This window comes from Salvelinus namaycush, chromosome 5, assembly GCF_016432855.1.
Source record: "Salvelinus namaycush isolate Seneca chromosome 5, SaNama_1.0, whole genome shotgun sequence".
In the NCBI taxonomy this organism is placed as follows: Eukaryota; Metazoa; Chordata; class Actinopteri; order Salmoniformes; family Salmonidae; genus Salvelinus; species Salvelinus namaycush.
Genome location: NC_052311.1, coordinates 58,433,110 through 58,500,635, shown reverse-complemented (window position 1 = coordinate 58,500,635; position 67,526 = coordinate 58,433,110). Strand labels below are relative to the sequence as shown.

At 42.5% G+C, this 67,526-nt stretch overlaps 2 protein-coding genes across 2 annotated transcripts; one reads left to right on the top strand and one right to left on the bottom strand.

The window, feature by feature from the left end:
• Positions 1 to 7,429: 7,429 nt before the first annotated feature.
• LOC120047212 (uroplakin-1a-like) lies at positions 7,430 to 14,171 on the bottom strand. Its single transcript, XM_038992743.1, has 7 exons — positions 14,133 to 14,171; positions 9,673 to 9,873; positions 9,423 to 9,497; positions 9,184 to 9,291; positions 8,386 to 8,562; positions 7,896 to 7,979; positions 7,430 to 7,474 (listed from the first exon to the last, which is right to left on the bottom strand). Exons 1-7 carry the CDS (start codon positions 14,169 to 14,171, stop codon positions 7,430 to 7,432), a joined length of 729 nt encoding a protein of 242 aa, XP_038848671.1.
• A 4,736-nt stretch (positions 14,172 to 18,907) lies between these two features.
• On the top strand, positions 18,908 to 27,194 carry LOC120048538 (protoporphyrinogen oxidase-like). Its single transcript, XM_038994603.1, has 13 exons — positions 18,908 to 18,991; positions 20,630 to 20,737; positions 20,905 to 21,039; positions 21,206 to 21,321; positions 21,464 to 21,596; positions 21,690 to 21,834; positions 21,959 to 22,152; positions 22,300 to 22,360; positions 22,508 to 22,626; positions 22,752 to 22,865; positions 25,232 to 25,381; positions 26,343 to 26,385; positions 26,560 to 27,194. Exons 2-13 carry the CDS (start codon positions 20,651 to 20,653, stop codon positions 26,691 to 26,693), a joined length of 1,431 nt encoding a protein of 476 aa, XP_038850531.1. The 5' UTR covers positions 18,908 to 18,991; positions 20,630 to 20,650; the 3' UTR covers positions 26,694 to 27,194.
• The last annotated feature ends 40,332 nt before the right edge of the window (positions 27,195 to 67,526 follow it).

Sequence of the window (67,526 nt, the reverse complement as noted above, 5' to 3'; positions counted from 1 at the left end):
TGTGTGAGAGTATGGTCCTGTTGTGAGTAAGCATGCATCCCTCCCTCCCTCTTCTCTTTTATATCTATGCAGTGACCTAGTACATTGAAGTCCATACAAGTTGGAAAGACTTAACATGGCTATACTACCTATGTGTGTTTGGGTGTAACCTGAATTTTCAGTCCAATACTATCCCTTTCAGCCTTATAGCACTTGGCAAAAGGCAGTTAATCTTATTTTGTATTGTTTTCCAAGGTGTGAATTAAAAACCTGATGGTTACATCAAAGATGAAACAATTTGTAATTGTGTTTTTTTCCTAAACTACAGATTTTGTCATGGAATAGAATACTAAAGAATTGAAATGTATAAACACAATGGACATTTTGAAGATTAAGACATTTAAAGTTGCAGTTTCATCAGCGATTTTAAATTAAATGTATTCTTCATCCATATATTTACTTTACCATTATGCAGCCTTGGGATTTCACCTTCTACCCATTGTTTGATTGAAACTAAACTGGTTCTGCATTCTGGCTGTAACCCAGAGAGTAGAATAGCAGAAAACCAATGTAACATTATCCTTAAGCTGCATAGATGGCCTTCAAACAGTTATTCTTTAAAGCAGGAGACACCATTTTGTTGTCTTTGGTCCCTTGTCCTGATATTTCTTCAAATTAAATGTGAACAATGGGGCTATCTTCAATGTACAGGCTGTGTGTGTGTGGAGTTGTTTGTCTCTTGCTTATACCTGTGACGTCACCTGAAGTTGGTTGTACATCCTGACCAAAAGGCACTCCTACTTTTTGATGAGGATTCATCAAATTAGACCGAGACTAAAAGGTTTGGGTGTGACGTATTCTATAGGTGTGCCATGTCCATACACAAAACACAGCGCAGTGAGTTCTCCATGGTTTTGCTTTTGGCACACCCAGACAGCAAATACTGGTAAAACCAGAAAACAAAACCTGCTATTGCGCAATTAAAATATTTTGTCATCCTTATGTCATATACTGTAAAAAATATAAGTACAATTTCCAAAGGAAAGGTTAGACCATTTTAGGATCATTTGAGTACAACAGTTATGCAGTGCCTAGCAAAGTATTCAGACACCTTGGATTTCTATTGTGTTATAACGTGTGATTAAAATGGATTTAATTGTCTTTTTTGTAAAAATCTACACAAAATACTCTGTTAAAGTGGAAGAAAAATTATATTTTTTAAGATCAATACAAAATTCATAACTAAAATGTAGTTGTGGCCTAAGTGTTCAGAATCTTTGTTTAGGAAATCCTAAATGATTTCAGGAGTGCAATTTGGCTTAACAAATCACAAGTTATATGGACTCACTCTGTGTGAAATAATAGGGCTTGACATGATTTTTGAATGATTAACCCTTCCTCTGACTTCAGAAAGTATTCACACCCCATTTTCCACATTTTGATGTGAATTTAAAATGGATGAAATTGAGATTTTGTGTCACTGGCCTAAACACTACCCCATAATGTCAAAGTAGAATTATGTTTTTAGAAATGTTTACAAATGAATAAAAAATGAAAGCTGAAATGTCTTGAGTCAATAAGTATTCACCCCCTTATGACAAGCTTAAATAAGTTCAGGAGTAAAAATTTGCTAAACAAGTCACGTAAGTTGCATGGACTCACTCTGTGTGCAATAATAGTGTTTAACATGATTTTTGAATGACTACCTCATCTCTGTACCCCACATATACAATTATCTGTAAGGTCCCTCAGTCAAGCAGTGAATTTCAAACACCGATTCAACCACAAAGACCAGGGAGGTTTTCCAATGCCTCGTAAAGGAGGGCACTGATTTGGTAGATGGATAAAAAAAAGAAAGTTATTAATTACACTTTGTAGTGACTGGGTGTATTGATACATCATCCAAAGATAGAGGCGTCCTTCCTAACTCAGTTGCCGGAGAGGAAGGAAACTGCTCAGGGATTTCACCATGAGGCCGATGGTGACTTTAAAACAGAGTTTAATGGCTGTGACTGGAGAAAACTGAGGATAGATCAACAACATTGTAGTTACTCTACAATACTAACCTAAATTAAAGAGTGAAAGGAAGGAAGCCTATACAGAACAAAACTATTCCAAAACATGCATCCTGTTTGCAATAAGGCACTAAAGTAAAACTGTAAAACATTTGGCAAAGAAATTAACTTTATGTCCTGAAGACAAAGAGTTATGTTCTGGGCAAATCCAAACATCACGGAGTACCACTTCATATTTTCAAGTATGGTGGTGGGTTCATCATGTTATGGGTATGCTTGTCACTGGCAAGGGATTTTTTTTATTTTTAGAAACAGAATATGGCTAAGCACAGGCAAAATCATAGAGGAAAACCTGATTCAGTCTGCTTTCCAACAGACACTGGGAGACAAATTCACCTTTCAGTAGGACAATAACCTAAAACACAAAGCCATATATAGATTGGAGTTGCTTACCAAGACGACATTGAATGTTCCTGAGTGGCCTAGTTACAGTTTTAACTTAAATCGGCTTGAAAGTCTTGGGCAAGACTTAAAGAGGAATGTTTAGCAATGATAAACAACCAAGTTGACAGGGCTAGAATAATTTTTTAAAGAATAATGTGTAAATATTGTACAATCAAGGTTTGTACAAAGCTCTTAGAGACTTACCCAATAAGACTTACAGCTGTAATCAATGTCAAAGGTGTTTCTAACATGTATTTAATCAGGGAGCTGTTATTTACATTTTGTTAATCTAAAACAAAATATACACCTTTTCTTCCACTTTGACAGTACAGAATATGTTGTGTAGATTGTTGACAAAAAATGACAATTCATTTCATTTTAATCCCATTTTGTAGCACAAAAAGTGAAGAAATTCCAAGGGGTCTGAATACTTTTGCAAGGAACTGTAGCTCAGAGATTCTTGAAAGATGGAACAATCTCAACTTCTTTTTCACAAATAATATATTTTTTTAAATACTGTAAAGGAACAACCATTTGTAAAAAAATATATATATATATATAATTAAATGCAATAAACTGGATTCATGTCAACTCAGTCAGACACCATAAAAGGCATTTTATTTTTTACATGTATTGTCCAACAAGTGTTTAAAGGCCTTGCTTGTATCATTCTAACATGAGATTACTCAAATACGTAATACAAATCTCCCAACTTTTTATTTATTGCACTATATAATGCTTCAGGGCTAATTTTGTTAGCATTTGGGCATGTTTTTATAGATTCAGAACATAAAACAACATTTATTAAAAGTATCACTTAGGTATATCACTGCAAATACTTCAACAGTTTAAGCATATTAATATTTATTCAGAATATTGACAAAAATATCGATCTTAAGGGGGTTACCCATCAGTGACAAAGTTGAAATGCCTCTAATGGAGTACAGATACTTAAAACAGACATATTTTTAAGTTCAATACAAACATTGTCTAAATAATGGAAAATAATTCATTAGAAATTCCCCAATAAAAATATAACTGTTTTATCAAATCTTTCAGCAACCTGGCAGAGTTGACATTAGACATAAATCTGACGGAGTTGATGTTTTACGGAGTTGACAATTTGCATATTTTTCTTCAACCTTCAAGCGCTATACTTAACAGCAATTTAGTTTTTCCTCAGTTATTTTATGACTCTTAAACCTAATTAAAATGAACATATTTTAACCAAAACTCATATTCTATCTTAATCTATAAGTAGGGTGACCACATGTCCCGGATTGCACGGGATAGTCCCACATTTTTGTCCCTCTGTACCGCGTCCCGCATTCATGTCCCACATTTTATCAAATTTAATTAAACACCACAAGAAAAAATTATTTTTTTCTATTTTTTTTATAAATTGATTTGTCCCTTTTTCAGTCAGACATTCCAAACTGTTTCTTGCAGTTACGTTGCCCTTATTAAAAAAATATATCATAATTTATATCATATGGTGATGTTAAACACTTCTCCAATCATTGTTGATATCATAGGCATATCGTCAACCAATCACATTTCTCAAATCCTTTCAGGCTGAATTCCAGGTAAACTTGGAGAGGACAGTTAGTCCTCACTACTTACAAAAGTGTGCTACTGATGAAGAGCTACAAAAGTAAGTAAATAGCCGTATTAGACTTAAGCAATAAGGCCCTAGGAGGTGTGGTATATGGCTAATGTACCACGGCTAAGGGCTATTCTTAAGCACAATGCAACTCGGAGTTTCTGGACACAGCCCGTAGTCGTTATATTGGCCATATATCACAAACCCCCGAGGTGCCTTAATTGCAATTATAAACTGGTTACCAACGTAATTATAACAGTAAAAATAAATTTTTGTCATACCCATGGTATACAGTCTGTCAGACAATCAGCATTCAGGGCTTGAACCACCCAGTTTATAATGAAAGATATAGGCCTAAGGTAATTTCGTAAAATTTGTGAGGCTCTCCAGTCTCTATGCTCATTAGTTGCTCATTCAAAATATTTGATGATACTTAAAAAAAATTAAAAAAAATTGAAGTCTACCTATTGTTTTACATTCCCTGAGACCAACCAGAAATATTTCATTTGCCACATATTACCAGATAGAGAGTCTGTTAGGTGTTGCTGCACCTAGCATTGAATACAAGGGAAGCCAGCAAGCATTTGGCCTCTCTTGATATATATATTTTTTTTACATAATAGCCAATCAGCATTGAGCTAAACTAAGTGAGCTCAACTGTGAATGGTCATAGCGCACCAAAATAAATTCTATAAGGGAGATGGAGTTGACAGGTTATTGTTGTGAACATGGTGATTTCAATATTGTTTGTTTAAATCTATCAAAGTAGAGGACTTTCAGGACCATGCCTTGTCTTGTTGCACTACATGCAATCAGGAGATGAAGAAAGGGTTTCCATGGTATAGCTGACCCTGCTCATTCATTTCTGATTCATTTAATAAAGAGAGACAAATCTGATGGAGATTAACAAAACTCCTGACACATTTTTTTAGGAATCACAGTTTTCAGATACTGTAAGTCAGGAAACTACATGAGATTCTTTAAGTTATTAAATTTTTGCCCTAATTTTTTCATTAAATAATTAAAAAATAAAAACAACCATACAAATTACGTTTCCCTTCCCAGACAAGGATTGTCCTGAATTTCAAGAATCCCTTAGCAAGGATCTCTGTTAATAATATAACACAACAAGAAATGGAACATGGTATACACATCTGAAATGTACAACAGCCATGTAAATCATGTTCTTGAAAGTTTTAAGTACATTTTCTCTTACAGTATCAATCAAAAGTTTGGACACACCTACTCATTCAAGGGTTTTTCTTTATTTTTACTATTTTCTACATTGCAGATAAGTAATAAAGACATCAAAACTATGAAATAGCACATATGGTATCATGTAGTAACCAAAAAGTGTTAAACAAATCAAAATATATTTTAGATTCTACACGATTCCATATGTGTTATTTCATAGTTTTGATGTCTTCACTATTATTCTACAATGTAGAAAATAGTCAAAATAATGTACATTTAATGATAAGAACTATATATCTATCCCATTACCAAAGCAGTTAGGACTTTGAAGTTTTCAGGCCAATCACCATTTGTTCATCTAGCATTTACAGTGCAATACACCATTAAAAAAATAAACATAAATAAAATATACAAATTTGAGACCATTTACCTAAAAAGATGGAAAATCCCTACACAGTGTTCATTCTCTATATATCAGAAACACTTTTCTGTCATCATTCCCACAGACATTTGTTATTTAAGAAATTAGGTACAGTGGCTTGCGAAAGTATTCACCCCCCTTGGCATTTTTCCAATTTTGTTGCCTTACAACCTGGAATTAAAATTTATTTTTGGGGGGGTTTGTATCATTTGATTTACACAACATGCCTATCCTTTTGAAGATGCAAAATATTTTTTATTGTGAAACAAACAAGAAATAAAACAAAAAAACAGAAAACTTTAGCATGCATAACTATTCACCCCCCCCAGAGTAAATACTTTGTAGAGTCACCTTTTGCAGCAATTACAGTTGTAAGTCTCTTGGGGTATGTCTCTATAAGCTTGGCACATCTAGCCACTGGGATTTTTGCCCATTCTTCAAGGCAAAACTGCTCCAGCTCCTTCAAGTTGGATGGGTTCCGCTGGTGTACAGCAATCTTTAAGTCATACCACAGATTCTCAATTGGATTGAGGTCTGGGCTTTGACTAGGCCATTCCAAGACATTTAAATGTTTCCCCTTAAACCACTCGAGTGTTGCTTTAGCAGTATGCTTAGGGTCATTGTCCTCCTGGAAGGTGAACCTCCATCCCAGTCTCAACTCTCTGGAAGACTGAAACAGGTTTCCCTCAAGAATTTCCCTGTATTTAGCGCCAGCCATCATTCCTTCAATTCTGACCAGTTTCCCAGTCCCTGCCAATGAAAAACATGGTGTTTTTGGTGTTCTCGAGGTGATGAGATGTGTTGGGTTTGCACCAGACATAGTGGTTTCCTTGATGGCCAAAAACCTACATTTTAGTCTCATCTGACCAGAGTACCTTCTTCCATATGTTTGGGGAGTATCCCACATGCCTTTTGGCAAACACCAAACCTGTTTGCTTATTTTTTTCTGGCCACTCTTCCGTAAAGCCCAGCTCTGTGGAGTGTATGGCTTAAAGTGGTCCTATGGACATATACTCGAATTTCCGCTGTGGAGCTTTGCAGCTCCTTCAGGGTTATCTTTGGTCTCTTTGTTGCCTCTCTGATTAATGCCCTCCTTGCCTGGTCCGTGAGTTTTGGTGGGCCCTCTATTGGCAGGTTTGTTGTGGTGCCATATTCTTTCAATTTTTTAATAATGGATTTAATGGTGTTCCGTGGGATTTTCTACGTTTCAGATATTTTTTTATAACCCAACCCTGATCTGCACTTATCCACAACTTTGTCCCTGACCTGTTTGAAGAGCTCCTTGATCTTCATAGTGCCGCTTGCTTGGTGGTGCTGCTTAGTGGTGTTGCAGACTCTGGGGCCTTTCAGAACAGGTGTATATATACTGAGATCATGTGACCGATCATGTGACACTTAGATTGCACATAGGTGGACTGTATTGAACTAATTATGTGACGTATGAAGGTAATTGGTTGCACCAGATCTTATTTAGGGGCTTCATAGCAAAGGGGTTGAATGTATATGCACGTACCACTTATCCGTTTTAAATTCTTACATTTTTTTTTTAAACAAGTCATTCTTAAAATTTCACTTCACCAATTTGGACTATTTTGTGTATGTCCATTACATGAAATCCAAATAAAAATCTATTTAAATTACAGGTTGTAATTCATCAAAATAACGCCAAGGGTGTGAATACCTTTGCAATGCACTGTAGTTGCTGAAGTGAGGGTTGGTGTGGCTTCAGCAGAAAGTCAAAAACATGGGTTAGAGACATCACCTCCAGACTTCTCACAGAATCAGGTAGTACACCATTGCCAGGATCAACAGACAGAACTGAATAAAATAAAGACAAGGGAACGTTAGACTTACAGCAAGAAAGTACAAATGTTGTTAGACTTTATGTTATGATCATGTCTCTACTGTATGTTGTGTAGTATCCAAAGGTGTCCGATAAATCATTTTCAGGTAATTAAACTGTTGCAACTAAATACTTAACTATTTACCAACCTAAGTAGACCAACTGAATACTTAACTATTTACCAACCTAAGTAGACCAACTGAATACTTAACTATTTTCCAACCTAAGTAAACCAACTGAATACTTAACTATTTACCAACCTAAGTAGACCAACTGAATACTTAACTATTTACCAACCTAAGTAGACCAACTGAATACTTAACTATTTACCAACCTAAGTAGACCAACTGAATACTTAACTATTTACCAACCTAAGTAGACCAACTGAATACTCACCATAAACATTAGCACAGCGAAACCATACCAACTGATAGCCCATGTATATCGACTGAACACAGACTCAATGTGGTTGAAGCAGCCCTGGGTAGAAAGATAGAGCAACATTTTTTTTATTTGACCTTTATTTAACTAGGGGCAAAACAACCGATTTTTACCTTGTCAGCTCAGGGATTCGATCTTGCAACCTTTCGGTTACTAGTCCAGCGCTCTAACCACTAGGCTCCCTGCCGCCCCAATGTGCTTGTGCTTCAAGAATGTGCTTACTTCAAGTGGGAGGTATAAATGACCCCTAACCACTGATACTGTACATGGTCAGATATTTTCCATACTGTTATTAGTTACAGTACAGTTATAATTCATGGTAGGTACTGTATAATCAGATCCTAGATCTGTGGTTATGAGCTACTTAAATCTTGAGCCTTCAAGTGCAAATTAGAGAACCAGAGAATCCTCTTAGGTTTTAGGCAATGGGAATGTGTTTTCTCACCTTAGTGAACATGGTGGTGTTCTGGCCGTTCTTGCAGGCCTCTACATTCACCACCTCGTAGTTGTTCTTCCTCTTGCAGCAGTGTGTGGGCCAGGGGTAGTCTGTACCAAACTTCTCCCTGAAGGTGGAGTTGTACTCTATCCAGTCCACTGGGCCATCTGTTCCACAACACTCCACCTGAAATAGGAGAGGAGAGGATGTTGTAGAAACAATAGATGGGTGAGGAATATTCTTCAATCAAACAGGAATAGTTTAGTTATTCAGTCGACAAACTGATGTTGTGACAGACTTAACTCACTTCACTCAAACAGAACAAGCTACTGTATAAGTATTTGTAGAACGTGTTACTGATACACATGTTTACTGTGACAATTGTCTACTGTGTCCCTCAGCTCTACATTCTTTATCCTAGCTACATCAACACAGCCTGCAGTGGTTGTTTCTGCCCCTGTGCAGCAAACTGATCCTATCCCTTGTCTTTCCCACACTATTGGGCTGTCCAAACCGGTTCACCCAGCAGAGACGCAGCGTCACTCTGGCATTGATGATGGAGAGAGACAGGCATGCTAAGACATGTCAGACCTGAAAAATCATCTGCTACTCCCAAGGGTGTGTGCGTGTGAGTGTGTGACTGTGTGTGTGTGTTAGTGGAATGTGATACCTTTCCCTAACAGATACTCCACACAATAACCAAGGTTTAGTCGGTCTTCGTGCTAGTCGTCTGTTTGGAATGTGTGGTGTGGCTCTGATTAGTCAGATTATCCTATGACAGATTCCTTTGTTTTGGTGACCAGTCACCTCTTTCATCACTTTGTTCCATGTCAGTGTGATCCGACTGCCAGAGTCACCGTCGGCTGCATAGTACTTCAGCATCTGCTTCTTCACCAGATTACTGTTTCCAACCAGCTACAAACAGCACATAGGAGAGGATGAGACAAAACGGGAGAATACGTTTAAGTTGTGTTTCTAGAATTGTGCTGGTCAAACAATGTGAAGATCTGAAGGTACCCCAAGGTGTCCATTTCCCATGTACTCACATAATCTCTGTTGGTGACTGCAGTGATACATGAGGCACACTCAAATATGTAGATGATCAACATCAGGATCAGATACTGTCAAAATCACAAAATAAACATTTTCCTTTACTTGAAAAGAACAACAGGGAAAGAGATATAGACAAACCATATATTCCACTTGAATGATATATTTTGAAGCAGTGTTCAGATGAACAAATTAAGAACTTCAGTGACCAAATAAATTGTGATGAATTTAGTATCAAAGTCTTACTGTTAGCATTAAGGCACGGCTCTTCATCGCAGCAGCCAAGATACCAAAGACACACATGCAGAAGAAGGCAAAGCCTGTGAAAATGGCAATCCAGGCCCCGGCAAAGATGTCATCTTTCCCCGACACACTAGATATTGGGTAGAGCTTGTAATCATCTACTGCAACCCAGATGGCCAGAGCGCAAAGGGCAAGACCTGCTGCCTATAATAAGGTAATAACAGGTTTATTAAGAGTTATAACAAATTGTAACCCATTATTATAACAGAATCCTACATTACAATAGAAAGTGTTAATAACCCGTACAGTATAGTGCTGAAAAGGACCAGAAATCTAATGTACTGTAATACATTTCTAGGACAACACCATAGATCTGCACAACATTTGTCTACCATATGATTACATATGATTAAAAAAATACTTTCAAAATACAGCTACTATAGGAATAAAATCAAGTGCAACTCTTACAGCTCCAAATATATTCCCCAGGATGAGAATGACCATAAGACAGGTGGTTCCTATGCCATCAGCCATGGTAGCAGTCCTTCTGTCAGCTCCTTCTAAACCCACTGCTCCTGAGCAGAGAAGAAAAAGACAGTGAATAAATAACAGACCCAAGTGCAAGTGTTCCTAACAGATCCAAGAGAATGTCGGGTCTGGCTGGATGTAATGAATTGTTGACATGGGAATGTGTCCAGGGAGTGGCTTGATCTTATTCACACTAGCAGCAACAGAAGTGGTCCAACCAGTCTGGCGCAGCAAGAGATTGCATTGTGGTCCTTTTGAATGGAAACACTGAGATATTGACTACAAAATATGACAAAAGAAATGGATTCATGATAAACCTAGACTATATCTGGCCCAGACAGAAAGTGAGCAGTTCTGCCTGAAGCCATCAGTCCTCAGTCTACCCTTAGGCTATATAATGCTACACCTATAGCAACCGGTATTTAACCATTCTTGACCTTTTTAGGTTACAGCAGTCTCTTAAATTAGCAGATTTAAAGACTGTTAGAGTTAGAGCAATCGTCACATCATCTATTTTTACACACAACAAACATTACCTCCCCTGCAGTGATGTCAGGCCCTGAGCATCTTCTTCTGTTGACCAAACACCTGTCATTCTGTTGCACCTGCTGTGCTCAGCACCTGTCTCAGCTTGCTGTTAAATGTAGTCTACTTCCATGATGTCAAGGGGCATGTCTGCACATGTCTTGATCCCAGGTTCCTAAAAACATGAATGAATATACATCTTTGTACAGTATGTTTACATGCATCTTCATTGTTTTGTATGTGTGTATTGTATATTGACTAATTGGGTGGTTTGCAACATTGAATTTATTGTCAACAGGCCTATTTGACATAGCTCAATAATACACTATTCCAGTGGGCTGAGTGGCGTTACTATTAGTAGGTTGAGATGAAAAGCAATGATGACATCTGCTGGGGAGAAGTGCCATTGATCTTCTTAACTGTTCACACTCAAACAGGATACAGGACAATTTCATTAGGTAGTAGGCTACATTGTTGAGAATTGTGTTTCTCATGAATGGATGATTAAAAACCTCTACAAAGTAATTTCATGTCACAATAATGCTTTTGTTAGGCTCTACATTACATTTGGTCTATAAAGAAACTTGTAGGTTATTGTCTTAAAACCTCTTTGGCTTTTAATACATTATCTTAAAATGTTCCTTTCACTTGTCACTTCTTTTTGTGTGTTTAATATATATCCTAAACACACGGCTAGCGACCCACCTCGACAACATCCGGTGAAATTGCAGTGCGCCAAATTCAAATGACAGAAATAGTAATAATAAACATTCATGAAAAAACAAGTGTTATACATCGGTTAAAAGATTAACTTCTTGTTAATCCAGCCGCTTTGTCAGATTTCAAAAAGGCTTTACGGCGAAAGCATAACATGCGATTATCTGAGGACAGCGCCCCGCACACAAAAGCATACAAACATTTTCCAACCAAGCAGATGAGTCACGAAAGTCAGAAATAGCAATAAAATTAATCACTTACCTTTGAAGATCTTCATCTGGTTGCAATCAGAAGGGTCCCAGTTACACAATAAATGGTCGTTTTGTTCGATAAAGTCCCTCTTTATACTTCCTGGATGGATTTTACTCAGGTTTTCGCCTGCCATATCAGTTCTGTTATACTCACAGACATTATTTTAACAGTTTTAGAAACTACTTCCGAGTGTTTTCTATCCAATTCTACCAAGTATATGCATATCCTAGCCTCTGGACCTGAGTAACAGGCAGTTTACTTTGGGCACGTCATTCATCCGAATTTCCGAATACTGCCCCCTGTCACTAAAAAGTTAAATGTAAAGTAAAATAAGTGACATTTGTAATTGTATGGTAATAATTATGATCTGAATATCAAACAACAAATGTAATCTTGTTTCATACCAAGTAATATTCTTGTGATGAAAGCAGCCAGTTCTTGTGTTTCCAATAACAGTCACCAGTTTGTCTCTCTCTGTATTCACACACCATAGTCTTGCTAACACCAGCCTCTCTTGCTCGCTGAATTTTCCCGTGGGACTACACACACCTTGCTCCACCTGAAAAAAAGATCTATATCTGTGGTGTATTTACAATGCAGCATGTGACTGACTTGGTCAACAGTGAAGTGAACGGGGTTCAGATGTTATTCCTAAAGAACTTACTACATCGGCAAACCTCCAGAAGAGAAGGATTACTCAATACAAGAGGAAAAACCACTCTAGTGATATTAGCCTTAAAATCAAGTCTGCATATCATTTTTATTTTATCTCTGCAAGGTAAGTAGTCTGTCATTATTTATGCTTAAGTATTCTCTGTCCAACTAAATCAGTATCACTTTACATTACAGTAGACGGGAGAAAGTGCTGTAATGTAGTGCTACCCTAAAATCTGATTGTTTCTTACTTCATAGTGTTATGTAGTAGGTAGCGTAGTGTTAGCACACAGTTAGGCAACACATTGACATGATACACTTCCACACTCCATTCCCCCAGGACGCAGCAGGTGCTGAGGTGAGTTGATAAGCAGGTGCTGTCAATGAAGGTGATAGTCAGTTCAGTAGGTGGCTGGAATGGAACATAAAGTTGGACGCCAACCACCAAAAAAGTATTGTTGGTGGTGGTAATACAACATATAATGGATGCAAACCGCCATTAAACCTTATTGAAGAAAAAGACGAATAATATGAAGAAAGTGATCGTCAGTCAGTATCCCACCTTGCAAGCTGTAAAGGCTGTGGGTTTTGTTTGGTGGCCATGAGGCCTTTCGTGTCACATATGCTCCCTCTCCGGCCTCTAGGTCACCAGGCTGCTCCTTATGGCTCACACCTGTCACAATAGTTACGCGCACCTGTGCGTCGTCAGACTCACCTGAACTCCATCACCTCCCTGATTACCTTCCCTATATATGTCACTCCCTTTGGTTTCTTCCCCAGGCGTTATTGTTTCTGTTCCAGTGTTAAGTCTGTGCGCTGTTAGCGTTTCTTGTTTTGTATTATGTTCCGTTTATTTTATTAAAACACGCACTCCCTGAACTTGCTTCCCTACTCTCAGCGCACATCGTTACATTTCATTTATTTTTTGGACTTTATTTATATTTACATATATACATATTTATATTTAATCACCAACTGAAAAAATATATAATAGCTTTGACTGGCTGACCAACAGGTCAAGAGAGACAGAGCTGGCCCTGGACCAAGGTAAGATTGCTGTCTCCCTGGGCACATGTACATTCAACACCTAGGCACATACGTTGATTTCTCACATAAATGTACATTAATTCCGGTTAGCCTAGGACCCCTAGACAAAGAGAGTGCAACAATATTCGTAGGCTAGTTATTGGTTTTGTAACGAGCATTGTGTACAATATAAAGTCTTAGGAACATATAATTGTGACATATACCTTTTTAATACTCCTTTGTTTTTTCTCAGGGAGATAAACTGAGCTCATGATGACTGGGAAACTGAGTGAAGAAATGGTGGAGCTGCTGCTGGCACCATGGCGATCGTCTCCACGGGCGACAGGACTGGAAGGCACGCTGGTGGTGGTGTTGGAACTGTATGACCACTTCCCTTTAGATGTGGCTGTTACTGGGGAACCCAGGAGGCCAATACTCAGCTGGCCAGAGCACTGTGTGGGTTAGGAGATGAGGAGAAAAGTGCGGATGAGGAAGCTAGTGATGGAGATGCAGATGATGAAATTGAGTTTTCTGGGACTCTGACGAAAGTGCTTGAGAGAAGGAAAAGGACAGGTTAAGGAAAGTGAGGAGGATGACAATAAGAGGAATAACCCTCCCACTGAGAACCAACCGATCGTCCTACACCCCAAATCACCAATGGTCCTGCACCCTAAAATCCCCAACATTTGGATTTGGACAATTCCAAGCCTCGATGGTCAAAACCACCCTATTGAACACTTCGATGTGTAGGTGGTCCTCACCTCAGACTCTGGGAGGTTGTCTTGGTGCTGCACTATCATGAAGCTCCGAGACAGGGACCAACCTCTGTTCTTAGTCAGAGCTGAACAGGAGTGGGACCTGGTCCAGGAGAAGCTCACAGGACCCTGTAAGACCTGTGCCTGGGAAAGAATGAGAATGCGTCAGATGGAGATTGAGAGGAAGAGGCTGGCAGCCACAGCTGGAGGAGTTGAGGTCCCAGAGGATGTGAAGCAAATGTCCTGGTGTCAGCTCTCCACCCAGGGGAGCTGGACTTCCCCAGGCTGCAGGAGCTGTTGTGTAGTGCACTAGCTTCCCACAGAAAGGCTGCCCTTGTTCATTATGTTGTAGAACTTTTGGAATCAGAGGGAGGGGGGGGGGGGGGGGAAAGCAGACAGACAGACAGACCGACCCTTGCAAGCTTTAGTGACATGTCATTTCAACAAACTGTATATTTTTAAAACATTTTATTTAACTTTTTATTTAACGAGCTAGATACATTATTTTTGTCTCCTGTTGTATCAAAGCCATGATGTGAGATGTCAGAGGCTCTGGATAATCTGAATGACTGGGTCAACGTTCTATATTAAAATCTAGATAACGTCTAAGTTTATTGGTTGCATACACAGATTTAAAATCAACTTTTAATTGTTACATGTGCCGAATACAACAGGTGTAGGTAGAGGTAGACCTTACAGTATAATTTTGGCAAGTCGTTTAGGACATCTACTTTGTGCATGACACAAGTCATTTTTCCAACAATTGTTTACAGACAGAATTTTTCACTTAAAATTCACTGTATCACAATTCCAGTGGATCAGAAGTTTGCATACACTAAGTTGACTGTGCCTTTAAACAGCTTGGAAAATTCCAGAAAATTATGACTATAATATAGAAAATGATGGCTATAGAAGCTTCTGATAAGCTAATTGACATATTTTGAGTCAATTGGAGGTGTACCTGTGGATGTATTTCAAGGCATACCTTCAAACTCATTGCCTCTTTGCATAACATCATGGGAAAATCAAAAGAAATCAGCCAAGACCTTAGAAAAAAATTGTAGACTTCCACATGTCTGGTTCATCTTTGAGAGCAATTTCCAAACGCCTGAAGGTACCACGTTCATCTGTACAAACAATAGTACGCAAGTATAAACACCATGGGACCACGCAACCATTATACCGCTCAGGAGTCAATGCTACCAAATACAATGCTACCAAATACTAATACCAAATACTAATTGAGTGTATGTAAACTTCTGACCCACTGTGAATGTGGTGAAAGAAATAAAAGCTGAAATAAATCATTCTCTCTACTATTATTCTGACATTTCACATTCTTAAAATAAAGTGGTGATCCTAACTGACCTAAGAAAGGGCATTTTTACTCGGATTAAATGTCAGGAATTGTGAAAAACTGAGTTTAAATGTTTTTGCCTAAGGTGTATGTAAACTTCCGACTTCAACTGTATCTCCAACAGTGCAGTAGAATGTCTCACAAATACAGTACAAATAAATATATATATATTTTTTTCTTCACCTTTATTTAACCAGGTAGGCCAGTTGAGAACAAGTTCTCATTTACAACTGCGACCTCGCCAAGATAAAGCAAAGCAGTGCGACAAAAACAACACAGAGTTACACATGGGATAAACAAACGTACAGTCAATAACACAATAGAAAAATCTGTATACAGTGTGTGCAAATTAAGTAAGGAGGTAAGGCAATAAATAGGCCATAGTGGCGAAGTAATTACAATTTAGCAATTAACACTGGAGTGATAGATGTGCAGATGAGGATGTGCAAGTAGAAATACTGGTGTGCAAAAGAGCAGAAAGAAAACAAATATGGGATGATGTAGGTAGTTGGTTGGATGGGCAATTTACAGATGTTCTGTGTACAGCTGCAGCGATCGGTAAGCTGCTCTGACAGCTGATGTTTAAAGTTAGTGAGGAAGATATAAGTCTCCAACTTCAGTGATTTTTGCAATTCGTACCAGTCATTGGCAGCAGAGAACTGGAAGGAAAGGCGGCCAAAGAGATGTTGGATTTGAGGATGACCAGTGAAATATACCTGCTGGAGCGCGTGCTACGGGTGGGTGTTGCTATGCTGACCAGTGCGCTGAGATAAGGCAGAGCTTTACCTAGCAAAGACTTATAGATGACCTGGAGCCAGTGGGTTTGGCGATGAATATGTAGCGAGTACCAGCCAATGAGAGCATACAGGTCACAGTGGTGCGTAGTATATGGGGCTTTGGTGACAAAACGGATGGCACTGTGATAGACTGCATCCAATTTGCTGAGTAGAGTGTTGGATGCTATTTTGTAAAGGACATCGCCGAAGTCAAGGATCGGTAGGATAGTCATTTTTACGAGGGTATGTTTGGCAGCATGAGTGAAGGAGGCTTTGTTGCGAAATAGGAAGTCGATTCTAGATTTAATTTCGGATTGGAGATGCTTAATATGATTCTGAAAGGAGAGTTTACAGTCTAGCCGGATACCTAGGTATTTATAGTTGTCCACATATTCTAAGTCAGAACCGTCCAGAGTAGTGATGCTAGTCGGGCGGGTGGGTGCGGGCAGCAATTGGTTGAAGAGCATGCATTTCGTTTTACTAGCGTTTAAGAGCAGTTGGAGGCCACAGAAGGAGTGTTGTATGGCATTGAAGCTCGTTTGGAGGTTTGTTAACAGTGTCCAAAGAAGGGCCAGATGTATACAGAATGGTGTCGTCTGCGTAGAGGTGGATCAAAGAATCACCCGCAGCAAGAGCGACATCATTGATATATACAGAGAAAAGAGTCGGCCCGAGAATTGAACCCTGTGACACCCCCATAGAGACTGCCAGAGGTCCGGACAACAGGTTTGACACACTGAACTCTATCTGAGAAGTAGTTAGTGACACTGTTGCCAACTTCTCAGTTAGGAAAGTAGCTATTGGCTGTCCTAAAAGTCGCTAGAAGTCGCTAAATGACGTTATCACCTAGTTTGCATAATTGGCCATGTGCATGTAATTGTGATGGATGCTGTAGGAGAGAGGAATAATGTCGTGAGAGAGACAAAAAGTGAGTAAAAAACACCCTAAATATGTTGAGAACTACAAATGAGCAAGCTATAGAGAGTGGCACACACAGCGAATAAGAAGCAGATATTTGAGGCCATACTCCTCCTTCAGCACTTTATGGACCCCATTGTTAATCTCTGTCATAACAGAGGCATTGTCAGTCCCTATCCCCAGGAGTTTCTCTTTTTTAAGACAACACTTCTCGAGGAAAGCCACAACAGAGGGCTATAGATTTGGCATCTCCTCCCTCCAACTCAACAAGCCCCAGAAACGTTGATACAATTGTCTGCTTGGTGTAACTAAAGTACCTTATCACAACCCCCAGGTACTTAGAAACACTTATATCCGTGGACTCATCGAGGAGGAGGCTGAAACGCTGGTCACCCACATCTGCGACCAACTTTTTCAGAAAGTATGGTGCTAGAACACCATTAATAATTTCTTTGCACTTTGTCCTGTGCATTTTGAAGTTGGTAGCAGCAGTGGAGTCTGAGAAAGCAGCTCTACATTCTTCTCCAATGTGATCACATGCCAGGATGGAACAGTGTTCAGTGATAGCTAATGCCATGGTGGCCTCAGCCTTTTTTGCAGTCAATGTTTTTAACCATAAATGGCAGCTTGTTTTGGGTGGAACTGTTATAAGGCTTTGCCTTTTGAGTATGTTTTTGAGTTGTCATGTGTTTTTTACATCACTAAGTTTGGCGTAGAAATCAGCCTTACAATACAGGCAGTATGCTCGTGTATCATCTCCAATAAACGGCTTCAATCAGCCTTTGAATTCAGGGTTTGATTCCCACTCCTTTCTGTATTTTTGAGTGTACAGTTTAGACTGAGACATGATGAGCTAGCCAGCTAGATGTTTAGCTTATGTCACAGAGAGGCACACACACACACAGTGGACAAGGTGAGTAAGTGACTGAGGCTGTGTGAGTCAAATACAGTGATTTATTTTTGTGCAGTGATTTATTTTAGACAAAGAACATTTTACATTTACATCCCGCCCTGAATGTAAGCCATGATCAGCCAGCGGCAGCTTCCCGCATGCGCAATTAATTTGCAGTCTGGACGTGGAGGGGTGAACATCTCCTGCTCTGACTGCAGCTGGGAGGGACTGCTGCGCGAGGACTGGGCCGCGTGTGAGTGCTTTGGGACAGGGGTGGAGGGTGGGGCCCACGGCCCACGGCCCACGGCAGCACCCGCTGCTTGTTGAGAAGAGTAAGAACGATACGTGCTTTCACATCAGAGTATCCAAAAGTCTCCAATAACACCAGAAAAAGTCGCTAGATTTGTCACTAGACGATTTTTAAAAAATGTGTCGCTAGAGGGGTCTGAATACTCCCTAAATATAGCGACAAAGTCGCTAAGTTGGCAACACTGGTTAGTGAACCAGGCAACGCAGTCATTAGAGAAACCAAGGCTGTTGAGTCTGCTGATAAGAATACGGTGACTGACAGAGTCGAAAGCCTTGGGCAGATTGATGAAGGTCGATGATAATCATTGTATGGTGAAGTTGTATCCAGTTTATGAAGTTATGGGTCATTATGGTTTTAATAAAATACATTAAATACAAATACCGCTGCAAATGAGTCATTTCATTTTTTTGCAATAAAAGAAAGCCATGTTGTAATTGCTTTCCCGTACACTAGATGGCAACCATACAGAAAGAACAAGCAAAGGATTTCCAGCAAAGAAGACAACATCGGTGATTGTAATTGGTTGTTCAAAGCAGCGACGAAGTCCTCTGTCATCAATGGTATGTCACGGAGGTTCATATGAGTCGTGACTCCAACTTTAGACCGCAAAAGGTAATTTCTAGACATTTCTACATTTATTCCAATAAGCATATCGTTATGTCTGTTTACCTCTCGTGAAGTTGTGCCTTCCTTTCCAATGTATGCTACACTTTTCCCCAGTTGTTTTGCATGCTAACCGGCTAACAACGTTTGCGGTTATTTTGAATGCATTGGGTAACACCTGAGAACAGGTGTTGTGAGCGAAGACTCCTTCAAAACTAACGTTACTTAGTTCCATCTGATATATTGCTGGTGTATTGTCATTTACAGTAAAACTGCACACAACCGAATGACTGCCTTTGGCCCCTACCGTAATTTGGCATCATGCCTTTGCACGTTCACTGGCCTTACTTATCTAACTAATTATTAGCTATCAAATCAAACTTTATTTGTCACATGCGCCGAATGCAACAAGTGTAGACCTTAACGTGAAATGCTTACTTACAATTCCTTAACCAACAGTGCAGTTCCAGAAGAGTTAAGAAAATATTGACCAAATAAACGAAAGTAAAAAGTAACACAATATCATCTTCAAGCTAGCTGTATTTAGGCTATTGCTGTATCCAGCTACTGCTAGGTATATGCTCAACTGGATCAAAGTGAAAACTGTCACTGACTGTACACAAAAGTATTTCTTTCAAGAAAGTACATTTCTCTTGTCTCTCTGAGTCTCCAGACAGCAAGCAGATTGAAAGGGGCTGTCATTATGTCATCATCTTATCAGGGGCCACCACCCAGACCCAACCCTCCTTCTCCACTCAAGATTAGTGGGAGACATAGGCTACAACTCTCTGAGTCAGTCATCTGTTTGATGAGTGAGAGACACCATCATATTGTTTTAGTAATGGGCCCTTGTAGCTAACTAAACTCAACTCTGTGGTGAAGGAAGTTTCTGATTATCTCCACCCACGGAGTTGAGCAGGGACCAGGCTTTGTGGAAGTCAGTCTCTGACTACATCGATTCACCCAAGGTTATTACTTTAAAAAATGTCAATTATGAAACACTTACCTTGTACCTATGTTTGTCTTCTGTAGTTGCGTGCCTTTCTTTGTCCATACTTTTTAACCAAACATTGGTCAAATACAACCACTGACCATTTCAACGTTTTCTATTTCTCAAAGATTGCTCTAAAACGTACATTACCCTGCCTAAACTGAGATTCAATTGGCACATTTTAGAGCAACAGAAATTAGGAAACGGTCGGTGGTTGTATTTGACGAACGTTGCATAACAAAGTATGGATTTCAGCAAACAGGCACGCAACTACAGAGGACAAATATAGGTACAAGGTAAGTGTTTAACAATTACAATTTTTAGAAGTATTGACCTTGAGCAAATCGATGTAGTCACAGCTGAATTCCACAAACCCTTGTCACTGCTTCACCCCGAGGGGAAGCTCAGCTTCAAAAACACTTCCTCATGGGGTCAAGTAGGCTTGGCCAGGCCTTTGACAGTTACCGGTCTGACAGTGTGCAGCTGTCCTTGTTTCCCCCCACTTTAACCAAAGCCAAGCTTGGTCACTTCACTGAAGTTTCTACTAACATTACTTGGCTTGCTCAGTTGCTCTTAATGCCATTTACACATTGATGCTTGAGGGATTTGTGTGGTACAGAATATACATTACAGCCCTGTTCTGTTCCATTGCACAGAGCTGGGCATCCTAGGGCCGAATGCAGAAGACAGTGGCTGTCCTGGGAGGGGGGATCGGGGGCCTGTCAGCCTGCTTCCACCTCAGCAAGAGCCCCCAGGTCTCCAAGGTAAATATCATTACCACAACTATCTCCACATATGCTGCAGGTAGACTACATCTCTACTGTAAGGCCAAACATACTGTAATTAAGCTGTTATTACACTACTGAGATGCCCACTAGGCCCTGCACAGGTACAACATTAGATTAATATCTCTCCCTGTCTGTCTTTGTAGATAGTGCTGCTGGAGAGGGATGGACGGTTCGGAGGCTGGCTAAGTTCAACTCGTAGGGAGGATGGAGCTGTGTTTGAACATGGACCCAGAGGGATACGACCTGCAGGAGCCATGGGACGAAACACACTCAACATGGTAGGCACTGTAAAGTGTGTGTGTGTGTGTGTGTGTGTGTGTGTGTGTGTGTGTGTGTGTGTGTGTGTGTGTGTGTGTGTGTGTGTGTGTGTGTGTGTGTGTGTGTGTGTGTGTGTGTGTGTGTGTGATTGAGAGTAGGTAAAAAATCAAAGTCTGTTTTCTACAGGTGGAAGAGTTGGGGCTGGAGAGCGAGGTCCTCCCAGTCACCTATGATCACGTGGCCTCTAAGAACCGTTACCTCTACGTGGGAGGCCAGCTACACAAGATGCCTTCTGGCTTAGGGTAAGGGGGTAAGGATGAGTGATAAAATAGTACCACGTTAGACACAAACAGCTATGTTCATGCATTCACAACATGGTGAAATGAATCAACTGTAGGTAGTCTGTCTATCCAAGTCACCCTCTGTCTCTCTCCCTCCATCCAGTGGAGTAGTGCGTACAGTCCCTCCGTTCTCTCGTCCTCTGGTCCAGAGCATTCTGAAGGAGATACTGATCAGCAGAGGAAAGGAGGAGGATGAGTCTGTTCATTCCTTCGTGTCGAGAAGGCTGGGCACTGAGGTGAGATGGAATTAAAAACAATACCCTAAATGATGTCCACACAACTTCCACATCAGTTCAGAGTGACAGTATGCTCCTCTTCTCTCTCTGCAGCTTGCAGACATTGCCATCGACAGCCTGTGCAGGGGAGTGTTTGCAGGGGACTGCAGGAAGCTGAGTGTGCGCTCTTGTCTCCCGCCACTCTACAACGCAGAGAAGGCCAGAGGTTCCATCATCCTGGGAATGTTGCTGGGCTCAGGTGAGAGAGAGTCCGCCAACACACCGACGCTACATAGGAATTCAGAGTCTTACATGTCCCCATAAGTCATATTGCTGACCTGTCTAATTAAGTAGATGAATAACAAGTGTGACTGTCCCCCCAGGCCCTGGACCAGACGTACCCCGCTCTACCCTGACCAAGAGGGCCGCTCAGGAGAACTGGGCCCAGTGGTCACTGAAGAGGGGCTTACAGAACCTTCCAGAAGCCCTGGAGGAGAGGATGAGGAATGGGGGACGTGTAGAGGTGCACAGAGACACCCCTGTGATGGGGCTAAGTACTAATGGCACCGGCTGGGAGGTGAGACTGCTGGAGACCTGGGGGTTGAGACGCATGTATGTGTACTGCCATTGCACTGGAGTTGTGGTGGTATATGTATTTTTAAGTTGTTTATTAAATCCAGTAAATTAATCAACTGATGTCTGTGCAATTGATTTTTTAACACAGATTCAACTGGAGGACGGCACCATCAAAGCTGATCATATCATTGCTGCTCTACCGGCAAAAGGTAAATTAACTTTTACTAAACTGGATCACTGAGCCTAAATCTTTTAACTTCAAACAGTGATTCTTAAATTCAGTCCCTGCTGTTTTGCCTGTGGACCTGGAAGCCTGTGTGGTTTTGGTCTTCAGTTGTGCTTATGTGTTGCTTTAGCTCTGGCCTCAGCACTGCCCTCTGCTGCACAGCCCCTGTCACAGCAGCTACTGGAGATCGCCACAGTGACCGTTGGTGTGGTAAACCTGGAGTACGAGGGTTCCGTCCTGCCTGTCACGGTGAGAACACTCAATGAGAATGAAGCAATTTGTTTTGGAAGATTCTCTGTTATTTTCTATGGATATGGGTGTGTTTCAGAATGTGTGTGTGTATCTAATGTGAGTGTTGTCTTGTGTGGCCTCAGGGCTTTGGCCACCTGGTGCCATCCTCAGAAGACAGAGGTCTCCTAGGGGTGGTCTATGACTCTGTGCCCTTCCCTCAGCACAACCGCACTGGAGGACCCACCACCAGACTAACAGTAAGAGACACACAATATATATGTACTATATTCTCTCTCTCATACACAAACAATTACAATGTGTGTGTTATAGGCCGTGCAAGAATGCTTTCCTATGTTAATAATGCACAGCATGGCAGGGACCAACCTTCCATGTATAAACTACAGTGGAACCCATCAACATATACAGTGTTCCGCTCAGCGTGAATTATACATGCTTTAGACAACAGGATGACAGATCTCCAAGTCACTTACAAACACAGTCCAGCCTCAGTCAGGCTTATGGGGTCATGTCACAAGGAGGTGGTGGTGGTATGAGTTTTCTATTTGGAATACCCTGGTGTGGAAGACATATAACTAACTGCAAATAGCCTCTGGTGCCATGTGACTTGACTTCTACAACAAATATCACTCCATTATTGATGTTCCTCCTCGACTTCTTAAGACATTATTTGTTTACTGGGCAGATGCCTGTTTCTCTAGACATGTATGCAAACAGACAAGCTGTTGGCCAAGGCAAATACGGTGCAGCCATCCGTGGGACTATATCTCAGTAGCCCTGAACTAGGCTGTTGTGGATTGTAAACTCAGCAAAAAAATAAATGTCCTCTCACTGTCAGCTGTGTTTATTTTCAGCAAACTTAACATGTGTAAATATTTGTATGAACATAAGATTCAACAACTGAGACATAAACTGAACAAGTTCCACAGACATGTGACTAACAGAAATGGAATAATGTGTCCCTGAACAAAGGGGGGGTCAAAATCAAAAGTAACAGTCAGTATCTGGTGTGGCCACCAGCTGCATTAAGTACTGCAATGCATCTCCTCCTCATGGACTGCACCAGATTTGCCAGTTCTTGCTGTGAGATGTTACCCCACTCTTCTACCAAGGCACCTACAAGTTCCCGGACATTTCTGGGGGGAATGGCCCTAGCCCTCACCCGCCGATCCAACAGGTCCCAGACGTGCTCAATGGGATTGAGATCCGGGCTCTTCGCTGGCCATGGCAGAACACTGACATTCCTGTCTTGCAGGAAATCATGCACAGAACGAGCAGTATGGCTGGTGGCATTGTCATGCTGGAGGGTCATGTCAGGATGAGCCTGCAGGAAGAGTACCACATGAGGGAGGAGGATGTCTTCCCTGTAACGCACAGCGTTGAGATTGCCTGCAATGACAACAAGCTCAGTCCGATGATGCTGTGACACACCGCCCCAGACCATGACGGACCATCAACGTCCAAATCGATCCCGCTCCAGAGTACAGGCCTCGGCGTAACGCTCATTCCTTCGACGATATACAAGAATCCAACCATTACCCCTGGTGAGACAACCGCGGCCCGTCAGTGAAGAGAACTTTTTGCCAGTCCTGTCTGGTCCAGCGACGGTGGGTTTGTGCCCGTAGGCGACGTTGTTCCCGGTGATGTCTGGTGAAGACCTGCTTTACAACAGGCCTACAAGCCCTCAGTCCAGCCTCTCTCAGCCTATTGCGGACAGTCTGAGCGCTGATGGAGGGATTGTGCGTTCCTGGTGTAACTCGGGCAGTTGTTGTTGCCATCCTGTACCTTTCCCGCAGGTGTGGTGTTCGGATGTACCGATCCTATGCAGGTGTTGTTACATGTGGTCTGCCACTGCGAGGACGATCAGCTGTCCGTCCTGTCTCCCTGTAGCGCTGTCTTAAGCGTCTCACAGTACAGACATACAGGCAATTTATTGCCCTGGCCACATCTGCAGTCCTCATGCCTCCTTGCAGCATGCCTAAGGCACGCTCACACAGATGAGCAGGGACCCTGGGCATCTTTCTTTTGGTGTTTTTCAGAGGCAGTAGAAAGGCCTCTTTAGTGTCCTAAGTTTTCATAACTGTGACCTTAATTGCCTACCGTCTGTAATCTGTTACTGTCTTACTGTCTTCCACAGGTGCATGTTCATTAATTGTTTATGGTTCGTTGAACAAGCATGGGAAACAATGTTTAAACCCTTTACAATGAAGATCTGTGAAGTTATTTGGATTTTTACGAATTATCTTTGAAAGACAGGGTCCTGAAAAGGGGACGTTTCTTTTTTTGCTGAGTTTAGTTCCATTTCTTCAGCAACGGTCTTATAGGTCCTTTAGGACAAAGGATGTTTGATGATTCATTTATTATTAAACTGGCTGGCTGGCATACAGTTTCCTAAACTCAGTCCTGGGGCCTCCCATGGGTGTACGCTTTGGTTTTTGCCCTAGCAGTACACAGCTAATTTTAAAAAAACAACTCATCAAGCTTTGATTATTTGAATCCGCTGTGTAGTGCTAGGGCAACAACCAAAATGTAGGACAGAGTTTGGGATAACCTGCTCTAAATGGTTGGGCTCATGGCCTTACTGTGTACTGCCTGTGTTCCCTAGGTGATGATGGGCGGGGCCTGGTTCCAGGAAGTGTTTGGGAATCCAGAGGAAGTGACCGAGCAGCTCCTCCTGGATAGGGCCACCAAGGCGGTGACATCACACCTGGGCGTTACCACACCACCTATCTGGAGCGTCGTTGCACTACTCAAGGTAAGACGTGTGAGCGAACTGTTTCACAAGTCTTCATTTGTGTTTCAAGAGACTTGAATCAAAAGCCTCTTCTTGTTCAATTTCATTCATTAACCACTGTGTCACCAGAGGCCCTCATTGGGCCCTGTATTCAGTTAGTATTCGAACCAACCAATGATGTTTTCAGTTGAGCTCCACTATGTCATAACTTATTCATGTCCCAGGGGAGAAAGACTGGAGCAAACAGATCAACAAGCCTGTTGATGATCACTATCTCACCAGATGGATGGCTCCTCTGTTTCTGTATTGGTCTTTCTCCCCCATTCCCTCTATGGAACTGGATAGGGAGGATGGAGAGGGGCACTGGGATGTTAGATCCTCTTCCCCTACTCCTACACACACCTTCACAGACACACACTACCCCAAGTCAGCTACATCAGTATTCATAGTGCTGCATCTCCCGGTTTCTAGCTCAAATCCTGATGTTTCCCTTGCACCAAGTCATTCCCCCTGTTGTATGCTAAGATGCTCTTGTCATTTATTTCATCAGCACCAACAAATCCTTTTCCATTTGTGTTATCTCTCTGCGCTCCCATGTCAACCAACAACCAGGCAGCAGAGATTGCAGGAAGTTTTGAGCAAGACAAATAGTTCAATTTGAATGGTATGGTCTGTATAGATAGACGACGCGATATTCACTTCCGAACTGACACTGTAGGGGAACAAATGTCCTATTTTTTAACATTTGTTGACAGGATGGATTCATCTTTCACTGCTATCTTCCATAAATGTGATCTGAGTGCCTGCTTTCCTGTCCAGTCACTCTTAGTTTTAACGTCCTCCACCATTTGTAGGCTGGTCTGTATGTGCTTAGCCAACTCCTTGGCATTATGATGATAGTTAAGCGATGGCTTTAGCTCATACAGGTCTGGGATCAGGAGAGCTAATATAATTGTCTTAATATGTAATTTATCTCCTGTAGGACTGCATTCCTCAATATTACCTTGGACACTGGAAACGACTTGGTAAGACGGGGACAGTCTTCATTTAATAGATTTAACTCTTTCTATTGTGCTGGGTATCTCTGATTGTGTGTTCTGTCTTATCTCTGTGCCCTGTACTGAAAAAGATGTATAATTTTTATAATATACCTATCTACTGTATATCTGTTGATTTGGGCTTGATTTTTCTATCAACAGAAAATATGAGACAATACATCAGAGACCACAATCTACCCCTTAGCCTGGCTGGGTCCTCTTATGATGGCGTCTCGGTCAATGATGTCATCTTCAGTGGACGGACGGCAGCAGAGGGCCTTGTGGGAAAAGTCTAACCAGACGTTCGGGTTCCCAACCATGGATATAAGCTTATATTGTGAAATAGATCTTGGTTTTTTCCCTCATCGCATTGCGTTGTACATTTAGTTTTGCTTTTACACAACTGTATCACAACCGGCCATGATTGGGAGTCCCATAGGGCGGTGCACAATTGGCCCAACGTCATCCGGGTTTGGCCGTTGTAGGCCGTCATTGTAAATAAGAATTTGTTCTTAACTGACTTGCCTAGTTAAATAAAAATACAAATAAAATGTACATACAACTTACTAGTCACCCTCTGCATTTAAGCCCTCTGCAAAGGGATGTCATTTTTTGCGCAATATTCCTGATTTATAAGCAGCATATTTATGAAGTTTTCCATTTCTATCTCATTTGGACAAAGTACAGATTGATCCTCTAGAGATGATTCTATGTCTGAGACATCACCACTAGCCTGGAAACCACGGGTAACCCACAGAACAGTTCTCATTCTAATAAAATATTGTTTTTGAAATCAAGGTCTGGATGAAAGTCATATGTCGTCACTACGTAAAATGGAACCACAATCTGAACTGTTTTAGGATGATTTGTCCCCGTAACCTTACTTCAAGGATTTCATTTTCCATGCAGTAGTTCAAAATGTAGAGTAACATTTTAAATTCAGGATGAGATTTCATATTTTAGTTATGGTGCCTTTTTGCTAAAAGAAATCACCACCCCTTCATGAATGTACAGGCATATTTCATGTGGGAGACATGTTAAAGATGTGATAATCAGTGGTGTGTATATCCCTACTCCAACTGTCCTTTCCAGCCATCCATTTTTTACCCTATTCTCTGTGACTATAGCAGACAAAAATCTGTTATTATTATTATGGTAAAGTATGTGCGCTGATGTTTCATCACCGTGGTAACAGAACTACACAGACTGATGTGATGATCTCGATATGGTGGTCAATCATATATTTGGAATCTAATTACGATAATGGAAACTTTAATTTATAAAGTGCACGTACAGTGGCAAGGGGATGGCTTGATAATGTATTTTTATACACGTTTATTAAATGAAACATTATTTGGAGAATGTTGCAGAGCAATAAATATGATGCTTTGTCATCTTGTTGTCTACGTCATGGACTGTCTCAGTGAAGGACAAATTGTCTGAAAAAAATATATATATATTTTTTGCCTGCATCATGTCCTTTTCAACTGACAGTGAATACCAATATGTTTTACTACCCAATGCCCATAGCCAAGGCCAGAGGAAAGAGCCTGCAGAGTAACAGCTTTACAACAGTGAGCTGATGACATATTTAGGCCACAAGTCACTTCCCTCTGATCTGCTTCACAGAATGAAATAAAACAACTTGAGGCCTTGAAAGTCAGTCGCATAAACGAGGGCGAGTCGAAATGAAGAGTGGCCCTGGCACGGTTAAGAGCTTTGCTTGACATACCAATTGGTTTCATGTAACCACTCTCAACGCTGGAGCAGACTTCCTCGTTGGTTTGGGGTCGAATTCAGGCATAACAGCAGCCTCTCACAGAAGTCCTCCACCTGCGAATCCGAGACCATTATTTTTTCCCAGTTGTGGGTGTGGTAGCGAAGCAACCTTTATTTGGATGCAATTAACATGTATTAATATTCATTACCATTACTCTCGAAAGTGGAATAACTGCTCTGGCGCACTGCATGAAAAAGAGGTGTGCTTCACCAGCACCCCACCAAAAGAGTGGCAGAGGCTGCAGAACTATCGTCAAAAGTCAGACGAGGCGCACTTAAAGGTTTCAGACGGCACGCATGCAGCATTCTAAACAATGGCGGCTGGCCGTCACTTATAGATGGCCTGGAAACAGTGGGTCTGGCGAAGAATATGTAGCGAGGGCCAGTCGACTAGAGCATACAGGTCGCAGTGGTGGGTTTTATAAGGGGCTTTGGTGACAAAACGGATGGCACTGTGATAGACTGCATCCAGTTTGCTGAGTAGAGTATTGGAAGCTATTTTGTAAATGACATCCCCGAAGTCGAGGATTGGTAGGATAGTCAGGTTTACGAGGGTATGTTTGGCACGGTGAGTGAAGGAGGCTTTGTTGCGAAATAGGAAGTCGATTCTAGATTAAATTTTGGATTGGAGTTTACAGTCTAGCCAGACACCTAGGTATTTATAGTTGTCCACATATTCTAAGTCAGAACCGTCCAGAGTAGTGATGCTAGTCGGGCGGGCAGGTGCGGGCAGCGAATGATTGAAGAGCATGCATTTGGTTTTACTAGCATTTAAGAGCAGTTGGAGGCCACGGAAGGAGTGTTGTATGGCATTGAAGCTCGTTTGGAGGTTAGTAACACAGTGTCCGAAGAAGGCCCAGACGTATACAGAATGGTGTCGTCTGCGTACAGGTGGATCAGGGAATCACCCGCAGCAAGAGCGACATCGTTGATATATACAGAGAAAAGAGTCGGCCCGAGAATTGAACCCTGTGGGACCCCCATAGAGACTGCCAGAGGTCCGGACAACAGGCCCTCAGATTTGACACACTGAACTCTATCTGAGAAGTAGTTGGTGAACCAGGCGAGGTCAGGCGAGGTCATTTGAGAAACCAAGGCTGTTGAGTCTGCCGATAAGAATGTTGTGATTGACAGAGTCAAAAGCCTTGGCCAGGTCGATGAAGACGGCTGCACTGTACTGTCTTTTATCGATGGCGGTTATGATATCGTTTAGTACCTTGAGCATGGCTGAGGTGCACCCGTGACCAGCTCGGAAACCGGATTGCACAGCGAAAAAGGTACGGTGGGATTCGAAATGGTCAGTGATCTGTTTGTTAACTTGGCTTTCGAAGACTTTAGAAAGGCAGGGCAGGATGGATATAGGTCTATAACAGTTTGGGTCTAGAGTGTCACCCCCTTTGAAGAGGGGGATGACTGCGGCAGCTTTCCAATCTTTAACATGTAATCGTTAACATAAACATGTAGGCTATGATTTTAGATTAATATGTAATTTATGAAATTATCAGTAGGACTGTAATCGGGGGGGGGAAATCGATGACTACACAAGTAATACAAGTTTATTTACAATGTTAATCTCGTTCTGCAGAGCAACCAGTTGTGCAGAGAGAGAGAGGTTCAGAGCCCAGTACAGGGAAAATAGAAAGGGACAGCGAAAGCACTGAAAATCCATTTGTATATTTTGCCTGTCCTCAGTCCAAGGATTTTGACTTATTTTTCCAGTATCACCCAAAACAAACCCCTCAAAGAGTAGTTCCCAATGTTTTCCACTCCAAAGATGGCACAAACAGAAAATGGCTGACATACAATGAAGTAACTCACTCCTTGTTCTGCTCAGTATGTCTTGCATTCGCAAAACCTTCAGCCAGTGATAGTGCATTTGTCAAAGGAGACATGCAGGCCTGGAAACATGCCCATCTGAGAGTACAGGAACATGAGAGAAGCAAGACCCATAGAGAAAGTGCAGACGCCTTTTTCCTCAGAGCCAGTAAAGCAGACATCCGTACCCTTCTGAGTGATAAGCAAATGGGAAATGTGGGCTTAGCTACAGAGGACACAGACACGAAGCTGCATATAACTTGGAAAACATGGCCGTCAATCATGGCAAGTTTCCTGAGCTTATATTGTTGCTAAGCAAATATGATGTCTGCCTACAAGAGCATGTTAGTGATTGCATTGAGAAGAGCAAGAAGCAGATGGGAAGTAAAGGAAGAGGGTCCTTGGTAACTATGATGTCCAAAACAACAGCAAATAAAGTAATTGAAGTCATCAGAATGTTGATTCAACAGACAATTGCTGTTGAAGTGAGAAAGGCAAGGATGTTCTCAATCAAATGGACACAACACAGGATTTAACATCCAAAGACCAGTGTGCAGTAGTTCTGCGATATGTCACTGATGTTGTCCACAAGAGACTCATTGCGGTCATTGACTGTGAGTCATCGACTGGACAGTACTTTGTGGACCTTGTGAAACAGACCCTTGAGAAGATGGACATAGATATCAAACAGTGTGTCGGTAATGCAACAGACGGAGCAGCTAATATGCAGGGACAACACAGGGGCTTCTCTGCATTGCTCACAGGAGAGTCTCCTAACCAAGTACACATATGGTGTTACTCACATGTCCTCAACCTTGTGCTAACTGACACCACTGGGGTTGTTGTGGCAAGTGAATCCCTTTTCTCACTACTGAATGACATTGCAGTGTTCGTTCAAGATTCCTACAAGCGCATGAAGCTATGGGAGGAAACCAGTGAGGACAGGAGACACAGACGGCTTGATGTAATTGGTGAAACACGCTGGTGGGCCAAAGACGAGGCCTTGAGGAAATTATTTGGAAGCTTTGCAAAGCCTGACTGTGCACTTTACACGGATGTGGTCATCACTATGGAAAGAATTGGAAAGGATGTGACCATAAAACCTGCCATCCGAAGCAAGGCCCAAGGGTACAAGGATGCTCTCCTAGGGTTAGCCTACAAAAGTAGCAGTCTGGTGGTTTGCGTGGCCTGGGATGGAGTCGAATTCCCGGCCTGAATTATTGTTTCAGTCCGCCCTTGATTCTAAACAACGTGGAACTCGGACATCTCTGACTTCCGACTTCAGTGCGTTCAAGACAATTGTGAATTCCCCCCGCCCCCCCCCCCCCCCAAAAAACGAGTTCCGTCTTGGAAAATAATTTAGGAATCTCTGGCATCTTTCTAGAACTCCAACCTGAAGATCACTGACGTCATGATTTGACCTGGTTTTTTTATCGGCTTCTCACCTTTGGATCCTTCTCTCCAAGGCCAATCACATCGCACCGAATATGGCTCTAGCATTCGTCTGCCAATCGTTCAGTGCGCTGTAGACGTCTGAGTGCTGACATTTTTCACACGATTCTACGAATAACAATTGGTGCTCAAATTACGTTCCGAGGTGCTAAGTACTCTCGGCCAGCGAACACTATTGGTGTGTCTCAGCCCTTTGGTGACAGCCCCATTGTGTTGGTTATCTAGGCTAATGCCCCAATTAATCAGTATTTATAGTACTCAAGTCATTATTCTTCCAATTCTACTTTGTTGAACAACAATGATGTGAGTGTTCTTCCTGTAGCAGTAATAATGCATTTTGATAATGCCATTTGAATTATTGTATTTGATGATTATTGATAACTGGGTGATGGAAGGCCTTTGCTGCTATAAAGCCTCAACTCTTCTGGGCAGGCTTTCCACTAGATGTTGAAACATTGCTGCAGGACATGATTCCATATATCCACAAGAGCATTAGTGAGGTCAGGTACTGATGTTGGGCGATTAGGCTTGGCTCGCAGTCGGCGTTCCAATTCATCCTAAAGATGTTCGATGGGGTTGAGGTCAGGGCTCTGTGCAGGCCAGTGAAGTTCTTCCTCACCGATCATCACAAACCATTTCTGTATGGACCTCGCTCTGGGCATTGTCATGCCACAAAATTGGAAGCACAGAATCGTCTAGAATGTCATTGTATGCTGTAGCGTTAAGATTTCCCTTCACTGGAATTAAGGGGCCTAGCCCGAACCATGAAAAACAGCCCTAGACCATTATTCCTCCTCCACCAAATTTTACAGTTGGCACTATGCATTGGGGCAGGTAGCTTCCAGAGGCAGTTTGAAACTCGATAGTGAGTGTTGCAACCGAGGACAGACAATTTTTACGAGCTTCAGCACTCAGCGGTCCCGTTCCGGTGAGCTTGTGTGGCCTACCACTTCGCAGTTGAGACGACGTTGCACCTAAACGTTTGCACTTCACAAGAACAGCATTTACAGTTGACCGGGGCAGCTCTAGTAGGGCAGAAATCTGACGAACTGACTTGTTGGAAAGGTGGCATCTTATGACGGTGCCACGTTGAAAGTCACTGAGCTAATCAGTAAGGCCATTCTACTGCCAATATATATCTTTGGAGATTGCATGGCTGTGTGCTCGATTTTATACACCTGTCATACCCGAATCTACTAATTTGAAGGGGTGTCCACAGACTTTTGTGTGTGTATATATATTAGAGGTGTATAATAAATTTCACATGCTGTTGTGCAAATGGAATAGACAACAGGTGGAAATTATAGGCAATTAGCAAGACACCCCCAATAAAGGAGTGGTTCTGCAGGTGGTGACCACAGACCACTTCTCAGTTCCTATGCTTCCTGGCTGATGTTTTGGTCACTTTTGAATGCTGGCGGTGCTTTCACTCTAGTGGTAGCATGAGACGGAGTCTACAACCCACACAAGTGGCTCAGGTAGTGCAGCTCATCCAGGATGGCACATCAATGCGAGCTGTGGCAAGAAGGTTTGCTGTGTCTGTCAGCGTAGTGTCCAGAGCATGGAGGCGCTACCAGGAGACAGGCCAGTACATCAGGAGACGTGGAGGAGGCCGTAGGAGGGCAACAACCCAGCAGCAGGACCGCTACCTCCGCCTTTGTGCAAGGAGGAGCACTGCCAGAGCCCTGCAAAATGACCTCCAGCAGGCCACAAATGTGCATGTGTCTGCTCAAACGGTCAGAAACAGACTCCATGAGTGTGGTATGAGGGCCCGACGCCCACAGGTGGGGGTTGTGCTTACAGCCCAACACCGTGCAGGACATTTGGCATTTGCCAGAGAACACCAAGATTGGCAAATTCGCCACTGGCGCCCTGTGCTCTTCACAGATGAAAGCAGGTTCACACTGAGCACATGTGACAGACGTGACAGAGTCTGGAGACGCCGTGGAGAACTTTCTGCTGCCTGCAACATCCTCCAGCATGACCAGTTTGGCGGTGGGTCAGTCATGGTGTGGGGTGGCATTTCTTTGGGGGGCCGCACAGCCCTCCATGTGCTCGCCAGAGGTAGCCTGACTGCCATTAGGTACCGAGATGAGATCCTCAGACCCCTTGTGAGACCATATGCTGGTGCGGTTGGCCCTGGGTTCCTCCTAATGTAAGACAATGCTAGACCTCATGTGGCTGGAGTGTCAGCAGTTCCTGCAAGAGGAAGGCATTGATGCTATGGACTGGCCCGCCCGTTCCCCAGACCTGAATCCAATTGAGCACATCTGGGACATCATGTCTCGCTCCATCCACCAACGCCACGTTGCACCACAGACTGTCCAGGAGTTGGCGGATGCTTTAGTCCAGGTCTGGGAGGAGATCCCTCAGGAGACCATCCGCCACCTCATCAGGAGCATGCCCAGGTGTTGTAGGGAGGTCATACAGGCACGTGGAGGCCACACACACTACTGAGCCTCATTTTGACTTGTTTTAAGGACATTACATCAAAGTTGGATCAGCCTGTAGTGTGGTTTTCCACTTTAAGTTTGAGTGTGACTCCAAATCCAGACCTCCATGGGTTGATAAATTTGATTTCCATTGATCATTTTTGTGTGATTTTGTTGTCAGCACATTCAACTATGTAAAGAAAAAAGTATTTAATAAGAATATTTCATTCATTCAGATCTAGGATGTGTTATTTTAGTCTTCCCTTTATTTTTTTGAGCAGTGTATATATATATACAGTGGGGAGAACAAGTATTTGATACACTGCCGATTTTGCAGGTTTTCCTACTTACAAAGCATGTAGAGGTCTGTAATTTTTATCATAGGTACACTTCAACTTTGAGAGACGGGGAGAGACAAAAATCCAGAAAATCACATTGTATGATTTTTAAGTAATTAATTTGCATTTTATTGCATGTCATAAGTATTTGATCACCTACCAACCAGTAAGAATTCCGGCTCTCACAGACCTGTTAGTTTTTCTTTAAGAAGCCCTCCTGTTCTCCACTCATAACCTGTACTAACTGCACCTGTTTGAACTCGTTACCTGTATAAAAGACACCTGTACACACACTCAATCAAACAGACTCCAACCTCTCCACAATGGCCAAGACCAGAGAGCTGTGTAAGGACATCAGGGATCAAATTGTAGACCTGCACAAGGCTGGGATGGGCTACAGGACAATAGGCAAGCAACTTGGTGAGAAGGCAACAACTGTTGGCGCAATTATTAGAAAATGGAAGTTCAAGATGACGGTCAATCACCCTCGGTCTGGGGCTCCATGCAAGATCTCACCTCGTGGGGCATCAATGATCATGAGGAAGGTGAGGGATCAGCCCAGAACTACACGGCAGGACCTGGTCAATGACCTGAAGAGAGCTGGGACCACAGTCTCAAAGAAAACCATTAGTAACACACTACGCCGTCATGGATTAAAATCCTGCAGCGCACGCAAGGTCCCCCTGCTCAAGCCAGCGCATGTCCAGGCCCGTCTGAAGTTTGCCAATGACCATCTGGATGATCCAGAGGAGGAATGGGAGAAGATCATGTGGTCTGATGAGACAAAAATAGAGCTTTTTGGTCTAAACTCCACTCGCCGTGTTTGGAGGAAGAAGAAGGATGAGTACAACCCCAAGAACACCATCCCAACCGTGAAGCATGGAGGTGGAAACATCATTCTTTGGGGATGCTTTTCTGCAAAGGGGACAGGACGACTGCACCGTATTGAGGGGAGGATGGATGGGGCCATGTATCACGAGATCTTGGCCAACAACCTCCTTCCCTCAGTAAGAGCATTGAAGATGGGTCGTGGCTGGGTCTTCCAGCATGACAACGACCCGAAACACACAGCCAGGGCAACTAAGGAGTGGCTCCGTAAGAAGCATCTCAAGGTCCTGGAGTGGCCTAGCCAGTCTCCAGACCTGAACCCAATAGAAAATCTTTGGAGGGAGCTGAAAGTCCGTATTGCCCAGCGACAGCCCCGAAACCTGAAGGATCTGGAGAAGGTCTGTAAGGAGGAGTGGGCCAAAATCCCTGCTGCAGTGTGTGCAAACCTGGTCAAGACCTACAGGAAACGTATGATCTCTGTAATTGCAAACAAAGGTGTCTGTACCAAATATTAAGTTCTGCTTTTCTGATGTATCAAATACTTATGTCATGCAATAAAATGCAAATTAATTACTTAAAAATCATACAATGTGATTTTCTGGATTTTTGTTTTAGATTCTGTCTCTCACAGTTGAAGTGTACCTATGATAAAAAATTACAGACCTCTACATGCTTTATAAGTAGGAAAACCTGCAAAATCGGCAGTGTATCAAATACTTGTTCTCCCCACTGTATATATATATATATATTTAAAAAATTATAATAAATCGGCCGATTAATCGGTATCGGCTTTTTTTGTCCTCCAATAATCGGTATCGGTATCGGGCCTTGAAAAAGCATAATCGGTCGACCTCTAATATATATAGTGTATTACAGGTCAGTGACACATTTTTCAGTTCCATAATTCCTGCTTGTTTATCATCCCCGGGGCGCTGACCTCTGAATGAAAACAGACAAGCATATTGCCACAGCCGATTCACTGTAGGAATGTGACATGGCGGCGGGGTAGAACGTGGAACGGCATGAAAGGGGCCCTAGAATTGTTGTTGAATCATTTGATGTTTGATCAGGATTTCATCAGGACCATTTGGCCGGACCGACCGTTCTCTCTTGGATTCCAGACAAAACCTGCTTAACTAGCCTACTGCTTCTGGCATCTACTGTATGGAGAGCAGTGGCAGCTGCTGCTGCTGTTGAAATCTTTAAAATGGTTCTGGACACTGGCTTCCTCCACAGCAGATGGCCCTTGTCTCCAAGAGGAGGAGAGAAGTGATTGTGCTTCTATTTGATTAAAAAAATCTATTGAGGAGGAAGTCAGGAAGACAATGAGATTTTCCCATCTATCTACTGTATTGCTCTCTCCAAGAATAGGCTGAAGGTAATTTCCTCACTTTCTGTTCCCTGTCCATCAGTCTTAGGGCAGTGTGTCAGCATTTAAAATGATGTAGACTATCAAGAAAGTAAGATTTCATTTTAGATTTGTGAAGAAAGTTTAAAGTTGGTGGCTTGATTTTTGTAGCCAATGTGTTTGTCTTAAGTTTGTACTCTTTCTCCCTCTCTGACCCCTCTTCTTCCTCCTCCTCTTCTTTGCGTGCTCTGTAATTCACACGTTGCTGGAGTAGCAGGAAGCCAAGAGGGGACAAGACTGAGAAACAGGGTTAATTCTCTCCCCACCACCCTCCTCTTAAAGGAAAATTCCACACAAAACTATATTTTGGTATTGGTTTCATTAGTCCATTGTTGACATAGTCTCAAAATGTTTTGTTTGTCAGCAATCAAGTTGTCAAGATATGTAACTATTAAATATGGGGATGATTTCTGTATTTTGAAAGTTACATATCTTGAAAACTTGATTGCTGACAAGCAAAACATTTTGGGACTACACTCTTAGAAAAAAAGGTGCTATCTAGAACCTAAAAGGGTTCTTCGGCTGTCCCCATAGGAGAACCATTTGAACAACTCTTTTTGGTTCCAGGTAGAACCCTTTACACAGAGGGTTCTACATGGAACACAGAAGAGTTCTACCTGTAATCTATAAGGGATCTACCTGGAACCAAAAAGGGTTCTCATATGGGGACAGCCGAAGAACCCTTTTGGAACCCTTTTTTCTAAGGGTATATGTCAACAAGGGACTAATGAAACAAATACCAAAAGATTGTTTTTGGGTGGAGTTTTCTTTTAATGGTGTCTGGCAAAGAGAAACGGCAATATCGGCGAGCCGCATGGCCGCCAACTCCAGACTCTCTCCTCTGGAATATAAAATCAGCCTGTGAATGCAACTTTCATTACGCTTGTGAAACGTTGAGAGGTGAAGTGATTGGAGCAGACCCCGTCTACATAAATCAACAGCCTCTTCAATGTTTGTCTGCCCTCATCTGAATGGTTATACTGAAATGAGGATACTTGAAAGGTTATACTTTATTAGTTGATTTCAGGTTCAGATACTCTGCACAAGTTTTATGTCAACTTAATTGGTTGTTTTGCCTCACTTTGAAGAGTTTTGTTTTTCATTATCACAATCTGGAGTTAGGTGTTTTCTTTCGCCTCGAGGGGTTAACTGTTTTCAATGCATTGAAGTGAAGCACCTGCTTTCATTCATTTACCACTAACCCTCTATCTTCTGAGGCATCGACTAAATGAGCAAATTGTAATGGTCTACTGTCTCTCCTCTGTGACTGTCAATCAAATATGTATCCTTTCACTTTGCCTGACTATATTCCCTTACTGTGTCTCAATGAGAGAGATATATACTGTATATTTACTATTTCTTTACTAAAGCCTGTTGTAACACATTCCGCATTATGAGAGAATCATTGAGTTTCTGTCGAGTGGAAAACAAATGAAGATGATTTTCATCATGCTGTTAATTCTGACTCCCTGCGTGAAGGTGAACATTTGAAATTTACTGCCCTTATCCAAAATGAGTTTTCCTTCCCTTTTATTTAGAATACAAATATTGATAGCAGTTGGCCATGGTTGTCGAGCTCCAGGTTATTGCACTCGAGTTGGTATTAATATCGTTATGAAGTCTGCGTAGGTGATTGGTAGCTGGTCTATTTGCACTGTGTTCTTTGGAAAGTCGAAGGTCATAAAAAGGTCCTCAGGTGTTGTGCACTTAAGATTATCTGAGTACTACAGTAATTGTGGGTGAAAAAATATTTGCAGCTGCCACAGTGGAAAGGGGAGATGTATTGCATTATATAATATGGTGATGTGAACCATAACACATTTTCATAAAGCTGATAATCCAGATGGTTTCGCTTTCTGAGTGATGGTTTGATTTCCATTTTGGCTGCTAGTTTTCTGTTAGCTCGAGGTTGTATTGTATTTCCCAATCAATCAGAACTGTCTAAGAGACACATCCGTGCTGTAAACTGTAAATGGCCATTTGTGTGGAGCCTTGTTTTCAGCTCAGCCAACTCTCTCTGCAGGTCTCCTAGGAGGATTCAGTTGGACTAGTTTGTCAGTGCCCTGGACAGCCAGTTTATCTGGGCTTCCCCTCATAACCCACCCTTTCTGTTTCAGTCGGACCAATACTATACAATGATCTCTGCTCTGCTGTAGTACACGGAGTCTGTCAGGCCACACCATGGACAGGAGAGGAGAGAGAGAGAACTCTCCCTCTGAGCCTCATTAGGGCTAGATTATATAAAATACTGGGGAGCTAACTGCTTCACTGCAGCCGAGCCTGATTGCTGGGAGAAGAAAAGGGCCCCAGCAGTCGTAGAGTGGATATGGTCTGCAGTGCAGCACATGAGATGAAGTTTCTCAGCAATTAAAACCAAAGACATTGTCCCACTCCTTTGAAATGCAGCTAAGCGGCTAAGAGGTTGCCGTTTCCACAGTCCTTACCATCTTACCCATGTTTAACATGCAATCAAGACAGAGGGAAGGAGAAAGACCATTACCACTCGGCACACACTGGTTGAATCAACGTTGTTTCAATAGATGTTGAGATGACGTCTGTGCTCAGTGGGTTGTGACGGTTGTAAATGTATCTAGGCACTTGACTCATCAACATCACCCTCAAACCCCCGTTGAGTGCTGTTGGGCTGTGTGTGTTGAGTGGGGTATATATCACTCTCCCTGTTTCCTTTCATGTTAGGGATCATATTGACAAACGTATTAACACTCTATGCAATTACCCAGCCGTCTGCGAGGAACATAAAAAAAACACTGCTGTCGAGTTTGCATCCAACCTCTTCATAAACATGATCCACGGGAGTCTAATTAATCAGCTAATAGCATTATCTCTGTCTGAGAGAGAGGAGGTGCCATTCATGTGTGACAGTCTCTCTGCTTTTTACCCAAGCTGCCTACACTCACTCTGGTAGATCTGAAATAATAATGTATTTCCCTCGTCTTTAACGCGTGGTTTTACGTCCCGTTAATGAATGTGTTATCATCACCCTTCATCTGCTCATCCAGCGCCCCTCCCACCATGCGTTACTAATGGTCCCTAATCATTACTCCTTTTTCCCTCCTCTACTCATCTTCTCCTCTACTCATCTTCTCCTCCACTCATCTTCTCCTCCACTCATCTTCTCCTCCACTCATCTTCTCCTCTACTCATCTTCTCCTCCACTCATCTTCTCTTCTCCACTCATCTTCTCCTCTACTCATCTTCTCCTCCACTCATCTTCTCCTCCACTCATCTTCTCTTCTCCACTCATCTTCTCCTCTACTCATCTTCTCCTCCACTCATCTTCTCTTCTCCACTCATATTCTCCTCTACTCATCTTCTCCTCTACTCATCTTCTCCTCTACTCATCTTCTCCTCCACTCATCTTCTCCTCCACTCATCTTCTCCTCTACTCATCTTCTCTTCTCCTCCACTCATCTTCTCCTCCACTCATCTTCTCCTCCACTCATCTTCTCTTCTCCACTCATCTTCTCCTCTACTCATCTTCTCCTCCACTCATCTTATATATATTTTAGAGGCCGTAAGTGACTGATGGAAATGGAGACTAATTGAAGGGAAAGCCATTCGGGATGTTTCCCTGGGTATTCAGAGGGAATGAGGAAAAGATATGGACAGTTTCAATTAGACGCCCTGCCACTCACTCTAGCCAACAGCCCCCATCAGGAATCATGGAGTTTAACCCTGGTGTAGAGGTGAAGACCGTGATACCATACATTACTAACTAACTCGGTATCTCTCCTGTATGTCCTTTGAATCAGGATCCTGCCTGTAAGAGGGTCTATTATGTGTGTGGGGGGGTTCCAGAAAGGCTCAGAGTACTTTTTATCAAATATATTTTTATTTGATGCTCTTTGTGCTCCACGATGCTCTATGGCACGGGTACTCAAGTACTATTTGAGAAGGTCTGGTCACACAAATGTCCTAAGTGGCAAAGATCCGAATGGATAGTCATTTATCAGCATAGTAACAAGCCCCCACCTCGCAACCCATGCAACCTCAAACTGTTCACACCCCTCATGTTGGCAGAGAGAAATTGCAGTATTAAAGCTAATTTCCTGCAATTCTACACATTTTGCCATTCCTTATGTGTGTTCATATACCAGGGGTCGAAGCTCAACTGGGTTCCAAAAAAAAGACAAAAGTGTCCGCAGTCCGCCTGTTGAGCATGGCTGTAACGGTCTTCATGTAAGACTCCATGGCCTGTAGAGTAGTGCTTTTAACAGCCATATAATAACTCCAGCCGTGTGGTTGGAATATAGCAGCTAGGACATCAATAGCAGGCATTATAGTTAATGAGTGGTGTGTTTCTCACATTTACATTAAATTACTCCTGAGACCCTGAATATCCTACGTAGTGCTGCTATGGTAATCTTGCTCCACACCGTACCAAATGGATACCTTCCTAATATTGAGTTGCACTCTATTTTGCCCTCAGAACAGCCTTAATTTGTCGGTGCATGGATTCTACAAGGTGTCAAGCATTCCACAGGGATGCTGGCCCATGTTGACTCCAATGCTTCTCACAGTTGAGTCAATTTGGCTGAATGTCCTTTGGGTGGTGGACCATTCTTGATACACACGGGAACCTGTTGAGTGTAAAACCCAGCAGCGCTGCAGTTCTTGACACTCAAACCGGTGCGCCTGGCACCAACTACCATACCCCATCAAAGGCACTTCAATCTTTTGTCTTGCCCATTCACCCTCTGAATGGCACACATACACAATCCATGTCTCAATTCTCAAGGTTTAAAATTGTTTGTTAACCTGTCTCCTCCCCTTCATCTACACTGATTGAAGTGGATTTAACAGGTGACATCAATAAGGGATCATAGCTTTCACCTGGTCAGTCTATGTCATGAAAAGAGCAGGTGTTCCTAAATGTTTTGTACACTCAGTACATATGACTGTGGGAAATGGATTTGATGCAGTTAGAATAAGGAGCGCAGCCAGGATGTCAGATAACAGAGCGGACCTGAGTCCCCACCCTGCAGCGTGGCCCCAGCCCCAACTACACTGGTGATTGCAGATAAGAGCTGTGTTTGTGTAGCTTTATTAACGCATTTCTACCACAGTTTGCACCATCCCTGTGCGTCACTAACAGGATAATCAACTTGTTTATCCCTGAATGAGGCTGAGCAAGATAGATGGACACATATTGCAGTACACACACACAGGTATACGCACAGCACGGGTACACACACACAAACACACACACACACACACACACACACACACACACACACACACACACACACACACACACACACACACACACACACACACACACAGGTATACGCACAGACACAGACACACAAAGGTGCATGCACAGACACTATGCAGACACACACAGGGATGGAGGTATGATTAATTCCCTGTTGGATCCACCAAATGCTGTAGATATCAATCTTTTCATTTTGAACTACAGCAGAATTGTTTTAAGTCACCCAATTGAGCACTGCATTATATTACTATGGGATTAAACATTTATTACGTTTTCTTGCAATGTTAACTCAAAAGTCCGAAAATGACAAATTTAAATGCTGTTTTGTATTTTCCTCAAACTGGACCGTCCCAAACATGACTAATCTACATCAAACAGCCTCTGTGAGTTAAAGCAGCGACTAGCTTTCAAGTCTTTGAAGATATTTCTGAAAATACTCTCCTAAATCTGTATCTCCTGAGAAGCTGTGCTAGCAGTGGGTTTTCTGTTGACTTTGTGCTTAGCCTGGAGTCTTTAAGTGCAGTGCTGCGGCTGCCTCCCCCATCCTCTCCTTAAGCCCTTCTGTGGCTTCAATTCAGTTCCTGTCTGGCTTGCGGGTGAGGTTAAAATTGCTATTCTTAATCTATAAGTACCTCTGATATCAGCCAAGGCTTTTTAATAAAACTCACTGTGACCTAAAGGCTTTATAAAACACCCACCTTTTCTGTTTTCATATCTGGCCATTCTAGTTTCATTACTTCATTCAAAGTATTATAATTGGGTAAAGTAAGGCAAAACCAAGCCTCCTGATGATCTCTTCTACTGTCTCATTTGTTTGAATGAAATGTAGCCCTATGGGTGTTTTCATCTGCGTAATTACGTTGTAAAATTGTTATGAGTATGAATTGTTATAAACATAAGACGTGTTATATTATGGTCTGTATCTTTTGCCATGGATGCCATTTTCTGAGGAGGCATTCATGGATGAAGTGCAGTAACAGTACAGCATGTTGCCAGCCTGCCTGCTTCCTTAGAGAGCTGGAGTTGCTTAACAGCTATCCATGTCCTTAGCCAAATCATGAGGAGGACTTGGGCCTCACCAAAGCCCCTCTTCAAATACATTTAACTATGTACCCAAATGCAAGGTAACAAACTGGAGAGGTTGTCGGTGTTTATGTGAATTCCTTTGTGTCCTGTTGGCTTTCAGACCAATGGCTCAATTGAATGGCATCATGTTTTGTTTGAGCTGCACTCAATCTGTCTGTTTTACAAACAGGTCTGAAGAGTTTGTAGTATGTGACAGTGGGGTGATGTTAAATCACATATATTACTTGGACTTGTAATCAGCTAAGGGGATCTGAAAGAATCAGAAATGGGAGGAGGGCAGAAACTCAAGGGGAGAAATGTTTGCATAATTTGCCACTAGTATGTCATTGATTGCGAGATTAAACATTTGAGGGGCATTGACAAGAATAAATAGCAGCTCTTTCCCTGGTAATCACTAGTCATTGGCATTTACACTTAACTGGGTCTCTCTGAAGTGACTAGGACGCGGCTGGCATTAAACGAGACCGCAGAGGCCTTTACTGCTCTCTCTCACTGGTCACGTCAGGAGTCTATTGAGAAGACTGAGAGGGTAGGAAAGGATGGATGTGAGAAAAATTTTAATCTAATCAGAGAGAGTCCCTATGAGGTCCTGAGAGAGGCATTCATTTAACACCAGTAGCAACACCAGTACAGCGTTTTTCCTAGTAAGAACCAAGGACTGTAGGGTATACGTGCCTAGTTAAATAAAGGTTAAATTATTATTATTATTGTTTGTTTTTTTTATATCGGAAGGACATACTATCTGAGAATGACCTTTCACATCAACCAAACTGTAGCAGTCCAGGTGGTAATGTCCATTATTAGATGACTCCTGGGTTTAACTCCTGTTCTATTTCATACAACCATCTGGACTCTTGGTATGAACCATTCCCTTAGCTGCCATTGGACGTTTGCTCTTCATTTCCAAAGGTTAACGTATTCAGTAATGTTAGTAACAGTGTTTAGATCCCATCTTTCCACCCACACTGTTGTCAACTCGATAAACAAGGTTGATGAACGTCATGCCTTTTACTAAGAAATAGTAATCCGCCTGGTATGAAGTGTATCTTCCGACAGACCTGAATGTACCACCCAATTAGATGAGTGCATCGCTGCATTAATCCCATGTTCCAAACAGCTTGTTAGTAAGCAGATGCACAGAGACACAGAAACATTCTGAAGAGGGATCAAGGGATTTTCTGAAATAATTCCCTTATTTCTAAAATGCTTAAAAAATTCTGTGTGTGTTTGTGCGACTGCCTGCCTATAGTTTCTGAGTCAGTAGTTTGCTTGTAACATACAGAAGTAGATTCTCAGATCCATGTGAAAAGGGAGAGTTGTTTAGATTGTGTGCCACTGTATTCAGAATCGCCAAATTAAACTTGTCTAAAATTGGAAATAATTGGGCCGCTACAGTAGTAAAGTGAGTTGATTGCTACATGAGATCATCAGGACCGTTTCCAACTCTTGAAACGTTTCCCTGCATGTGGTATTCTAAACGTCTAATCTCTGTCTAATAGCAACTACTACCTCTATCTCCACAAGCCAAAATATGTGTCACTCAATTCGGTATAATACACACACGCGTGCACACACACACACAATACGCTTCAGATATATGGTTTTTATGATTTATGAAAGAATAAATCCCCCCCCTGCCATCTACCACAATCCAGGGAGATTTGCATGAGTCTCTCACTGCTGGATCCCTGCTCAGATGCAGCAGCTTACCTTGCAGGCGTTGTGAGCGAGTTTATGATAGGCAGAAAGGTGTGGAGGATCACCAGTGAATCCCCAGGGGCTCTGAGTCCTACCATCAGCTCCTCTTCATCTCCTCCCCAGCCCCTAAATACAGGACAGGGCTGTTTCTCCACATCTATTAGGCCTGTAAATGTGATGTACACACCAACACGCCACTGTATTTCTGTTCGACATCGTTAAAAACGGTAACTACTTTTTTGGCAACCATCCTTCATCATAGGATTACACAGCAGCACTCGGTATGAATTTTTTATGATTTCTGTGAGAGAATGGAGAGGAATGGAGTCTCTGAATGTGCTCTCATGAGAATTGAGATGCAGGGGAGGGGAAGTTGAATAAAGGATGGGGAGGGGGGAATGGTGAGGAGAAGGAAAGGGGAAAATGGAGGGAAGAGTAAAAAACATATCAGTGGAGTGTTTGTGTGTACTGCACTAAGCAGACTGTCTGGGTCCAGTGGCAGTGAAGTGTATGAAACAGAGAGGGGGAGAGGCATGGGGAAGTGCTACTCAGAAAGGCTGGGACCGGTACAGGCTGATTAATATTGCTGCAAAGAGATGAAAACAAGAGCATAACTGAAGACAGTGGTGTCTCCAGTCCTGAGTGTGCAAGGTAAATGCTCTGTAGCTTAAGTGTGTATAGCCAGCAACACAAAATTAAACATACCTCTCATATCAGCTCGCTACTTGCATATAGCAGGACAAGAAATAAAAATGAATGATCAGGGCTGGATGGAGGCATGAAAAACACGAATTCTACCCCAACGGATTGTTCTTTCAAATAGGAATGAATAAATGTGCTTAATTCAAGCACACATGCAAATGAGAGTGTAGAATTACAGTTCATTCATGTGGGGGGTCTTAGGACTGAGATGTCATTTTGTAGTTCCCCATTAGCTTCCAGTGAACAGTACAGAACAACAGCATTGTGGCATGAGGTGGCAGCTCGGTCTCTGAATGTACAAACACATCCTGCCAGCGCCCCTCTGATCCCTACTCAAGTAAATAGAGAGTGAGAGAATTTCCCACCCGTCTGTGTGTGTATATGTTAGATGTTATTTTTTTTCAGAACATAAAAACACAGCACAAATGGAGACCAATCATGCACTGGGAATTTCTGGAGTGCTTTTAACATGGCTGGTTTTCAGGCAATTAGAAGGACCAAGCGAGGAGGAGGAGGACTGGAGAGAGAGTTGGGAGGTAGTGGTGATAATCAAATCAAATCACATTTTATTGGTCACATACACATGGTTAGCAGATGTTAATGTGAGTGTAGCGAAATTCTTGTGCTTCTAGTTCCGACAGTGCAGCAATATCTAACAAGTAATCTAACAATTCCCCAACAACTACCTTATACACACAAATCTAAAGGGATGGAAAAAAATATATATTTCACCTTTATTTAACCAGGTAGGCTAGTTGAGAACAAGTTCTCATTTACAACTATAAGAATATGTACATATGAATATATGGATGAGCGATCGCAAAGTGGCATAGGCAAGATGCAATAGATGGTATAAGATACAGGATATACATATGAGATGAGTAATGCAAGATATGTAAACATTATTAAAGTGGCATTGTTTAAAGTGACTAGTGATCATTTATTAAAGTGGCCAATGATTTGAGTCTCTATGTAGGCAGCAGCCTCTCTGAGTTAGTGATTGCTGTTTAGCAGTCTGATGGCCTTGAGATAGAAGCTGTTTTTCAGTCTCTCGGTCCCAGCTTTGATGCACCTGTACTGACCTCGCCTTCTGGATGGTAGCAGGGTGAACAGGCAGTGGCTCGGGTGGTTGTTGTCCTTGATGATCTTTATGGCCTTCCTGTGACATCGGGTGCTGTAGGTGTCCTGGAGGGCAGGTAGTTTGCCCCCGGTGATGCGTTGTGCAGACTGCACCACCCTCTGGAGAGCCTTGCGGTTGAGGACGGTGCAGTTGCCGTACCAGGCGGTGATACAGCCTGACAGGATGCTCTCAATTGCGAATCTGTAAAAGTTTGTCAGGGTTTTAGGCGACAAGCCTAAAGAATGGGAGAGGGGAGGATAATTGAGCTGTACATCATACCTACTGTATTTGCAGTGTAAAACCATCTCTCTAGCTTCCTGGAAGAGCTGAAGGTGCTTTAAACCTAGAATCTGCAGTTGAAACAATAACAAAGCTACCACCCTGCCTTGGTTTTGGTAAAAATTGAAGGATGGTCTTGGAGAAGTGTAACCACTCTCAAATTCATAGACGGAGCTATGGATGCAAGGATTGCTTAACCATGGTATAAAAATGATAGTTTCAACCATGTTTGAGGCTATACAGTGTTAGTTATTTACAAACATTGGAGTAAAAAAAGCTTATTGTAGGTTCTGATGGGGTACGACAGTTTAACTAAGCTCATGAGGCATGTATAAGTTATATTCTTGAAGAATCAATGGGTATACAGTATATAATTCATTTATACGTCCAAAAATTGATGTAGCAACTAAGGATTCTAGCTTGAAAGGAAAGAAATAATAGCTGCAGAGTTAGCAGGAGAACATAGAGCGGAGAGGGGGTGGGAGGATGGGACAGTAGACCTCAGTTTGAGGTCAGTGCTGTAGTGCTAACATATCACATTTTGCAAGGTTGTCATGGAAGGTAAATCAATGGTGTACTAGAGCCTATTGTAAGACTGACTGTGTCTAGGAGATCTGTGTTCCAAGGGAAGTTTGTCTGTGTTGCTTCCAATACTTTTTTGCAGAGCAATATACTGTGTATCTCTATATATGGCTCCAGAGTTTTTGTATTTGATGTCGTCACTCTGCCATAGTTCATTTTGTGCGGAACTGTTGACATTAATTATTTAATTCAAACACTCTGACTCTCTCTCCCTCCCCCCTTCTCTTTCTCTCTCCCTCTCATCTCTCCTGTGCACTGCTCTGTCCTGCCCCACCTGTCTTCTGTTCATCTTGTCTTTTCCTCCCCTCCTCTCCTTTTCCCCCTTTCACTCTGTCTGCCCTTTGAATGGTGCAATTCCGCACTCACACACACCAGCACTGGCAAGATTTCTTCCCATTCATTACTGACCAAAGTGTTCTCCCCTCACAACGCAACTTTGCAGATTAGATAATGCATGAACTACCTCAAGACAAGTTCTTTCAACACTCATCATCCCTTTAGGAAAAGGAACAGATGCTAATGCTTTGTGGAAGGAGATGGATGAAATGAGACCAAGAGTATTCTCAACATGGAACTCTGAAAGTGTAGGTCGCAAGTCAAACAAGAACAAAAATGTGTAGCATTTTTTATTGGGCTGAGAGAAAAACGGTAAGTACTCTTAAACTGCCTGACTGCACTTGAAGTTCCCAGAAGCACCAGCTCCTCTGTGAAATAGAATACAATAATATTGGAGAAAACTACCTAGACTGCATTCTCCATTAACTTGCATGAATGCATCGATGTGCTTCAGATTCTGCACTTAATAATGGGTCTCGAATCAAAGCGGTGATGTCACTGTGACATGGTGCCAGAACTTCTGAGGCTGCATCAAAGGCCTTCATCCAATCCCTCTCTCCCCATCTCTCTCTCTCCCTCTCCCCATCTCTCCCTCTCCCCATCTTTCTCTCCCTCTCCCCATCTCTCTCTCTCCATCTCTCTCCCTCTCCCCATCTTTCTCTCCCTCTCCCCATCTCTCTCTCCCCATCTCTCTCTCCCTCTCCCCATCTTTCTCTCCCTCTCCCCATCTCTCTCTCTCCCTCTCCCCATCTCCCTCTACCCATCTCCCTCTCCCCATCTCTCTCCCTCTCCCCATCTCTCTCCCTCTCCCCATCTTTCTCTCTCTCTGCATCTCTCTCTCCCTCTCCCCATCTCTCTGTCCCTCTCATCCTCATGATGTCTCCTCACACTATGGAGCTTCAACCGCTGCATATCCTTCACAGGAACCTCCTGGAGGCAGGCACTGTAATAGCCTCATTTCCACCATTTAGGCATTGTACAGTCATTGTGATGGGTAATTTGGTGGTAATTTACGCTGGGCCGTGGCCCCTGAAGGAATCCCATTTCACAGTGATGAAGGCTGTCTCCGGGGCGACTGTGTGCCTCACTGAGCCACAGAATGGGCTACGCGCCCCCCCTGAATTTTAGCAGGGATAATTGGCAGTAGCCAAGGCTTTTCCACTGGCCTTGAAAACAAAGTAGGGCAGAGGGTTATACCTACAGTACTATATGTAGTGTTAGTGTGTAAGTCTGGAGGACATTCTCTGCACTACTGTGTCAGTCCATCAGATGGAGATATTTATTAAGAATGGATTGTGGTCATGGATCATACCCTGCAGAAAGGCATCCTAGCTAAGTGAGCCTGCTGGTATTATAATTCCTCTGTGTGTTGAGCTGGTCTCTAATGATGACATCCATGGAGAGTGGTAGCTAATGGCCACATCATTGACTGTGAGTTGAATGATTGGCTCAGTAACAGGTAGACAGAAGCAGGTGTGTATTTAGTAAACCGTGTTAAGATGCCATTTTCATAATTCTTCTCAGGTTGGGTGCAGTTACAGTTAATGTTGTGTGGAGCCAGAGCGGGCAGAGGGCCCTCTTAGTGCTCTTCAAAAGGCCCTTGTCGCTCATAATTAGGGGAGCCATTTGAAGACGCACTGAGAAGAAGAAACAGCACCACAAGCATCTCAAGGGGGACGGCCTCAAAGCCCAATAACCTTTTAGAGAGAGAGAGAGAGAGAGATGGACCACTTCATTTGTTTGTTATGTACAAGGACAGAAAGTGCTCAAGTTGCTCGTAGAATTAAAAAAATAATACAAACAACCATCGAGACTATTGTCAAGTATACTCTGCATAATACATTTTATTGTGCGAGTGTGGTGCATTTATCCTTGAAAGTTTTCATTAGAGAGAGAGAGAGAGAGAGAGAGAGAGAGAGAGAGAGAGAGAGAGAGAGAGAGAGAGAGAGAGAGAGAGAGAGAGAGAGAGAGAGAGAGAGAGAGAGAGAGAGAGAGAGAGAGAGAGAGAGAGAGAGAGAGAGATGAAAAGGACTACTTCTCTTGATTGTTATGTACAAGGACATAAATGTCTGTTGCACTATAAAGTGTTAGAAAATCCTTTGGCTAAATAATGTTCATGGTAAGAGACAGCAGAACATTCATCTATGTAAATGCCACAGAAGCACTGGTCCTTAAGAGTTTTCCTCTGTAAAAACTACTTTACAATACTCAAGCTCCAAATTACGGGCACACACAGAGAGCACTGTCCTCACAGTCAAGATCATTGTGGATGCGATAAGTTGGAGGGAGGTGGGAGGGAGGTTTGAACAATGTGAAATTTAGGACATGAGTAAGATTTCTGACTTTGTCAATTACCAATCTGGTTAAATGATGCAATAGAGATTAATACAATATGACACCTGATTGAGTACCCTGCCATTCAGTCTATCACTCAAATATCTATTCCTTACACAAGAGGAAATATGCTTTAAACATACCACACACGCTAATTGATATACCTTAGTCTAGAATTGACTCCACAATTGTTTGGTCATGTATCACATTCATTACCTCTCATGAGCAGTCTCTCTCCATCACTCTGTTCTCGCTCACACACTCTCGCCACTCCTCTTTCTCGCCACTCCTCTTTCTCGCCACTCCTCTTTCTCGCCACTCCTCTTTCTCGCCACTCCTCTTTCTCGCCCTTCCTGTTTTCTTTCTCCATCTCCATCCTATGCTCTCCACCCCTCCATCAGTGGTGTAAAGTATTTCAGTAAAAATACTTTAAGTACTATTTAAGTCGTTTTTTAGGGTATCTGTACTTTACTATTTATATTTTTGCCTACTTTTACTTCACTACATTCCTAAAGAAAATAATGTACTTTTTACTCCATACATTTTCCCTGACACCCAAAAGTACTTGTTACATTTTGACAGGAAAATGGTCCAATTCACACACTTATCAAGAGAACATCCCTGGTCATACCTACTGCCTCTGATCTGGCGAACTTACTAAACACAAATGCTTCGTTTGTAAATTATGTCTGAGTGTTGGAGTGTGCCCCTGGCTATCTGCCAATAAATAAATAAAAAATAGTGCCTTCTGGTTTGCTTAATATAAGGAATTTGAAATGGTTTATACTTGTACTTTTGATACTTAAGTACATTTTAGCAATGCCATTTAATTTTGATACTTTATGTATATTTAAAACCAAATACTTTTAGACATTTACTCAAGTAGTATTTCACTGGGTGACTTTCATTTTCTATTAAGGTATTTTTACTTTTACTCAAGTATGACAATTGAGTACTTTTTCCACCACTGCCCCCCATTCCTCTCTCTTCGACCCCCTTGCCATCTCTTTCTTCATCTCTCTCTGGCTTGATTCAGTGAGGTTATCATTTACCAACTATACCAGTTCTACTAGCTGCTCGTCTCTGGTCTCCTGAGGAAGTGCTTGTTCTGAAGGGAGTGATAATGACGACACCACACTACACCAGCTTTTCCCGGAGCGCCACAGGATTACCGTCCTCCTCTCCTCCCCTGGCTGTCACTCTCTCCCTCTCTCCCCTCAGCCAGGTGATGTATAAATAAAGCCTTGGATCAGTACCGACCAATGGGAGAAATGTATCATTAAGTCTCCTCGCCCCCCGTAACCTCTTTGACCTTTAGAAGATCAGTTCAACGTACTTCTCTACACCCAAGCCCCACTCTGTTCCCCACTCTGAGGACATGGGCCTATACTGTGTATCATATGGATTATAATTAATGCGCATTTTTGTAGGGGTTGATACATTTCTTGTAAAGGAAAATCATGTCTAAAATTTCTAAGTGGAAACTCCAAACTTCAGAAGCCTTTTTAAATCTCAAATACACTACACGTTTTACATTTCCTGCATATACTCTGTAGCTACTACTGTGAACAGATTGGGAGCCTTAAATTGGCCTTTCCACACTGCATTCACCCAGTGTGATGGAATGGAGTCATAAAACAGATTGTGACAGTGCTTTGGGGACTCGTGTGCTGCACGACTTCAACTGGGAATGGAAAAGATGGTAAGCCTTGAGTGAGCAAGATCACTGATTTACTCTTGTGTGTATTAGGAGGACTGATGGTATTCAACTTGAACACTTGTTTGGGAGTGTACAATGGGATAGATAGGCTTAATACTGTCTGTGTACAGCATTGTGAGGCTGAATAAGCATTAAAGCCCCCTGAATCCTCTGTGAGAGTATAATTCCACACTCCATATCTGCAGCAGGCATTTATCTCTTCCATATCATTATCATGAAATCTATATTCTGTCAGCTCCCTGGCGCCATAATTTGGTTCTGAAGTATATTCACAAATAAGGTGCATGTAGATTTGAAGATGTAATAATTCAGTCACTACTACACAGCAGTCATAAAAAATAGATGTGATTTGAATGAAAGCCCCGCGAGCCAATTAGCAACGGTAGTTTGAACAGGAGAGTGGGTAGATTGCTCACAGAGGAATGTGTGGGAGGGGGTGGGGGCATTCATATACAGAGAGAAGTGTAATTTCCGGAAAATACAATTATGTTCCGACCTTGATTCATTGTCACTAGTTACTTTTCGGCACCTGTGATTCAAGATGGAATTGGAAAGTGACATATCTCTTTCTTTCTCTCTAAATCATTGGGCTACACAGGAAGAGACTGACATTGTTTTCTTTCTTTCCCCAGTCACTCATTTTTTACATAATAGTTGAAATACAGTATTTTCCATGTTTTACATGATAGACAGGTGAATCTGACAGTATCGACCCAAGGTGTCTGTGCAACTTCAGAGACTATTTGAGCTCAGTTAACTAAAGCCCAAGGCATCCGCTCAGGGAGCTAACATTAATCTTCAGATTTCAGTTATAGTTATGTGACAATGTAGTCAAGCAAACTTCATACACTCCCCCTTTAACCCCCTTTAACCACCTCTCCACAGTCATCCCAGGTCATCTGTATGCCAGAAGACGGGTTAGCCCACTGAACTAAAGCCGCACCCACTGGGCAAAAACTGGTTGAATCAACATTGTTTCCACTTCATTTCAACAGACAATTTCTATGTGATTACGTTGAATCAATGTGGGAAACTGATTGGATTTTTAAAAAGTAATCAAAGGGAATTTCTTAATTTTTTTCACCCAACGTTTAACCTAAATCTAATTAGAGCCTGTAAGTAAGCATTTCACTGTAAGGTCTACCTGTTGTATTCGGCGCACGTGACAAATAAACTTTGATTTGATTTAATGACATTTTGTTGTTGATTTCAAATTGAATTCAGGTTAGGTGACAACTCAACCAAATGTGAATCAAAACTAGAAGTTGAACTGAGGTCTGTGCCCAGATGATAGGCATTAGCTTGGGGAGTTATAGCAAGTTTATGGTCTCAGCCAAGGTTTTTCATCATGCAAGAGTGTCTCACACATTAATGGCTGATACAATGTTATTGCTCTTAAATTAACTCTTGAAATGTAATCTCATAGATAGATCATGCAGCCACCTACCTCTGCATTTCTTATAGTCTACCATTTTTCAGCAGGCAATCTTAGCATTCCCGCTGAGAAAAAATGATCACTCTTAATGAATGGTTTGCACCGGGTCAAATGGGACTACTGATGCCACCGTGCAGAGGGCAGTCAAAGCCGAATAGTAATGTTATCATACCAAGACGATTGCCACTCGGCAATAGAGGTCTAGCGCTGTGCACTACGCACAGCACGGAAACCCATATATTAGATCGCACATAATGAGAAAAGCCTAGCAGTCTATAAAGTACAGGGGCGGATGAGGGGGAGGGGATTTTTGCATTACGCGTACAGTATGAGTGGCAAGCCTAGTCCGTTCCTTCGCGCACAATGAACTGTAGACTACAGCTGGCTGTTACGTGTAGTCTATGAGACCGGGCTGGGCTACAGGAGGAACAAAAAAGTGACAGTTTACTGTGGTGGTCTTACCTACAGCTTTAAATCCGCCACCTGATCGGCTATGGCAGCGATCATGGGACTCTCAAATCCAGTTCGGAAAGAAGGTAAGCACAGCGCAAACAAAGGATGCCTTGCCACTCATGGATAACCACCGAGCCAATATAACCAGAGGTGTTAATTCCAAACAAATATATTGATAGTAAATGCAACTTATTATTTTAATTAATTCCGTTTCCTGTCAAATTACAGGAATAAAATGTGTTGATATGTGGACACGCACTGGCGGCGCGCTCGGTGGTCGTGTTTGATGTAACCTACCTTTGACAGGTACTGGTCAGAGTTCGTGCAGACGTGTCGAACCAAGCACTGTTGTAGAACCGAGGTAAGGTATTTTATTAACTACCATAATTATTAAATGCTTAATAGATTAGTAACCCTGACAATGCTGTATATATGTCCGTAGTAGCCTATATGACTGAACAGACATGGCTATTAGACAACCAAACTGGGTTCATGTATGGTCGGAGTCTGTCAGGGGGGCAAACTTTATTTGCATCAGTTTTGGGTAGCCTGTATGATTCCGGGATGTTAGGCTATGTGTCTATTAAACTAGTGAAGCCAACATGCGGACAACTTCGTTTATTGAGGTTTCCATTTGTTGTGGTTCTAATTAAAACCAGCAAATGGAAACCTCAATAAACGAAGTTGTTAATTTATTAATACATTGTTAATTTATACTGTATTTATTTTCTATCCCCATTCATCCATCCCAAATTTGTCTACGCTTTTTCTTTTAGTCTCTTCCACGCTCACGCTCTCTCTCTTCTCCCCTCTTTTTTTATTCTCTCGGCAGTTTTTAGTGTGTTGCGTTATCGCCCTGTTTTCATGTTGTTTTTCAGCAAGTGAGTGAAAACGTGCCCACATGTTCCTCTTATGCTCCAACGCATTGCACGCTCGCCTAGGATTTTGACAGCTAGTTCAATTCTTTAGCCTACCCAGTACCCACGTGTAAACTACAATTTAAAACAGCCCCACTCTTGCTTCCTGCACAGCATGTGAAGTGTTCCTGTATTATTTCTTACCCCATTATTAACGCACTCTGCTTTATTTGCGCCTTGCTGCTGTTTGTCATCAACGATTCACGTTCTGAATAAATAATAATTCCAGATCTGACAGTCAACTGCGACTATGCCCTGGGCGCTGTGTGTTCAATACATCCTGTTATCCATGTCAAGGATGTTTAGAATAAGATATTTTCTCTAACTATTCACACGTTGTCAAATTGGTTATATATTTTACATAAAATATTATTGAAATTCTAAAAGGAAGGCATGGCTGCTCAAGAGCAATTGACATGCTTCAGATTTGATGACAGCGAATTGGATATCATGGAACCATTGGAATAGGATATGGGCGTCAGATGGAATAGTTTAGATTTGTTCTTGAATATTAAATATGACTGGGAATTGCTAAATGCTTACACTGCCTATCCAGCTTAACCACTATTCATGGCTCTGAAGATGACCCAAAGGTCAGTGGGGTGTTCATCTACCAAGGCTTTGTAATGGGTTGAATTTAAAACCTTGATGAGTAGCTTTTGATGAAATTAACCTTGAGCATATTGCGAGAACTTACTTTCAGTATGTTTTCACTACGTTCAATATACAGTTTTAGATCATAAGATATGATATTCCAAACGTGAATGTATTGTAACGACCCTTGGTTAAGTGCGGAAATCGACTCTGTCGCACGAGCATGTTTTTGCGGCACAGTCGATAGCGCGCCGGACCTCGGGCTAGAAGGTTGAGGGTTCGAGACCTGCTCCCTGCCTGTTTCATTACAGTATGTTGAATAATTCAATCAAGGACTTTCAGCTAACACGCATTAGGAAACTCTCAAGAAGTATATATAAGCTCTGAAAATGTTAAGTACTGTTGTTTCTTCAAGGCCATTTCAGTCATAATATTTTCTGGCCAGTGCAGAAATAGCCTCTGTTTTATTCTAGGAATGTATTCCTTTCCAATCATTTTTTTGTGTGTCTTTGTTTTCCAGCATTGTGATTTGTATTCTCTTTGCTGATTTAATTTAATTACTTGGCATGCATGCCTACACCTAAGGGATAATCAATTGAGGGGCGTTCTATGGAAAATATTGAAGGATGTGGAAAGTGTGTTCCATAAATCACGACGCGCTAGCAGACTGGAACTGACCTTCTATGGAGCTGGATTATTTTCCAGAGAACGTATAGCGCCCCGAGTTGATTATCCCTTTTATACCATGGCTATAATTGAACATATTTGCTGCTATAAATGTGTTCATTTGCTGATAGAAATGTGTTTAACACCCACTGAAGTAGCTAGCAAGTTTACTAGATAGCTACAGTAGTTGCCGTGGTAACCAAACAAACAGACTTGCTAGTTTAGCTAACCTAAACATCAGTTTTGGCTTGTGTTGATAATTGGATATGGAGAAGGGTGAGCCGGTCAAGGATCGATTCAGACAAGGTGATAAATTGTATGACAAGCGACAGTTTAATTATGAGTAAAGATATCTGGTACAAGCGTATACGGTCTCGTTCCTTCGGCTCATAGAGAACCTCCAGAAAAAGCCCAGATAACAGAATGCATAGACATTTTATACAACACAGAAAGTAGGTTGAGTCTGGAAGTTCTGGTCCTTTGGTTGGTTCTGGACAGGTTGTTGTCTTCTCAGATTGGTCCTGATGAGCTGGGCGTCATCCTTCTGAGTCTTATAGCAAAAGTTCTTTGTTATCAAATGTTCAGCTAAGCAGGAGATTTTGTGTGTGCGTAGTCAGCCCTCTTTCCTTGGGTATGTGTGTGTGTGTCTTATTATCTCGTGAAATGCGGACCCAAGCACCCTTTTCTTATCAGTGTTTATGAAAGGTTTACGTCAGCCCTCTGTCCTTGGGTGTGTGTGTGGGTCTCTGTATCTGTTTATGAGTTTGTGAGAAACCCTGCTTAGAAAGAAGTTAGTTATAACAATGTAATAGCAATATGCTTGTGTTATTTTAAATGGTATTTATTACACTTGCCATTATGAAAATCCAATTCAACAATGCCAATAATGTTTTCGTTTCAACCTTTGCTTTCAAAAGCAGCTCAAACATAGAACATGTAAGAATTAACTATAGCCATTTAATTTTACCGTGCAAATATACTGTGCGTTATAGGGAAATAATGCACGCTCTAGAATGCCCATCAAGCCAATCAGAAACAATTATTCAACAACGTCATGGTATAATTAAGCAATAACGCATGAAGGGGTGCGGTATATGGCCAATATACCACGGCTAAGGGCTGTTATTACACACGACGCAACGCAGAGTTGCCATATACCACAAACCTCTGAGGTGCCTTATTGCTATTAGAAACTGGTTTACCAACGTTATTAGAACATTACAAAAAAAATTGTCATACAGCTTTCAGCCATTCAGCATCCAGGAGCCAAACTATTCGGTTTATATTATTATGTTAACACTAGTTGGAGAATTTTTCATTTTTCAAACACCTAAACAAGCCTTTTCCTGCAATCTAGAGCCATAATCATTATGCTTAATTCTATTCAAAATATGTTTATTTTCCTGCATATCTAAGCATACTTCTTAAACTGTATCTTCCAGACTATGCTTCTCTGCATCTCTGCTAAAATCTGGGTGAAAGATTGAAAGGAATGTGATCTGAAGGCCACGTTTCACTGTGTCCACTATGGGCATGAAGCCTCTGACTATTACCATGTCAGGGGCATGAAGCCTCTGACTATTACCATGTCAGGGGCATGAAGCCTCTGACTATTACCATGTCAGCCTGCCAGGTTTGGCTTTGGACATGATGCTGCAACAAGGCTCCTCATTCACATTGTTCAGTTCACCAACAGCCGTAACCACATTATACATTTTTTCATATTTACTTTCCATTAATGTTGTCAGCTACAAATCTCTGAATACATTTTTTGTGATTCTAAACTTAGCCTATACGGTTCACATAGAGAACATTTGTTCCATTCAAGGTTTAAAACATTCTCTCTCTCCCACCTCCTTATCCCATCCTCAGTCAACCTATCACCTGGGTGGCTTTCTATTTCCCAAAGATAAATTAAAGCGTTTGCTTGTATGCCTCATCTGCCTGAACTTGTCAATTTTAGTTCATTGGGGTGTAAACGAGGCAGTGAGGGAGAGAGATTGGGAGAATATTAAGGACTACAGGTGTTGGCAATGACAGTGATTTGATTAAGAATACAGAGGTGCTGTTCTGGCATACTGCTCATGCTCAGCCACCACAGCCCAGTATCAGCCTTACTCAGCAGAGTACCGTGCGTTGGCGGAGGAGAGGATCACGTATTGAGTTGTCCTTTTCACTTTCAAATTGCCCTCAAATTAATGTCAAAAGTGGTTTATGACACAATCGCGGTGAAGAGCAAATAAGTTTACACCATTTAATTCTGTCAATTTGTATTCTGTGTGCGGAGGAAGTGTATTTGATTTCTACATCTAATAGTGTTTCATTTTATCTGTAGCATTATACAGACCGTTAGAATGATGGCATGGAAGGGAAACAGCTCAGATAAGCTCCCCCAGTAACACTCAGTTTACAGGCAACCTACAGTTGAAGTCGGAAGTTTACATATACCTTAGCCAAATACATTTAAACTCTGTTTTTCACAATTCATGACATTTAATCCTAGTAAAAATTCCCTGTCTTAGGTCAGTTAGGATCACCAATTTATTTTAAGAATGTGAAATGTCAGAATAATAGAAGAGAGAATGATTTATTTCAGCTTTTATTTCTTTCATCACATTCCCAGTGGGTCAGAAGTTTACAAACACCCAATGAGTATTTGGTAGCATTGCCTTTAAATTGATTAACTTGGGTCAAACATTTCAGGTAGCCTTCCACAAGCTTCCCACAGTAAATTGGGTGAATTTTGGCCCATTCCTCCTGGCAGAGCTGGTGTAACTGAGTTAGGTTCGTAGGCCTCCTTGCTCGCACACGCTTTTTCAGTTCTGCCCACAAATTTTCTATGGGATTGAGGTCAGAGTTTGTGATGGCCACTCCAATACCTTGACTTTGTTGTCCTTAAGCCATTTTGCCACAACTTTGGAAGTATGCTTGGGGTCATTGTCCATTTGGAAGACCCATTTGCGACCAAGCTTTAACTTCCTGACTGATGTCTTGAGATGTTGCTTCAATATATCTACATAATGTTCCTTCCTCATGATGCCATCTATTTTGTGAAGTGCACCAGTCCCTCCTGCAGCAAAGCACCCCCACAACACGATGCTGCCACCCCCGTGCTTCACGGTTGGGATGGTGTTCTTCGGCTTGCAAGCCTCCCCCTTTTTCCTCCGAACATAACGATGGTCATTATGGCGAAACAGTTCTATTTTTGTTTCATCAGACCAGAGGACATTTCTCCAAAAAGTACGATCTTTGTCCCCATGTGCAGTTGCAAACCGTAGTCTGGCTTTTTTATGGCGATTTTGGAGCAGTGCTTCTGCCTTGCTGAGCGGCTTTTCAGGTTATGTCGATATTGGACTCGTTTTACTGTGGATATAGATACTTTTGTACCTGTTTCCTCCAGAATCTTCACAGGGTCCTTTGCTGTTGTTCTGTGATTGATTTGCACTTTTCGCACCAAAGTACGTTCATCTCTAGGGGACAGAACGCGTCTCTTTCCTGAGCGGTATGACGGCTGCGTGGTCCCATGGTGTTTATACTTGCATACTATTATTTGTACAGATGAACGTGGTACCTTCAGGCGTTTGGGAATTACAACTGTCAGATCTTGGCTGATTTCTTTTGATTTTCTCATGATGTCAAGCGAAGAGGCACTGAGTTTGAAGGTAGGCCTTGAAATACATCCACAGGCACACCTCCAATTGACTCAAATAATGTAAATGAGCCTATCAGAAGCTTCTAAAGCCATGACATAATTTTCTGGAATTTTCCAAGCTGTTTAAAGGCCAAGTCAACTTAGTGTAAGTAAACTTCTGACCCACTGGAATTGTGATACAGTGAATTATAAGTGAAATAATATGTCTGTAAACAATTGTTGGAAAAATGACTTGTGTCATGCACAAAGTAGATATCCTAACCGACTTACCAAAACTATAGTTTGTTCACAAGACATTTGTGGAGTGGTTGAAAAACAAGTTTTAATGACTCCAAGCTAAGTGTATGTAAACTTCCGACGTCAACTGTATAAACCCCAAACTTCCCGGAGCGCTCCTCTCAAACGTATGTCATGACTGATGTGCTACCCATCCTTAACTCAGGCAAACCTGGATTCTCTCTGTTATGAGAATCGAAGCTTATGGCCTTGTCTAACGTCCGTGGCGGCTATGAACTTCACTAGAGCATACACACCGTACCGCCAGTAACTATGTTGTGTAGATGAGGGGCCAGGGGAATAAGATGGGGGGGGGGGGCTCTTGTGGGCTCTTGTGTCTCAGAGTTATAGTCCAAGGGAGTTACATTGGCATTCTGGAGAGTAAAAATTGATTTAAATTATCTCTCATCCTATGGATGGCAGAGGTTTGTGCAGGGGTGGCTGTTGTGGCCTTCTCTTAAGGTAATAAAAAGAAAAACAGACACCGTCCTCACGGGAGACACTTCTGAAACACCTTGGGCCAGAATGGTAACAGTAAAGAAGTCAAGCAAGCTAGTGTGATACCTCCATCACACTGGCTTGCAAAGCCACTAATGGGATTTCCCTGCTCTGCTCTGACTTCTTGGTATTGGCCAAAAGTTACAAGACAATTTTCACAGTTTGTCCTATATGAAACAGCCATAGAGGGGTCCCATACCTTGTCGTAAAAGTGACTGATCCGTCACTAAGACCTGGCAATGAGTATACAGTAAGAACAAAAGTGTTTCTGTAGCTCTCTCATGTTACCCAGCTTCTCTCAGTTGTTATGCAACCATTCAGCAAATTAACATCCCTTCATCATGAAGCCATAAGACTAAAACAGGACAGAACCTGACCTGACCTGAGGCTTTAATTAAAGATACCAAATGCGGGAAGTGACTGGACTTCCCACGATACCGTGCTTATTTACCCAAGAGAACACCAGGATTGTTTATTCTGAAATAAGCTCTCGTAGTGGGTTTAAAACAAATGCCAAATCTAGAGCAGTAAATCGCTCTCAGGTATCAACCATCTTCCTGCCCCGCCCCCTCCCCCAAAAAACATTTGACACAGTAAGGCTGTGTGGGCTCTTCAAACAACCTCCGTTACACATGCTCCACGTCCCCCTCCCCACTCCACGTCCCCCTCAGTTCCAAGGCTAACACCCCTTCTGAACCCTCATTAGTATTCTCTGCAGTGCATTCGTAGCTGACCATCGCTGACCATTTTGGTTACTACATGATTCCATATGTGTTATTTCATAGTTTTGATGTCTTCACTGTTATTCTACAATGTAGAAAATAGTCCCCCTCAGTTCCAAGGCTAACACCCCTTCTGAACCCTCATTAGTATTCTCTGCAGTGCATTCGTAGCTGACCATCGCTGACCATTTTGGTTACTACATGATTCCATATGTGTTATTTCATAGTTTTGATGTCTTCACTGTTATTCTACAATGTAGAAAATAGTAAAATAAAGAAAAACCCTTGAATGGGTAGGTGTGTCTAAACTTTTGACTGGTACTGTATATGAGCCAAAGGCTTACTGTGAAACATGCTAAACTCGTAGGCAGGAAGTCTCATTAAAGGCCCAGTGCAGTCAAATAATTTTCTGTGTTTTACATATATATTTCCACACTAAGAGGTTGGAATAATACTGAAATTGTGAAAATAAGGATAATGCCCTTTTAGTGTAGGAGCTGTTTGAATAGACAGCCTGAAATGTCAGCCTGTTTTGGTGGGAGGGAGTTTTGGCGTGCCTGGTGACATCACCAGGCGGTCAATAACAGCTGGTGCGCGATGTCTAATATTAAGGTAGTCTTGAGGTATTGCTCACCTGAGGTATAGTACCTCATGATAAGCTGTAGACCACACTATTTGTATTTTTCATAGCCGTTTATTTACCACCACAAACCAGCGCTGGCGCTAAGACCGTACTCAGTGAGCTGTATAAGGCCATAAGCAAACAAGAAAATGCTTATCCAGAAGCGGCGCTCCTAGTGGCCGGGGACTTTAATGCAGGCGGTGCTCCTAGTGGCCGGGGACTTTAATGCAGGCAAATTTACATTTGTTTTACCTCATTTCTACCAACATGTCACATGAGGGAAAAACAGAGGGGGGAAAATCTATAATAGACCACCTTTACCCCACACACAGATACGTGTACAAAGATCTCCCTCGCCCTCCATTTGGAAAATCTGCTTTCAAGCAAAACCTAAAGCAGGAAGTACCAGTGACTCGCTCAATACGGAAGTGATCAGATGACGCGGATTCTATGCTACAGGACTGTTTTGCTAGCACAGATTGGAATATGTTCTGGGATTCATCCAACAGCATTGAGGAGTATACCACCTCAGTCACCGGCTTCATCAATAAGTGCATCGACGACGTTGTCCCTACAGTGACCGTACGTACATATCCCAACCAGAAGCTATGGATTACAGGCAACATCCGCACCAAGCTAAAGGCTAAAGCTCACGCTTTCAAGGAGCGGGACACTAATCAGGATGCTTATAAGAAATCTCGATATGCCCTCAGACGAACCATCAAACAGGCAAAGCATCAATACAGGACTAAGATTGAATCCTATTACACCGGCTCTGACGCTCGTAAGATGTGTCAGGACTACAAAGGGAAACCCAGCCGCAAACGGCCCAGTGACCCGAGCCTACCAGACGGGCTAAATTCCTTTTACGCTCGCTTTGAGGAAAGCAACACTGAAGCATCCATGAGAGCACCAGCTGTTCCGGACGACTTTGTGATCAAGACCTTTAAACAGGTCAGCATTCACAAGGCCGCAGAGCCAGAAGGATTACCAGGATGTGTAATCAGAGCATGCACGGACCAACTGGCAAGTCAACCTCTCCCTGACCGAGTCTGTAATACCTACATGTTTCAGGAAGACCACGGTAGTCGCTGTGCCCAAGAAAGCGAAGGTAACCTACCTAAATGACTTCCGCCCCGTAGCACTCACGTCTATAGCCATGAAGGGCTGGTCATGGCTGGTCATGGCTCACATCAACACCACCATCCCGGAAACCCTAGACCCACTTCGCATACCAACCCAACAGATCCACAGATGATGAAATCTCAATCGCACTCCACACTGCCCTTTCCCACCTGGACAAAAGGATCACCTATGTGAGAATGCTGTTCATTGACTACAGCTCAGCGTTCAACACCATAGTGCCCACAAAGCTCATCACTAAGCTAAGGACCCTGGTATTAAACACCTCCCTCTGCAACTGGATCCTGGACTTCCTGACGAGCCGCCCCCAGGTGGTAAGGGTAGGCAACAATACATCTGCCACGCGGATCCCCTGCTTAATCCCCTCCTCTACACCCTGTTCACCCACGACTGTATGGCCAAGCACGACTCCAACACCATCATTAAGTTTGCTGACGACACAACGGTGGTAGGCCTGATCGATGAGACAGCCAATAGGGAGGAGGTCAGAGACCTGGCAGTGTGGTGCCAGGACAACAACCTCTCCCTCAACATGAGCAAGACAAAGGAGATGATTGTGGACTACAGGAAAAGGAGGGCCGAGCAGGCCCCCATTCACATCGACAGTGCTGTAGGGGAGTGGGTCAAGAGTTTCAAGTTCCTTGGTGTCCACATCACCAACAAACTATCATGGTCCAAACACACCAAAAAAAGTAGTGAAGAGGGCACGACAACAACTTTTCCCCCTCAGGAGACTGAGCCCCAGATCCACAAAACGTTCTACAGCTGCACCATTGAGAGCATCCTGACTGGTTGCATCACCGCCTTGTATGGCAACTGCTCGGCATATAACCGTAAGGCGCTACAGAGGGTAGTGCGTACAGCCCAGTACATCACTGGGGCCAAACTTCCTGCCATCCAGGACCTATATACTAGGCGGTGTCAGAGGAAGGCCCAAAATGTGGTCAAAGACTGCAGTCACCGAAGTCATAGAGTGGCGCAGCGGTCTAAGGCACTGCATCTCAGTGCAAGGCGTAACTGCAGTCCCTGGTTTGAATCCAGGCTGCATCACATCCGACCGTGATTGGGAGTCCCATAGGGCAGCGCACAATTGGCCCAGAGTCGTCTGGGTGTGGCCAGGGTAGGCCGTCATTGTAAATAAGAATTTGTTCTTAACTGTCTTGCCTAGTTAAATAAAGGTTTAAAAAAAAATTAAGTATGGCAAGCGGTACTGGAGGGTCAAGTCTAGGTCTAAAAGGCTCATAACAGCTTCTACCCCCAAGCCATAAGACTGCTGAAAAGTTAATAAAATGGCCACCTGGACTATTTTCATTTTACACTACTGCTACTTTATGTTTATTATCACTTTACCCCTACCTACATGTACAATTTCCTTGACTAACCTGTACCCCCGCACATTGACATGGCACCGGTAACCCCTGTATATAGCCTCATTATTATTATTTTTTATTTATTTTTTTACTTTAGTTTATTTAGTAAATATTTTCTTAACTCCATTTTTTTTAAACTGCATTGTTGGTTACGGGCTTGTAAGTAAGCATTTCACGATAGGGTCTATACCTGTTGTATTCGGCGCATGTGACAAATAAAATTGGATTTGATTTGAAATTAGTGAAAGACGTCCTTCAGCTAACTTTAACTGTTGAAAAGTCTCAAGTATAAATACTCTAAAGTACTAAGGTGTAAAACATTTTTTTTATAAGCAATATAGTGTTTTTTAGAAAGAACTGCAAACTTCAAGGAGTAGAGCATTCAAGGAGTTGGTCTAATGAGAATCTGTGATGTCATCGGTCTCCCCTCTTGCTTGAGGAACAATAGAGGAGCAATAGAGAACAAAAGAGGAAAGCCCCCCCACTTGTGCTGTGTTAATACTTACCTGGGCCACCTATTGAGATGTGCCTCTTGTTAAGTAAATCAGGTGTTAAATGAGGTGAAAAGGAGACCAATAAGAAAGAGATTTCAAAACCTCTACCAATAAGAGCTAGTTTTCAGTTTTCCCCTTTCCACTCAGACCACTCTTAGTAACATTTTTGCTTGGGAAATTGCTCTTCGCTAAGAAGCTATTTTTGTTTATTTTTTACAATTTTAATTGGAAACAATTACAGTAAGGTATTTAACTTCAACCCAGAAATGATTTGATATTAAGATAACCACGGTTGCATTAGACATTTAAGATCATATCTAGCCATGTAAATGATTATGCTCATATCTAATAATGCTACACAAGCCATTTGAAAATAAAAAATAGCAGTTACAACTCATTCTCTGACCCCCTAAGATGAAGTTCTCTCAAGGGCAGAGTGTTTAAGTGTGGTACAAAGCCCTTAAAGATAGTGTGTAGACTACAGTGTGAAGTGGGAATGCAGTGAGTCTGCCTGGCTCTCGTTTCAGCCTCACCCACTTCGTTTTACCTCCACTCCATTCTCGTTCTTTTCACTTCTTCTTTCTTGCAGTATTCTTTAATTCCCGTCTACCCATTCTCTCTCCCAACTGCTGTTCTCTTTGGCTATGTAATTTAATGGCTGAGGGGAGTGAGCTCAAACATCCTCTCTCTGTCCTGGCAAGTCTGTCTGTCTCTGTCTGCCTGTGGCTCTCAGTTTGTACTGGACAGGTCATTTCATTATAAAGCATTACACTTCAATGAAGCCATTATACCCTCATCATCCTGAGCCAAAATGGGAACCCAGATGAAATGAGTAAAGTGACTAGGGAAAGAGACTGAGGAGCAGGGGAGAGTGATACATGGAGTGAGAAAATAAGAATAAAAAAGTAGAGAATCACTGGTGCTCTCGACAAGATTCTCACAAAGGCGACACAGAGAATTAGACTTCATATTTTTCTCATACTGGTGACATGACATTTCATCCCAGCAGGCTGGCCTCCATCCCTTATCCCTGACAGAACTATTCTTTATTCTGGGTGGCATTAGCGCTGTAACATGCTGTGCCAGTGGAGCTGTGCTGAGGAAGCAGATGCTGCCTGGCTGCTCTGCACTGGGGTCAGTCCCTTCTTTAGGACGAAGCCTCTGGGGAAGCTGCTGTGGTCAGAAGGAAAACTTGGAGAGAAGCCTGTGAAAACACACACAGACATGGCCACTGCTACTGCTACTGGCAGGAGTGGTACTGGTGTCAACACTAGACCTAACACTCACCGATTCACCTAACACCTGGCTATTCCAGCCTCTCCACCAGTCACCATCTTCCCTCTAGCCTCTCCTCTCTGACCTTTCCAACCACACCTGTCATTTCCTTTCTAACCATGAACCCCTTCTCTCCATCTCTCTCTTTCTGTCCCCTATTAAACTATTCTTTACTGTCTCTCTCGTTATCTCCCTCCCTGAAACCCTCTACTTGACCGATCTGCTCGCCAATCTACTGTCACCCTTGCCTTTTGCCCTGTCCAACACGACACCTTACTCTGTCCCTCTCTCTTTCCTTCTCATTTTCACTCCTCATTTATTTTTCTCTTTTCCCTTTCCTATATCTCTTTATCTACTTCCTTCTCTCTGTTTGTTTACTTGTCCCCCTCCCTTATTCCCTTTCTCTCCGTCCCCCGCCAGTCCTTGGCTAATGTCTCTCCTCCCAGTCATACATGTATGCAGCATGTTGTCCCCTTGTCTCTTTAATCTTCTCTCGTCAGGCGAGCCCACCTCTAGATGGATCAGTGGCTGATTTGTGGCCTCCCAGCGTGTTCCGTCTGTCTCTGCCTGTCCTCCCGCCGCGTACCCCACAGAGACCTGCATTATTAATATGGCTTTCAGCTTTCACACATTTCCTGCTGACTAACAGGCAACTCCTCATCACACCCACACCTACTGCCAGTGTTCTACCACTGGACAGAGCATGGGGAATGGAGGCTGATCCTTTTAAGCGTATGACTTCAAAGAAGTTTAATCGGGAGTGTGTGTGTGGCAGAGAATGTTTTCATCTCAACATCTAAACTCGGGGACTTAATGAATCGCTGCTGTCAGGTAGGGGTCATTAGAGAAATATGCTGAGAGTAGGTGGTGTTGGTAATGATTCATTATTTGTCCATTATAAATGCTGGGCGGCAGTTTATAGAACGGGGGCAGTCTGGCTCGCGGGGCACACTTTCAATGTGCCCCGCGACCATTACTTTGCCACCCTACTCTATAATTAACATCTATTTATTTAAAGTGTTGGGTGTTTTGTTCCAGAAGCTCTGTGCCCTGTAAACATGTTTTAAGCTATGACACTGCTGAGCTGAGAGAGAACAGTTGAGAAGGGTGGGAATGAGAGGGCTACTTCCACTCTGTTAGAAAGGGATCACAGCAGCGATTGAATGAGGGTATGAGGCATGAGTTGATCAGAGGCTTGACTTCAGTGCCGGACAGGGGTTGAGGTGTTCAGAGCCTTCAGTGCCGGACAGGGGTTGAGGTGTTCAGAGCCTTCAGTGCCGGACAGGGGTTGAGGTGTTCAGAGCCTTCAGTGCCGGACAGGGGTTGAGGTGTTCAGAGCCTTCAGTGCCGGACAGGGGTTGAGGTGTTCAGAGCCTTCAGTGCCGGACAGGGGTTGAGGTGTTCAGAGCCTTCAGTGCCGGACAGGGGTTGAGGTGTTCAGAGCCTTCAGTGCCGGACAGGGGTTGAGGTGTTCAGAGCCTTCAGTGCCGGACAGGGGTTGAGGTGTTCAGAGCCTTCAGTGCAGGACAGGCTCATCATGGATGGATGGTGTTGGAGACGAGCTCAACTCTTCCGCTGAGGGCAGGACAGGATTTGACTGGGAAGACAAAAAACAATAACACAATACACTACACAGTTAGACAAAAGAGCTAAGAATGAGTTAGTCCAAGCAAGGAGTAAAATCATTGATGTTTAATAATGTGATTGGGTTTGTGTATGTGATTGAATCTACATACAGTAATGAGAGAAAATTGACAGGGCTACTCACAGTGCTTGGAGTAGAAACATTCAATGTGCCAGTGGATGAGCGGACACATGAGACATGGCTTCAGTTCATGTCAGGAGAGAGTTGACAATGGTAGTGGAG

What these genes read in the sequence shown, in the direction of transcription:
- LOC120048538 (XM_038994603.1), top strand. Translation starts at nt 20,651, where the DNA reads ATGCAGAAGACAGTGGCTGTCCTGGGAGGGGGGATCGGGGGCCTGTCA. An exon ending in CTAATGGCACCGGCTGGGAG is followed by an intron (nt 22,153 to 22,299) that starts GTGAGACTGCTG and finishes TTTTTAACACAG; the next exon opens with ATTCAACTGGAGGACGGCAC. An exon ending in GTTCCGTCCTGCCTGTCACG is followed by an intron (nt 22,627 to 22,751) that starts GTGAGAACACTC and finishes GTGTGGCCTCAG; the next exon opens with GGCTTTGGCCACCTGGTGCC.
- LOC120047212 (XM_038992743.1), bottom strand. Translation starts at nt 14,171, where the DNA reads ATGATAGTGCAGCACCAAGACAACCTCCCAGAGTCTGAG. An exon ending in GCCGTGCCTTAATGCTAACA is followed by an intron (nt 9,498 to 9,672) that starts GTAAGACTTTGA and finishes TGATTTTGACAG; the next exon opens with TATCTGATCCTGATGTTGAT. An exon ending in GGAACAAAGTGATGAAAGAG is followed by an intron (nt 8,563 to 9,183) that starts GTGACTGGTCAC and finishes CTCCTATTTCAG; the next exon opens with GTGGAGTGTTGTGGAACAGA.